Below are 50,642 nucleotides of genomic sequence, written 5' to 3' on the forward strand. Positions count from 1 at the left end.
ATATTGAACCCTACGGACTAAGACTGGGGGGCCATTAAAGGTCGTGTGTGGGAAGGGCGGGGCCAACTCAATATTGAACCCTACGGACTAAGACTGGGGGGCCATTAAAGGTCATATGTGTGGAAAGGGCGGGGCCAACTCAATATTGAACCCTACGGACTAAAACTGGGGGGGGCATTAAAGGTCATGTGCGTGGAAAGGGCGGGGCCTACTCAATATTGAACCCTACGGACTAAGACTGGGGGGCCATTAAAGGTCATGTGTGTGGAAAGGGCGGGGCCAACTCAGTATTGAACCCTACGGACTAAGACTGGGGGGCCATTAAAGGTCATGTGTGTGGAAAGGGCGGGGCCAACCCAATATTGAACCCTACGGACTAAGACTGGGGGGGCCATTACAGGTCATGTGTGTGAAAAGGGCGGGGCCAACCCAATATTGAACCCTACGGACTAAGACTGGGGGGGCCATTACAGGTCATGTGTGTGGAAAGGGCGGGGGCCCAATACTTGGGACAATATAGTGCATGTACGGTATGGTGGAGCAGGTTAACCCAGAGGAGTAATGACACATACAGACTCTAGGGGGCCCTGTAATATCATTGTGACCAATAGTCCTCTACATTCTCTCCATCCCATTGGTGTCTGTAGGGTCAGGGAGGAGGGGTGCTCAGGGGGGCCAGCTGCCCATCCCAGCCAATCAATTCCTTCCTGAGCACACCTATCCATGGGTGGCAGACAGGAGATTGTATGCTGGTGTGATTGTAAGTTCTAGTGACCAGTCCCTGTAGGCACCAGAAGTTCCCGGATTGTGTCCGACGTGTTCCCGGATTGTGTCCGACGTGTTCCCGGATTGTGTCCGACGTGTTCCCGGATTGTGTCCGACGTGTTCCCGGATTGTGTCCGACGTGTGTTCCCGGATTGTGTCCGACGTGTGTTCCCGGATTGTGTCCGACGTGTGTTCCCGGATTGTGTCCGACGCGTGTTCCCGGATTGTGTCCCGCGTGTTCCCGGATTGTGTCCGACGCGTGTTCACGGATTGTGTCCGACGTGTGTTCCCGGATTGTGTCCGACGCGTGTTCCCGGATTGTGTCCCACGCGTGTTCCCGGATTGTGTCCCACGCGTGTTCCCGGATTGTGTCCCACGCGTGTTCCCGGATTAATTCTGAGAATTCCATGTTTTCATTTGTACAATTCCTTCCATTGTAGTTTCCAATCTAACAATCCGCTCACATGGAACATTTCTTTCCTCCAGCGGCGTCAGTTATCCAGCAGGATCTGGAGCAGAGACGCTATTTAATGAGCGGGAATTTGGCTCCTGTGAAGACGAGAAATGTGGTCCCCCATGACGTTGGTGACCCAGGTGAGAGGACCACCATCTCCTCTCTCTCCTGTCCTCCATGTCTCTCTCTGCTCCTCCCTCTCCTGTCCTCCATGTGTTATCTTTGCTCCTCCCTCTCCTGTCCTCCATATCTCCCTCTGCTCCTCCCTCTCCTTTCCTCCATATCTCTCTCTGCTCCTCCCTCTCCTGTCCTCCATGTCTCTCTCTGCTCCTCCTTCTCCTGTCCTCCATATCTCTCTCTGCTCCTCCTTCTCCTGTCCTCCATATCTCTCTCTGCTCCTCCCTCTCCTTTCCTCAATATCTCTCTCTGCTCCTCCCTCTCCTTTCCTCCATGTGTTATCTTTGCTCCTCCATCTCCTGTCCTCCATGTCTCTCTCTGCTCCTCCCTCTCCTGTCCTCCATGTCTCTCTCTGCTCCTCCATCTCCTGTCCTCCATGTCTCTCTCTCTGCTCCTCCATCTCCTGTCCTCCATATCTCTCTCTGCTCCTCCCTCTCCTGTCCTCCATGTCTCTCTCTGCTCCTCCATCTCCTGTCCTCCATGTCTCTCTCTCTGCTCCTCCATCTCCTGTCCTCCATATCTCTCTCTGCTCCTCCATCTCCTGTCCTCCATGTCTCTCTCTGCTCCTCCCTCTCCTTTCCTCCATATCTCTCTGCTCCTCCCTCTCCTGTCCTCCATATCTCTCTGCTCCTCCCTCTCCTGTCCTCCATGTGTTATCTTTGCTCCTCCTTCTCCTGTCCTCCATGTCTCTCTCTGCTCCTCCCTCTCCTTTCCTTCATATCTCTCTCTGCTCCTCCTTCTCCTGTCCTCCATTTCTCTCTCTGCTCCTCCTTCTCCTGTCCTCCATGTCTCTCTCTGCTCCTCCATCTCCTGTCCTTCATGTCTCTCTCTGTTCTTCCCTCTCCTGTCCTCCATATCTCTCTGCTCCTCCCTCTCCTTTCCTCCATATCTCTCTGCTCCTCCCTCTCCTGTCCTCCATGTGTTATCTTTGCTCCTCCTTCTCCTGTCCTCCATATCTCTCTCTGCTCCTCCCTCTCCTGTCCTCCATGTCTCTCTCTGCTCCTCCCTCTCCTGTCCTCCATGTTTCTCTCTGCTCCTCCCTCTCCTTTCCTCCATATCTCTCTGCTCTTCCCTCTCCTGTCCTCTATGTGTTATCTTTGCTCCTCCCTCCCCTGTCCTCCATATCTCTCTATGCTCCTCCCTCTCCTTTCCTCCATGTCTCTCTCTGCTCCTCCTTCTCCTGTCCTCCATATCTCTCTCTGCTCCTCCATCTCCTGTCCTCCATGTCTCTCTCTGCTCCTCCATCTCCTGTCCTTCATGTCTCTCTCTGTTCTTCCCTCTCCTGTCCTCCATATCTCTCTACTCCTCCCTCTCCTTTCCTCCATATCTCTCTGCTCCTCCCTCTCCTTTCCTCCATATCTCTCTGCTCCTCCCTCTCCTGTCCTCCATGTGTTATCTTTGCTCCTCCTTCTCCTGTCCTCCATATATCTCTCTGCTCCTCCCTCTCCTGTCCTCCATATCTCTCTCTGCTCCTCCGTCTCCTGTCCTCCATGTTTCTCTCTGCTCCTCCCTCTCCTTTCCTCCATATCTCTCTGCTCCTCCCTCTCCTGTCCTCCATGTGTTATCTTTGCTCCTCCATCTCCTGTCCTCCATGTCTCTCTCTGCTCCTCCATCTCCTGTCCTCCATATCTCTCTCTGCTCCTCCATCTCCTGTCCTCCATGTCTCTCTCTGCTCCTCCCTCTCCTTTCCTCCATATCTCTCTGCTCCTCCCTCTCCTGTCCTCCATGTGTTATCTTTGCTCCTCCTTCTCCTGTCCTCCATATCTCTCTCTGCTCCTCCCTCTCCTGTCCTCCATGTCTCTCTCTGCTCCTCCATCTCCTGTCCTCCATGTCTCTCTCTGCTCCTCCCTCTCCTTTCCGCCATATCTCTCTGCTCCTCCCTCCCCTGTCCTCCATGTGTTATCTTTGCTCCTCCCTCTCCTGTCCTCCATATCTCTCTCTGCTCCTCCGTCTCCTGTCCTCCATGTTTCTCTCTGCTCCTCCCTCTCCTTTCCTCCATATCTCTCTGCTCCTCCCTCTCCTGTCCTCCATGTGTTATCTTTGCTCCTCCATCTCCTGTCCTCCATGTCTCTCTCTGCTCCTCCATCTCCTGTCCTCCATATCTCTCTCTGCTCCTCCATCTCCTGTCCTCCATGTCTCTCTCTGCTCCTCCCTCTCCTTTCCTCCATATCTCTCTGCTCCTCCCTCTCCTGTCCTCCATGTGTTATCTTTGCTCCTCCTTCTCCTGTCCTCCATATCTCTCTCTGCTCCTCCCTCTCCTGTCCTCCATGTCTCTCTCTGCTCCTCCATCTCCTGTCCTCCATGTCTCTCTCTGCTCCTCCCTCTCCTTTCCGCCATATCTCTCTGCTCCTCCCTCCCCTGTCCTCCATGTGTTATCTTTGCTCCTCCCTCTCCTGTCCTCCATATCTCTCTCTGCTCCTCCATCTTCTGTCCTTCACGTCTCTCTCTGCTCTTCCCTCTCCTGTCCTCCATGTCTCTCTCTGCTTTTCCCTCTCCTGTCCTCCATGTCTGTCTCTGTTCTTTCCTCTCCTGTCCTCCATGTCTCTCTCTGCTCCTCCCTCTCCTGTCCTCCACGTTTCTCTCTGCTCCTCCCTCTCCTGTCCTCCACGTTTCTCTCTGCTCCTCCCTCTCCTGTCCTCCACGTTTCTCTCTGCTCATCCTTCTCCTGTCCTCCACGTTTCTCTCTGCTCCTCCCTCTCCTGTCCTCCTCGTCTTTTTCTGCTGCTCCCTCCTCTGTCCTTCATGTTTCTCTCTGCTCCTCCTGCTCCTGTCCTCCACGTTTCTCTCTGCTCCTCCCTCTCCTGTCCTCCACGTTTCTCTCTGCTCCTCCTTCTCCTGTCCTCCACGTTTCTCTCTGCTCCTCCTGCTCCTGTCCTCCACGTTTCTCTCTGCTCCTCCTTCTCCTGTCCTCCTCGTCTTTTTCTGCTGCTCCCTCTTCTGTCCTTCATGTTTCTCTCTGCTCCTCCTGCTCCTGTCCTCCACATTTCTCTCTGCTCCTCCCTCTCCTGTCCTCCTCGTCTTTTTCTGCTGCTCCCTCTCCTGTCCTTCATGTTTGTCTCTGCTCCTCCCTAATCTTCTGATTGTTCCCGGTTCCCTAGATGATGAGCCGTGGCAGAGACTCAACGCTTACATCATCCATGACACCGCCGACTGGAAGGACCTAAATCTCAAATTTGTGCTGCAAGTCTATCGAGACTATCACATGACCAAGAGCGCCTCCTACCTCCGAGACATGTGGCCGATCTGCCGGGTAAATATCACGACAGGTGGGTGAAATGTCATTGGCTCAGTGCTTGATGTGTCTGTGATATTTGTCTCCTTAAGGTGGTCATGGAGTCGTCTCTAAGATTCGATCAGGACGGCGATGGTCTGATTGAGAACTCCGGCTTCGCTGACCAGACGTACGACGGTTGGGTGATGACAGGACCCAGGTGAGGGCGGGGACAATCAAGGGAGACACTCCCCCTGGGAATGATTACCTCGCCATAACCTGAATTTTTAGATGGTTTTTATATTATCCTATAGATTCTTTATTTTACTAAATTGAAGCCACGTCCTTCCATGAGGTTTAGTCTGCAGAGAATGCTGGACTTTCCAATCAGAGAGCCCAGCACTGCTCACATGGTGGCTGCCATTGTATAATGACCATCTCTTCCTCCATCCTCTCCCTCCCTCCCGCCCCCTCTTCTTTCCTATCACCCCCATCCCTCTCCCTCCCTCCCGCCCCCTCTTCTTTCCTATCATCCCCCCATCCCTCTCCTTCCCTCCCGCCCCCTCTTCTTTCCTATCATCCCCCCATCCCTCTCCTTCCTTCCCAACCCCTCTTCTTTCCTATCATCCCCCCTTCTTTCCTATCATCCCCCCCATCCCTCTCCCTCCCACTCCCTCTTCTTTCCTATCATACCCCCCATCCTCTCCCTCCCTCCCACTCCCTCTTCTTTCCTATCACTCCCCATCCCTCTCCCTCCCGCCCCCTCTTCTTTCCTATCACTCCCCCATCCCTCTCCCTCCCTCCCGCCCCCTCTTCTTTCCTATCACCCCCATCCCTCTCCCTTCCTTCCCACCCCCTCTTCTTTCCTATCATCCCCCCCATCCCTCTCCCTTCCTTCCCACCCCCTCTTCTTTCCTATCATCCCCCCCATCCTCTCCCTTCCTTCCCACCCCCTCTTCTTTCCTATCATCCCCCCCATCCCTCTCCCTTCCTTCCCACCCCCTCTTCTTTCCTATCATCTCCCCCATCCCTCTCCCTTCCTTCCCACCCCCTCTTCTTTCCTATCATCCCCCCCATCCCTCTCCCTTCCTTCCCACCCCCTCTTCTTTCCTATCATCCCCCCCATCCCTCTCCCTTCCTTCCCACCCCCTCTTCTTTCCTATCATCCCCCCCATCCCTCTCCCTTCCCACCCCCTCTTCTTTCCTATCACCCCCCGCCCCCTCTTCTTTCCTATCACCCCCCATCCCTCTCCCTTCCTTCCCACCCCCTCTTCTTTCCTATCACCCCCCATCCCTCTCCTTCCCATCACTCCATCCTTCTACCTTCCACCCCCTCTCCTTTCCTATAACCTCCCCACCACCACCTCCATCCCTCTCCCTCCCATCACTTCATCCTTCCCCCTCCCTCCCACCCCCTCTTCTTTCCTATCACCCCCCATCCCTCTCCCTCCCGCCCCGTCTTCTTTCCTATCAACCCCCATCCCTCTCCCCCCCATCACTCCATCCTTCTCCCTCCCTCCCCCCCCTCTCCTTTCCTATCACCCCCCCCCCCCCCAAATCTCTCTCCTTTCCTATAACCCCCTCCCACTTCCCTCCCTATCATCACTCCATCCTTCCCCCCCCCCCCAATCTCTTCTCTTTCCTTTCTCCATCACTCCTTCCCTATTATGGCCCCCCCCCCCCCGTCAGCTCGTACTGTGGGGGTCTCTGGCTGGCAGCGGTGTGTATGACGTGTCAGATGGCGGATCTCCTGGGTGACACCTCCACCTACAATCAGTTCTCTGATATTCTCAGTCGGGGAAAGGAATCCTTTGAGAAGCTGCTGTGGAACGGTAACAATATATTATTATTCATCCCCCCCCCCCCACACTCTCTGCTGCAATCCTCAGGACATGGGGAGGCTGTGGGAGAAGATGGAGACAGATGATTGAGGGGCTGCCAGACAGAGAGGAAGGCATAGAAAAGAGATGGCAAGGATGAGACTGTAGGAGATGGTTGGAGGGCAGAGGTGGGGCCTGTAGGAGATGGTGGGAGGGCAGAGGTGGGGCCTGTAGGAGATAATGGGAGGGCAGAAGTGGGGCCTGTAGGAGATTGTGGGAGGGCAGAGGTGGGGCCTGTAGGAGATGGTGGGAGGGCAGAGGTGGGGCCTGTAGGAGATGGTGGGAGGGCAGAGGTGGGGCCTGTAGGAGATGGTGGGAGGGCAGAGGTGGGGCCTGTAGGAGATGGTGGGAGGGCAGAGGTGGGGCCTGTAGGAGATGGTGGGAGGCAGAGGTGGGGCCTGTAGGAGATGGTGGGAGGGCAGAAGGCGGGGCCTGTAGGGTATAGTGGGCTGACAGGAGACGGGGCCTGTAGAATATGGGGGGCTGACAGGAGGCGTGGCCTGTAGGAGATGGTGGGAGGGCAGGAGAAGTGGTCTGTAGGAGATAGTGAGAGGGCAGGGGCGGAGCCTATAGGAGATAATGGGGGGGAAGGGTATGGGGCTTGCCAGTGGTGCAGAGTGGGGGTGGGGTGTAACCTGTAGGAGATAGTGGATGGCAAAGGGTGGAGCCTGTAGGTGATGATGGATAGCAGAGGGTGTGGCCTGTAGGAAATGAAAGGCAGGGGGTGAGGCCTGTAGAAAATGGTGAAGGGCAGAGGGTGGAACCTGTAAGAAATGATGAAGGGCAGGGGGTGGGGATTGTAGTAAAAGGTGAAGGGCAGGGGGTGTGGCTTGTAGGAAATGGTGGATGGCAGAGGTTGAGGTCTGTAGGAAATGGTGAAGGGCAGGGGGTGGGGCCTGTAGGAAATGGTGAAGTGCAGAGGGTGGGTCTTGTTGGAGATTAATGGGGGTGGGGCCTGTAGGAAATTGTGAAGGGCAAGATGTGGGGATTGTCGGTGGTGCAGAGTGGGGGTGTGGCACCTGTAGGAGATTGTGTATGTCAGAGGGTGGGGCCTGTAGCAAATGAAAGGCAGGGGGTGGGGCCTGTAGGAAGTGAGGGGCGGGGGGTGGGGCTTGCCCTTGGGAGAGGGTAGGGGGTAGGACCTGCAGAGGTTGCAGAGAGTGGTGACAGTGACCCTCGGACATTTTTGCTTTTCCTTCTCCAGGAAAGTATTACAACTACGACTGCGGGGATCAGACTTATTACAACAGCGTCATGTCCGACCAGTGTGCTGGTCATTGGTTCCTCCGAGCGTGCGGACTTGGCTGTGGACAGACTGAGGTACGATATTGTTGGGACAGAACCATGCATTCAGCTGGGACTTTGGTCATGTAAGCAGGAGTTGGTTCACCTCTAAGTTTCCAGAGATATGGGCGGAGTCTGGACTCTTGTATTAAATAAACCCAGACGTTGGTCCCCGTGGTCACTTTGTGGTTCTCCATTGTGGAGCTCTCAGGGTTTGGGGTAGATCTCATTTGATAACGCGGACCTGTCTTGGTCCTTCTGGTTTGTAGGTGTTCCCCAGCGCACACGTGGTCAGTGCCCTGAAGACAATCTATGAATTGAATGTGAAGCGGTTTGCAGACGGACAGATGGGTGCGGTGAACGGAATGCGCCCGGATGGCAATGTGGATACTTCCAGCGTCCAGTCGGATGAGGTGTGGATCGGCGTGGTGTACGGACTGGCTGCTACCATGATACACGAGGTAGGAGTGCTTTGTTGGGTTGTTGTCCCTCTGGTGTCCATTCGGTATTGTTTGTGGTGATTTTCAGCAAATTACTCGATTAATACTAGAGTAGAGGACTCCGATCTCCCCAATATCTCCACTGCATTGCCTGCTGGTGCTTAGAGTTGTCTGTATGCCAGGGACTAGCCAACCGCATGTCCTTTAGGAAACCCTAAAGTCTTAGCCGGAGTGTAGAAGGTCAGCCACTTTACTGATTGGTCATGCTGGGGCTTACAATTTCATGGCAGCAGGGGATCTAATGGTTGCTTATTGTAGCTTTGTCTCTGTTGGGGGGAGCGTGAGGGAATAGAGTCCCACCAACTAGGAGTCCCACTAACTGTTACTTACACCAAACACTCCATAAAGGTATCTGAGATCCTGTGTGTGAGGTAACTAAGCAGGAAAATGTGTTTATCAAATATCCACCCTTTGTTTGACGTCATCTTCTGTGATCTGCATTCAATATGGATATTCATGGCAGGAAAAATTGAGGAGGACATTCATGGCAAGGAAGGTTGGTGGACACACACGAAGGGCAGGGAACACTCATAGTAGGGAAGACTACTACTTGTTGGAGACTACTGTGGTAGAGATGACTGATGAGGGGCAACCATGGCAGAGAAGATAGATGAAGGGCAACCATGGCGGAGAAGACAGATGAGGGAAAGCCATGGTAGAGAAGATTGATGAGTGGCAACCATAGCAGAGATGATAGATGAGGGGCAACCACGGCGGAGAAGACAGATGAGGGGCAACCACGGCGGAGAAGACAGAGGAGGGGCAACCACGGCGGAGAAGACAGATGAGGGACAGCCATGGTAGAAAAGATTGTTGGGGGACAGCCATGGCGCAGAAGACTGATGGGGGACAACCATGGCGGAGAAGATTGATGGTGGACAGCCAGGGCGGTGAAGATTGATGGGGGATAGCCAGGGCGGAGAAGATTGGGGGACATTCATAGTAGGGAAGATTGATAAGGGACAACTATGGTGTTGAAGACTGATGATGGAGAACCATTGTAGAGAACATGGATGGGGACACTCGTGGTAGAGAAGACGGATAAAAACACCTGTGGTAGGGAAGATTGATGAGGGACACATGAATGGTAGCAAATATTGGAGGTAAATGTATATAGATTGATGGAGACTACCATTGTTGGGAAGATTGATGAGAACACCCATGGTAAGATATATTGATGAGGACACATAAATGGTAGGAAAGATTTATGAGGATGGCCAGATAGTGGGGAAGATTGAGAAGGACACGTGAATTGTAGGAAAAATTGATGGGAACTACCAGGGTAGAGAAAATTGATGAAGACACCCACAGTAGAGAAGATTGAAGAAGACACCTGGGGTACAGAAGTTTGATGAGGGCACCCACAGTACAGAAAATTGATGGAGAACACCTGTAACAGATAAGATTGAGGAGAACACTTACGGTAGAGGAGATAGAGGACCCTGACAGTAGGGAATACTGATGAGGGTAATCATAGCAGGGAAGACTGAGGAGAACACTTACGGTAGAGGACCCTCACAGTAGGGAATACTGATGAGGGTAATCTTAGCAGGGAAGACTGAGGAGAACACTTACGGTGGAGGAGATAGAGGACCCTCACAGTAGGGAATACTGATGATGGTAATCATAGCAGGGAAGACTGAGGAGAACATTTCAGGAGAGATTGTGGAAGACATGTACAATAGGGAATATTGAGGAGGACACTTATGATGGGACATTGATGAGGACACACAATAGACATGGAAGGGTGACAGTTGGATACAATGGTCTTTCCAGGATGGCTTAGTTTGGGGTGGAGTGGGTCGGGAGTTGGTCCTTCCTCTTGTTTTTTAGATTCTGCACCAGGGAAGTTGTCTCAAGCTCTTATCTAGAATCCTATATTAAGATGGGTGGAAGGGGACATTTCTGATGTCCATCAGATTTCTTCCTGTCCCACTGGTAGACGGCTATACCTTCCTGTCAGGGCAGAACTTTCTTCAGACACGGCACAACTTTGTGTCCCTCAGATATCGGCAGTTTATTGTGATGATGTGTTGTGTGTCTGCAGGGGCTTCTGGAGGAAGGCTTGGCAACGGCAGAGGGATGTTACCGTACAGTGTGGGAGCGGCTGGGAATGTCCTTTCAGACTCCGGAAGCGTATGGTGAGAAGAACGTGTTCCGCTCTCTGGCATACATGCGTCCTCTCAGTATTTGGGCCATACAGCTGGCATTGGATGAACAGGCACGGGGGTGTCCTGCAACCACCGATGGGGAAGGACTGCAAGAAAGCCAATAACTGTGCCCTTTCCAAAACCTTTCATATGAAGAGGACTCCAAACTGTGGGATGATTGAGACATCTTCCCTGATCGGATATCAGTCCTCCATACTGTATTTCCACCACTGAACCCGATGTGGGTCCACCGTATTGTATTCCCACCACTGAACCCAGTATCAAACCTCCATACTGTATTCTTACCATCGAACCTGACATTGGTCCTCCGTACTATATTCCCACCACTGACCCAACATCGGTCCTCCAGACTGTATTCTCACCCCTGAACCCGACATCAGTCCTCCATACTGTATTCCCACCGCAGAACCCGACGTGGGTCCTCCGTATTGTATTCCCACCACTGAACCCAATATCAAACCTCCGTACTGTATTCTTACCATCAAACCCGAAATCGGTCCTCTGTACTGTATTCCCACCCCTGAACCCGACATTGGTCCTCCAGACTGTATTCCCACCCCTGCACCCGACATTGGTCCTCCAGACTGTATTCCCACCCCTGAACCCGACATTGGTCCTCCAGACTGTATTCCCACCCCTGAACCCGACATTGGTCCTCCAGACTGTATTCCCACCCCTGAACCCGACATTGGTCCTCCAGACTGTATTCCCACCCCTGAACCCGACATTGGTCCTCCAGACTGTATTCCCACCCCTGAACCCGACATTGGTCTTCCAGACTGTATTCCCACCACTGACTCCGACATCGGTCCTACATACTGTATTCCCACCCCTGAGCCCGACATTGGTCCTCCAGACTGTATTCCCACCACTGAGCCCGACATTGGTCCTCCAGACTGTATTCCCACCACTGAACCCCGTTATACTTATCTCTGGGCTCCAGGAAAGACGTGTCCACGCCGTGGTCTTCTCTCATCTACCTCCTCATGTGACCGTTGCCCTCCCAGAGAAGAAGGAGATGTGGAGGAGTGGTGGGACACCCAACTCATGTGCCAGTCCCTGGGTCTTGTCCTGCTGCTTCGTATACGTCAATCAGTGCTGCTGTATTGTGCGCCAATCACTGGATGAGCCCGGCCCTGAGGTGTCTACATCAGTATTTGTGGGATATCATCTCCTCGTTTGGCAGCCATCTTGAATACCCCGTGCAATATATTCTGGACAGTTCCTGCAGTGTGCTTCATTCCCCCTCCCCCGCTATACTGGGGTCCTGTATTATATATATTAGGCCTTGTATTATATGAAGGGATCCTGTATTGTATTCGGCTCCTTGTATTATAGAAGGGATCCCATATTATATACCAGATCCTGGATTCCATGTCCGGGCTCCTCCTATATGCTGTATTATATGCTGGTCCTTGTACCATGTACGGCTCCCGGTCTGATATATTCAGGACCGGCTGTTACACGGGGTCCTGGACTAGATGTGATCCTGTGTAGTAACTTCTATTGGCCAGTAGGTGGGGTGGTGTATTATACAATCTGCCCCTCCCCCCGTATTATATGACCTCCTCCTCCCCCACCCTAGACTGGCCAAGCATGGACTCCTGTGCTCCACCCTCTGGACTGTATTGTGAGAACGCTGACCTATCGTATTCCATGATTGCCCTCATGTATTATACCCCCGTGGTTGTGTACAGACCCCTCCCCTGTACATGTAGAGGTTGGAGCCATGCGTTGGACGATCGTTGGTTTTATGTTCGATGTATTTTATGCTGTGCTCTATGTGTTCTATGTAAAATGCTCTTGTTGCTCGTACTGTACAGAGTTATTATTGGGGGGGCACTGTGTTGTGGAGGTCTGACTGTGGCCCCCCTCCCCTCGTGTGTCTTCCCACCTTCCCTCCGTCTCCGGATCCCCCTCCCCACGTGTCTTCCCACCTTCCTTCCGTCTCCGGATCCCCCTCCCCACGTGTCTTCCCACCTTCCTTCCGTCTCCGGATCCCCCTCCCCTCATGTTTCTTCCCACCTTCCCTCCGTCTCCCCCTCCCCTCGTGTGTCTTCCCACCTTCCCTCCGTCTCCCCCTCCCCTCGTGTGTCTTCCCACCTTTCCTCCGTCTCCCCCTCCCCTCGTGTGTCTTCCCACCTTCCCTCCGTCTCCCCCTCCCCTCGTGTGTCTTCCCACCTTTCCTCCCCCTCCCCTCGTGTGTCTTCCCACCTTCCCTCCGTCTCCCCCTCCCCTCGTCTGTCTTCCCACCTTCCCTTTGTCTCCGGCTCCCCCTCCCCTCGTGTGTCTTCCCTCCGGATCCCCCTCCCCTCGTGTGTCTTCCCACCTTCCCTCCGTCTCCGGATCCCCCTCCTCTGCTGTAGGACACGATAACCAGAGTTAGACTTACCAGTAAATCCTTTTCTACGAGTCTTCCAGGACAGCCATCTGAGACCTTGGGCTCCTCCCTCCGGATCAGGAAACACACCATCCCCCATGCCTTTAAAAGGCGGGCCTCCGGGCCTCACATCCAGTTATTAAAAGAGAACTAGCGGAAGCCACTGAAAGACACAAATATAGGTAAATACATTTTTCATGCAGTCAACCTTAACTCTCTCGGTTGTACATTAGAAGGGTGGGAATTACCGGCTGTCCTGGAAGACTCGTAGAAAAGGAGTTACCGGTAAGTCTAACTCTGGTTTTCTCCCTACGTCTTCCAGGACAGCCATCTGAGACGATAAACGAGAACTTACCCCCTTAGGGTGGGTCCACCGCCTGGAGGACCTTGCGTCCGAACGCCTGTTCCTTATCTGACAGGATATCCAAGCGATAATGCTTCACGAAGGTAGAAAACCTCGACCAAGTGGCTGCCTTACAGATTTCCTCCGGCGAAGCCCCGGCTCTCTCCGCCCAGGACGCTGCCAAGGATCTAGTTGAGTGGGCCTTAACAAAAGGAGGCGGAATCCCCAAGATTCCCCAATAGCCAGCCTAATCCACCTGCCTATCGTGGCTTTAGATGCTGCCAACCCCTTTCTCTGCCCTGAAAACAAAACAAAAAGGGAATCCGACTTCCTAAATTCCCTGGACCTGTCTAAATAAATTATAAGACTCCTCTTTACATCCAGCAAACCTAGGCTGTCTTCCTCTTTACCTTCAGAGGAAGAACAAAAGGTCGGCAGAACAATATCCTGCGACCTGTGAAAAGAGGAGGATACTTTAGGAAGGAATCCCGGATCAGTCCTAGGCACCACCCTGTCCTTAAGAATGGTCAAGTAAGGCTCCCTAATTGAGAGCGCCTGTAGCTCACTCACCCTACGGGCCAATGTGATTGCTACCAAAAAAACTATCTTTAAGGTCAAAAACATGAAAGCTGACTCCTCTAAAGGCTCAAAAGGTTCTCCAACCAAAGCCCTTAGGACCAGAGACAGATCCCAACTCGGACAACCTCCCACCTTAGCAGGCCTAGCCCTGGAGAGAGATCTAAAAAAATCAACTACAAAGGGATTTTGTTGCAAAGAGCACTGCAAAAAAATACTCAAAGCAGAAGCCTGTACCTTCAAGGTGCTGATCGAGAGTCCTCTATCTGCTCCCTCCTGAAAAAAGTCCAAAACCATCGGAATGTCCAGGGGCCCTGGTCGGTCCGAACACCACGAGGCAAATCTTTTCCAGACCTTTGAATAAATGGCTCTGGTTACTGGCTTGCGACAGCCCACCAAAGTCTTTATTACCTGATCAGAGAACCCCCTGGGTCTGAGGATCTGTTCCTCAAGAACCAGGCCGTCAACCGTAACGTCTTGACTCGCGGATGCAAAAGCGGACCCTGCGCAATCAGATCTGCCCTTTCCGGCAAGGGATACGGGCAAGCTGACGCCAGCCTGTTCAGTAGGGAAAACCATGGCCTTCTCGGCCAAAAAGGAGCAATCAAGAGTAGATCTGACCTTTCCTCTAAAAATTTTTGCAGGACCGCCGGAATCAGCCTGATTGGAGGGAATGCATAGGCCAGCCTGGAATCCCAGGTGGTCGACAGAGCGTCTATCCCCAAGCTCTGCTCTCGCGAGTTTAGGGTAAAGAACTGGTCGACCTTCCTGTTCACCCGTGACGCAAAAAGATCCACCTCCGGTTTCCCCCACCTGGACACCAACTCCTGAAACACCTCTTGGTTGAGTGACCAATCGTCGTGGGAGAGTGGCCGCCGGCTCAGGAAATCCGCAAGCGAATTCTGAGAACCCTTTAAGTGTACCGCCGAAATTGAACGCAGATTCTGTTCTGCCCAGGTCAGAATATCGCCTGCGATCCTCTGCAGCGAAGGACTCCTTGTCCCCCCCTGTTTGTTCACATAAGCTACTGTTGCCATGTTGTCTGAACGAACCTGTACATGAAGGCCCTTCAAGCCTGCCTGAAAAACCTCCAAGGCTTTCCCGACCGCCAACAGCTCCCGCTGATTTGAGGGCTTTAAGGAGTCCTCCTGGGACCACCTCCCCTGGGCCGTTCTACCTTGTAGATGAGCCTCCCAACCAAAACTGCTGGCGTCTGTGGTTACAATGAGTGGATCCAATGGCCTCCAATCCAGACCCTTGGTCAAGTTTCTCTCCTTTCGCCACCACCACAGAGATCTCTTGACTCTGGACGGAAGCCGGACCTGCCGCTCCAGCTCTGAGACATTTCCGTCCCATTCCTTTAACAAGAAGGCCTGGAGCGGTCTCTGGTGAAATCTCGCCCATGGAACCACCGGAAAGCAGTATGTCATAAGACCCACTGCCCCTGCGACCTCCCTCACCGAAACAGGCAGGTTGCACTGCAACCCTAACAACACCCGATTCATCTTCTCGAACTTTTCCCGTGGCAGAAAAATTTTTTCCTATACAGAAGAGATCTCGTACCCTAGGTAAACCACCCTCTGTGCGGGTACCAGAGACGACTTTTCCCTGTTGATAAGCCAGCCCAGACCCTGCAGGAGATTCTGGACTACTCCCAGGTGCTCGAGCAACTGTTGCCGAGACCCGGCCACCAAAAGCAAGTCGTCCAGGTAAGGAACCACCAAGATTGATCTCAGCCTCAGGGGAACCAAAGCTTCTGCTAAAACCTTTGTAAAGATCCTGGGAGCTGATGCTAGACCGAAGGGCAAGGCCCGAAACTGCCAATGGAAGGTCTGCGACCCCATCCTTATGGCCAACCTCAGGAACTTCTGACTTGCCTGGTGGATGGGAATGTGAAAATAAGCATCTCTCAAGTCCACTGTGGCCATGAAGCACCCCCGGAACAGGATATTCTTTACCGAATAAATCGATTCCATTCTGAAGCGTTTGTATGTTAGGGCCTGATTTAGGGAGCGTAGATTCAGGATTAACCTGACTTTTCCTGAAGGCTTTCCCACCACAAAGACGTGTGAGTAACACCCTGAACCCCGCTCGTTCTGAGGCACCTGCACCAGAACTCTCTGGTCCACCAATTCCCCTATAAGACCGCATAACGCCTGAGACTTCCTGCAGTCCCTGGGAAGATCTGTAACCAAGAACCTGTTTGGAGGGCAGTCCCCGAACTCTATCCTGTAGCCTCCCTGAATGAGGCTCCAAATGAAGGGGCTCGGGGATATAGAAGCCCACTGAGGGAGAAAGGACCCCAACCTTCCCCCTACCGGGCCATCCAAGTCATTGGGGCTTGGAGGATCCCTGAGGAGGATTGAATAATAACCACAAAGCTCGCCTAGCGGAGTTAACCAGGGCTGAGGACCTGGCCGCAAGCTTGACCGATTCTGCCGAGGCGTCCGCCAAAAACCCCGCCGCTTTCAGAAGCAACGGTAGTGACTTTAGGATCTGCTGCCTCGAGGTTCCTGCCGCTAGGTGATTTTGTAGTTGGGCTAACCAGCACTCCAAATTTCTGGCCACGCAAGTCGCCGACAGGGCTGGCTTCAAACTGACTGAAGAGGATTCCCAGGCTCTTCACAACAAAACTTCCCCCCTCTTGTCCATAGGGTCCTTTAAGGCCCCCATGTCCTCAAAGGCCAGATCCGTCCTTTTCGAAATCCTGGACAAAGGGGCGTCTAACTTTGGAACCTTATTCCAGGGTTGCGAGGGATCCTCATCAAAGAGGAATCTCCTCTTTAGGGCACCGGAAAAGAAGGGCCTCCTCTCCGGGCTTTCCCACTCCTGTCTAATAGTTTGAACCAAGGAACTATGGACCGGAAAAACTCTGGCTTTTTTTGCATGAAGCCCCTGATACATGAGATCATGCTTCGACAAGGTCACTTCTTCCTCCTCTATCTCCAGAGTCTCATAAATTGCTTTCAAAAGCTCATCCACCTCTTCTAGGGCCAATCTATACTTAGAGCCTGAAGAGGTGGGGGCTTCCTCCTCCGCGGACCCTGAACCTAACTGGGAGGATGTCCGAGATCGAGAAACATCTTCCTCCTCTTCCGGAACTACCTGCCGGGAGGGCACGATCCCCAATGCAGACTGCGAACCAATCTCCAAAGGAGACTGAACCCTATCCAGAAGGGACCTAAACGCCTGAAAAGTTGCTGACATATCCTCTTTAATAGAGGACAAAACTTTATGGCATGTTGTAAAAGATTCGTCTCTAACAAGACTATCAATGCAGTTGCGGCATAAAGGCTTCTCATATCCTGCGCCTAACTTGGCCGCACACACCGCACATCTCCTCTTTGGGGCCTGTACCGGGGTCCTGTCCTGTGTTTTAGTCTAAAGAAGAAATGACAAAAAAACAGAACTAGGCACTTGAGAGGAACAATATCCCAGGACCCCCACTGCGTCCAGTAATGTGGAAAAAATTGCAGCGTGCCCTAACACCCACAAACTTGGGGACTTAAGGGACCTCCTAAAAACCCCCCCCCCAGGAATATAGCATAAAGGGGAGCCTCCCCAAGCTTACCTGGGAGGAGCCGGTACCAGGACCGGGGTCAGCCTGAGAAGGACCTGCTTCCATTGTCCCCCTGGCGTGGAGACAGCGCCGCCGCTCCGCACGCCCACCGGCTTTTAATTCCCCTGGTGGTGCCTGCGCCTCTGGAGATCGGAGCCGCGTGTCCGGCGCCCGGCGCTGACGTCACTGGCGGACTTCTGGCCTGTGGAGCGCACCCGCCCTGCTACTTCTGGTTGCTGGAACGCAAGGCCGCGCCCAACCGGAACTCCCGCCTCTCCCCTGCACATTCAACTGAATGCCGGGTCAGAGGAGAGGCAACGATCGGGGCAAGCCCCAGTGACATGCGGCAGCGCCGGTTACCCACCTGGGCTTGAAGGACACCACCAGATGCCAGCCCCACCACGTGGAAGGCACCGGGGACGGAGGTACAGACCGCACCACACCCTTCCAGGCCAGCCTTCCTGAGGGTGCGAGGATCACTCTGGCTAATACGGCGTGCATCCTTCCGGCTCAGGAAACACAAAAAACTGGATGTGAGGCCCGGAGGCCCGCCTTTTAAAGGCATGGGGGATGGTGTGTTTCCTGACCCGGAGAGAGGAGCCCAAGGTCTCAGATGGCTGTCCTGGAAGACGTAGGGAGAAAAAGCCTCGTTCAATCTGTGGCCAACACGTTACTTGTACAGGCATTGCATGCATTCCGGTGCCGGGACTCCCATAGTTGTCTGTTGGGACGTAGCGGCTGCATGGACCCCACCATTGACCTTGTTTGGGTACATGCCCCACACCCAGAGTGCGTTCAGTACTGTGCACCCACACAGAGGTCACAACTGGAGCTGTGGTTGTGTCCCAATACACAGCTATGGTAGGGGTCTCCAAACTTTCTAGACAACGGGGCCTTCAGATGATCGAACTGTGGCCATTGGGAGTAGGAGAGCTCCCAAAGTCAGAGGGAAAAAACACAGTGCCCCATTTTAGTGTCAGTGGGAGGAATTGTACCCCATCATTGGTGTCAATGGAGGGAATTATGGCCGTTGCTGGTATCAGTGATGAAATTGTGCCCCCAGGGCTGGATAAAAGCAAGAAAAAGGCCACATCCAGCCATCAGGCCGCAGTTTGGAGACCAATGAGCTATGGGATTGTTGGCACAGGGATTCACATAACGCCTGTCAGCCCCGTACCGATACAACATGGGCCACGGAATAAAACGCCACGTGTGAATGAGACCTAAAACCCCAGCTTGTAGCCCTAGTCTTGTATTGGCAGAATTCAGCTCTGACACAGAATAATGAGGTTCTGTAAGGTATGGGAGCCAGGCCGTGTCCATAGAACCTTCTAGCCTCCAACGCACAGAGGTAAGGGAGCCGAGCCGTGTCCATAGCACCTTCCACCCCACAAAGGTGTGGGAGCCGAGCCGTGTCTGTAGCACCTTCCACCCCACAAAGGTGTGGTAGCCGGGCCGTGTTCGTAGCACCTTCCATCTTCCACCCCACATAGGTGAGGGAGCCGGGCCGTGTGCGTAGCACCTTCCAGCCTCCACCTCACAAAGGTGAGGGAGGTGGGCCGTGTCCGTAGCACCTTTCAGCTTCCCACCCCACAAAGGTAAGGGAGTCGAGCCGTGACCGTAGCACCTTTCAGCCTCCCACTTCTGTCCTGTGTCCCCATGACTGGCCACTCCCATGTGGTATTATACTGCAACTCACCTTTCCCAAGTGGTACTATAGTGTTGCCTCCCACCCCTTTCCCATTTCCCTACGACTCACCTCTCCCATGTGGCACTATATGATGGCCTCCCACCCCTCTCCTGTGACTCACCTCTCCAATGTGGCACTATATGGTGGCCTCCTACCCCTCTCCCCGTGACTCACCTCTCCCATGTGGCACTATATGGTGGCCTCCACCACTCTCCTGTGACTCACCTCTCCCATGTGGCACTATATGGTGGCCTCCCACCCTCTCCCCATGACTCACCTCTCCCATGTGGCACTATATGGCGGCCTCCCACCCCTCTCCCCATGACTCACCTCTCCCATGTGGCACTATATGGCGGCCTCCCACCCCTCTCCCCGTGACTCACCTCTCCCATGTGGCACTATATGGCGGCCTCCTACCCCTCTCCCCGTGACTCACCTATCCCATGTAGCACTATATGGCGGCCTCCTACCCCTCTCCCCGTGACTCACCTCTCCCATGTGGTACTATATCATGGCCTCCCACCCCTCTCCTGTGTCCCGCGACTTCCCTTTCCCATGTGACACTATACTGCGGCCTCCCACTCCTCTCGTGTGTCCATGGCACCTCAAAGAACAAAAGGTATACAGCTCAGGCAGACAATCCACGACATGTGCAGGCTCCGGCTCACCACCACACATGATGCAACAGGAAGAAGGGTCAGCCGCCCCCCGGAGGATAGATAAATATAGTGCGTATTTATTGATCCATCGGACACACAAAACACCAGGACATGAATAAAGGACTTGTTAAGGCGTTTCACACCATCTCCTGCTTCATCATAACTCCCTTCTCCCATTATACTGTGGCCTCCCACCCCTCTCCCGTGACTCACCTCTCCCATGTGGCACTATATGGCGGCCTCCCACCCCTCTCCCCGTGACTCACCTCTCCCATGTGGCACTATATGGCGGCCTCCCACCCCTCTCCCCGTGACTCACCTCTCCCATGTGGCACTATATGGCGGCCTCCCACCCCTCTCCCCGTGACTCACCTCTCCCATGTGGCACTATATGGCGGCCTCCCACCCCTCTCCCCGTGACTCACCTCTCCCATGTGGCACTATATGGCGGCCTCCCACCCCTCTCCCCGTGACTCACCTCTCCCATGTGGCACTATATGGCGGCCTCCACCCCTCTCCCCGTGACTCACCTCTCCCATGTGGCACTATATGGCGGCCCTCCCACCCCTCTCCCCGTGACTCACCTCTCCCATGTGGCACTATATGGCGGCCTCCCACCCCTCTCCCCGTGACTCACCTCTCCCATGTGGCACTATATGGCGGCCTCCCACCCCTCTCCCCGTGACTCACCTCTCCCATGTGGCACTATATGGCGGCCTCCCACCCCTCTCCCCGTGACTCACCTCTCCCATGTGGCACTATATGGCGGCCTCCCACCCCTCTCCCCGTGACTCACCTCTCCCATGTGGCACTATATGGCGGCCTCCCACCCCTCTCCCCGTGACTCACCTCTCCCATGTGGCACTATATGGCGGCCTCCCACCCCTCTCCCCGTGACTCACCTCTCCCATGTGGCACTATATGGCGGCCTCCCACCCCTCTCCCCGTGACTCACCTCTCCCATGTGGCACTATATGGCGGCCTCCCACCCCTCTCCCCGTGACTCACCTCTCCCATGTGGCACTATATGGCGGCCTCCCACCCCTCTCCCGTGACTCACCTCTCCCATGTGGCACTATATGGCGGCCTCCCACCCCTCTTCCCATGACTCACCTCTCCCATGTGGCACTATATGGTGGCCTCCCACCCCTCCCGTGACTCACCTCTCCCATGTGGCACTATATGGTGGCCTCCCTTCCCTTCTCAACCCCACATTGGTGTGTCCCTGCAGACTTTACCGTCTTCCCTCTCCAGTGTGATGGCCTCTGCAGCCTCTCACCCCTCTCCCATCTCTGGTGTGATTGAGCCCTTCCAGCCTCCTACCCCTCCTTTCGGCCAAGGTGGAATGTGTCTCTGCCACCTATTACCCTACCCTCCTCCTTGTGGCCACTTCCTTCACATATCGTCCCTGTGCCTGTCACCCCTTTCCACTCTCATGTGGCCATGCCTCCACAGCCTCTCACCCGTCCTGGGCGGCCCTGTCCTCTGTGGATTCTAGTAACTTGGGATGGCACTTCTGCACTGGGGGAAGGGTGTGATGGGTCCCCCCCCCCCCCAGGTGAGGACTAGGTTTGGGTCCATAAGTGTCACTACTAAAGAGATCACACAGCAAGGCAATGCTCAGCAGGACCAGTTTGACCCATTGGGCCCCAGATCTACAGTCAAAGCTCGAGTCATGAATTCCCCCTTCAGCTGCTCTGAAGTTGCACCGTGACAGACTACCTGACCTCTTCCTGATCCCCTCATCTCTTTCCAGTGAAAGTCTCTCATCTTCAGCAATAAATCTGTTGCACCCGACTGTCTAGGAATACAGAAGCACAGCCCACAAATACAATATTGGTGGCTGAGACCCCGTGGGAGGTGGTCTGATCTGCCTGATATCGGTGAGGTGTGATTGGTACGCCTCCAGTCAGTGTTCACATTGCGCTCCCACTGTAGGAATAAAAGAAGCAGTTGGAATACCATAGAACAGAGTGAACCCAGCTCCATACAATCCCCCCCGGCTCCATACAATCCCCCCCCGGCTCCATACAATCCCCCCCCCCACCATCTACAGGAGACGCTTGCTGCACGTCAAACAGCAACACCCGTCCGGAGTTCTCCATTCCCATGACATACAACACCCAGCAATGCACATCAGTAAGCAGCCTCAGCCCAAACCCTCCATCCAGCCACCAACACCAGTACAGTAACTAACAATGGGTCGATGTCGTCTGGGGGGGGGGACTTTGACCACACAGGCTTAGTTTTTTTTTCCAGCCCCAGATTCCTCCATGGTGAATGGATGAGAAGTCCCACAACCCCCCTGACATCCCCCCTTCTGAGCGAGGACAAATTTTTGGGTCCCCTTTGACAGAAGTTGATCAAATGATTGACTTCTGTTGGGATGGCCACAAACTTGGGCTGGTCCCTGCAATGTATGGCCAATGGCATGAAATTTAGGGGGGGGGGGGGGTACTATCCAAACATAGAAACCAATAATTGCACTCTTGGAGCGTACCATTATTTGTGGTTATTCCACCCCCTGAGGAACGTCAGATCATGGAACGTCTAGATACCGGACGCTAGGCTCACGTATTTGGGTTTTTTTTTCCAGTTGTAGATATATCTCAGGAATGACAAAAGACCGTTCCAATAAAGTTTATTCAATTCAGACGTGACAGAACATACGGAAATATTTACAAGTCTCAGTGCAGCTCATATATCTCTCTATACACCCCCAGAATTACAGGGACCTGCTAAGTGCCTCCTAAACCCCCATCAGTGCAGAGGGACCCCCAGTCTCTCCAACCCAGCTCCATGATATTGGGAAATCTCCAAATATCTCTCTATACACCCCAGGAATCATATGGACCTGCTACGTTCCTCCCAATACCCCCATCAGTGCAGAGGGACCCCCAGTCTCTCCAACCCAGCTCCATAATATTGGGAAATCTCCAAATATCTCTCTATACACCCCAGGAATCATATGGACCTGCTACGTTCCTCCCAACACCCCCATCAGTGCAGAGGGACCCCCAGTCTCTCCAACCCAGCTCCATAATATTGGGAAATCTCCGAATATCTCTCTATACACCCTGAAAATTACAGGGACCTGCTAAGTGCCTCCCAATACCCCCATCAGTGCTGAGGGACCCTGGGTCAGCTCCATAATATTGGGAAATCTCTGAATAATGATGAAGGACTTGTATATCTCTCGATACACCCCAAGAACCACACGATCCACCTATGTGTCTCCTATTACCCCCATTGGTGCTGAGGGACCCCTGGTCTCTCCAACCCAGCTCTGTAATAATAGGAAATCTCCCCCTAACCCAAAGAATCACAGTCCTTCCAAGTACCTCCTATTACCCAGATCAGTGCTGAGGGACTCCCAAGTCTCTCCAACCCAGTTCCATAGTAATGGGAAATCTCCAAATATCTCTATAACCTCGAGAATCACATGGTCCTTCTAAGTGCCTCCCATTACCCAGATCAGTGCTGAGGGACCCCCAAGTCTCTCTAACCCAGGTCCATAGTAATGGGAAATCTCCAAATATCTCTCTAACCCCAAGAATCACATGGTCCTTCTAAGTGCCTCCTATTACCATGATCAGTCTTGAGGGACCCAGCTCCATAATGATGAGGAATCTCTAAGTAATGCAGGACTTGTGTATCTCTTTATATACCCCGAGAAGCACACAGTCCTCCTATTACCCTCATCGGTGCTGAGGGACCCCTGGCCTCCTTGACCCAGCTCCGTAATAATGGGAAATCTCTGAATAATGTGGGACTTCTATGTCTCTCTATACACGGCGAGAAGCACACAGTCGTCCGAAGTGCCTCTTCTCACCCTATCAGTGGTGGGATCTCCGGTCTCTCTGGCCCAGCTCCATAATGATGGGAAATCTCTGGATAGCGCAGGAATTGCAGTCTATGTACACAAGGCATGCAGGGATTACATTTCATCAGAATGGTGGGGGGTGATGATGACGCTTCGAGTCTTATCCCGCCAGTTGGATTTGTCTGGCATGACATGCAGCAGTTCTGGCGGACCCGACAATTCACCGCCAGGTCGGGGGTCAGGCTGTCCTTCAGCCGGCTGCGTCTGTTTTGGAAGGTCAGAGGAGGAATTACTGTTAATGGAAGGTTTGGATTCTGCGGTTCCAACGTCTTGGACCTCGGGGGTGTCATTCTGAGCTCCCTGCAGGGACGGGTCCAGGTGGAGCTCTTGACGTGAAAGGTCCAGCAGGGAGTCATCCTGGGGTGGCCCTGTATTGCTTTTCTCCAGAACAATTTCTTGAAGTGTCTCCGCAGCTTCATCCGGACCTGCTGTACTGAGGACGGGAAGGTCGGAGTGGAGATTTCGCAGCTGACGAGAAACAACTGAAAGACAAAGAATCCACCAATACATAAAATAGAGAAAACATGAAGAAAACAACAAACCATCAATGTGACTACAAGGCTGGAAGGTGCTGGGAACCCAGATGGAGGTCCCTCTGTCCTACAAACATGGACAAGGTCATAAAGATGGTCCAATTAATGGAGATTGAGGATGGGAAGGGTATGGGTTGTGGATGACATACAAGTCACTGAAGTTGCCTAGGAACCAGGTGTGGGTGACCATGACAGGTCACATGGTGCCCATTCGCTTACAACCCCAAACCAAACTGTAACTGGGGCAGATAAGGGGGTGGGGACAGACTGCCCCTTTCTGCTTCCTCCTGAGAAGACTTCTCTATGGACACAATCTTCCAGCACTTGTATACTCTACTCATTTACATCTCAGGCCACGCCCTCAAAGCCAACCTGTCACCAGCCTGAGGATACAGCCGGTATTCTATGCAGCTTGGAGCACTGAGGGGCTGGAGTAACTTTTAGAACCGAGAACCGATCACGGAGCTGAAGTCGGATCTTCTGGAAGCTGCCGATGTCTGACTGAGCAGCTGTACACCAGTTCCCGGGACACCCCCTCCCCCGCAGAGATGGTGCAGCTTGTGTCAGGTCAGGGATGCTCCAATCACAAAGCAGCTTCATCACAGCTACCATAAAATCCTTTCCCTGAAGTTGGTTGAGGAGCTCAGATACAGTCGGGTTACACTGCAGCCTACAGGAAGACTGAACACTGGCCAACCAAAGAAAAAGTAAGCCAGGCCCTGTATAACCCCTCCTCTACCCAGCATGCCTCAGATTTACAACAAAGCAATACCAAGAGCAGAAGACAGAGGTCTCCAAACTGCAGCCCTGTGCTTGCTTTTATCTGGCCCTTGGGGCACTACTCCTCCCACTGACACCAATGATGGGGCACTATCCCTCCCACTGACACCAACGATGGGGCACTATCCCTCCCACTGACACCAACGATGGGGCACTATCCCTCCCACTGACACCAACGATGGGGCACTATCCCTCCCACTGACACCAACGATGGGGCACTATCCCTCCCACTGACACCAACGATGGGGCACTATCCCTCCCACTGACACCAACGATGGGGCACTATCCCTCCCACTGACACCAACGATGGGGCACTATCCCTCCCACTGACACCAACGATGGGGCACTATCCCTCCCACTGACACCAGCGATGGGGCACTATCCCTCCCACTGACACCAACGATGGGGCACTATTCCTCCCACTGACACCAACGATGGGGCACTATTCCTCCCACTGACACCAACGATGGGGCACTATTCCTCCCACTGACACCAACGATGGGGCACTATTCCTCCCACTGACACCAACGATGGGGCACTATTCCTCCCACTGACACCAACGATGGGGCACTATTCCTCCCACTGACACCAACGATGGGGCACTATTCCTCCCACTGACACCAACGATGGGGCACTATTCCTCCCACTGACACCAACGATGGGGCACTATTCCTCCCACTGACACCAACGATGGGGCACTATTCCTCCCACTGACACCAACGATGGGGCACTATTCCTCCCACTGACACCAACGATGGGGCACTATCCCTCCCACTGACACCAACGATGGGGCACTATCCCTCCCACTGACACCAACGATGGGGCACTATCCCTCCCACTGACACCAATGATGGGGCACTATCCCTCCCACTGACACCAATGATGGAGCACTATCCCTCCCACTGACACCAATGATGGGGCACTATCCCTTCCACTGACACCAACGATGGGGCACTATCCCTCCCACTGACACCAATGATGGAGCACTATCCCTCCCACTGACACCAACGATGGGGCACTATCCCTCCCACTGACACCAACGATGGAGCACTATCCCTCCCACTGACACCAATGATGGGGCACTATCCCTCCCACTGACACCAACGATGGGGCACTATCCCTCCCACTGACACCAACGATGGGGCACTATCCCTCCCACTGACACCAACGATGGGGCACTAATCCTCCCACTGACACCAACGATGGGGCACTATCCCTCCCACTGACACCAACGATGGGGCACTATCCCTCCCACTGACACCAACGATGGGGCACTATCCCTCCCACTGACACCAACGATGGGGCACTATCCCTCCCACTGACACCAACGATGGGGCACTATCCCTCCCACTGACACCAACGATGGAGCACTATCCCTCCCACTGACACCAACGATGGGGCACTATTCCTCCCACTGACACCAATGATGGGGCACTATTCCTCCAACTGACACCAACGATGGGGCACTAATCCTCCCACTGACACCAATGATGGGGCACTATCCCTCCCACTGACACCAATGATGGGGCACTATCCCTCCCACTGACACCAACGATGGGGCACTATCCCTCCCACTGACACCAACGATGGGACACTATCCCTCCCACTGACACCAATGATGGGGCACTATCCCTCCCACTGACACCAACGATGGGGCACTATCCCTCCCACTGATACCAACGATGGGGCACTAATCCTCCCACTGACACCAATGATGGGGCACTATCCCTCCCACTGACACCAATGATGGGGCACTATTCTTCCCACTGACACCAATGATGGGGCACTATTCCTCCCACTGACACCAACGATGGGGCACTAATCCTCCCATTGACACCAGTGATGGGGCGCTATTCCTCCCGCAGACCCCAAAGATGGGGCGCTATTCCTCCCGCTGACACCAACGATGGGGCGCTATTGCTCCCGCTGACACCACTAAAGATAGGGCATTGTTAACGGCCACTGACCACAGTCTGGCCCAACTCAAGTCTGAAGAGTAGTAAACTGGCCCTTTGTTAGAAAGGTTGGGGACCCCTGGTATAAGAGGAACCCAGAGGTGAGGGAGCTGTCCCCCACAATGGACTCTCAGAAAAGGATCCTACAGTCAGTACCTTGTTTCTTTCATTCTTGTCCATTGAGGAACACAGGAAATCAGATACAGTTCGGACATCCAAGAGCAGACCAGCTTAGATATGGGGCAACAGGACCTTCAACTGGATGAGGAGAACATAGTATGCTGGGAAAACCCCAGAAGGAAAAGGTCCTAGGTGGGAACCGAGGACATAAAAAAATAGGTCCAGGTGGGAAAGGCCAGCCAGTGTACATGGGAAGGCCCGTGGCCTCACACCCCCCACCATTAGGATCAAGAGGATGGAAACTTTGTGTTTAACTAGTTGCCGACCGCAGATAGCCGAATGACGGCTTCACGTGATGTGGTAAAAGGCCAATCACAGCGGCCTTTTACCATGTGGATCAGCGGGGTCCAATGACACGCTGATCACAGGGAAATGCAAGTGCCGGTTCTCGGCTGCCCTTTCCTCACACTGTCAGATCGTCAGGAAAGTACTGCCGAGAACCGGCAGTTGTCAGAGCGGGGATCGGCACCGATCATCAGTGCCCTGATGATCGGTGCCCAGCAGTGACACCCGCAAGTTCCGCCCACCTGTGCCCAGCAGATCACCCACCTGTGCCCACCCACCAGTGCTGCCAGTCAGTGCCCAGGGGTTGTGCCAGTCACTGTCGTCTATCAGTACCCATCATCAGTGCTGCCTATCAGTGCTGCATATTAGTGCTGCCTATCCGTGCCACCTCATCAGTGCTGCCTATCAGTGCCGCCTATCAGTGCCCATCAGTGCTGCCTCATCAACGCACATCAGTGAAGGAGAAAAATTACCTGTTTGAAAAATTTTATAATAGAAACAAAGAAACTTTTTTTTTTTTTTTCAAATTTTTTGCATTTTTTTATTTATAGCGCAAAAAGTAAAGCGCCCAGCAGGGAGGAAATACCACCAAAAGAAAGCTCTATTTGTGAGAAAAAAATGATCAAAATTTCATATGGGTACAATGTTGCATGACCGCGCAATTGTCAATCAAAGTGCGGCAGCGCTGAAAGCTGAAAATTGGCCTGGTAAGGAAGGGGGTAGAAGTGCCCTGTAGGCAGGAAGGGGGTAGAAGTGCCCTGTAGGCAGGAAGGGGGTAGAAGTGTCCTGTAGGCAGGAAGGGGGTAGAAGTGTCCGGTAGGCAGGAAGGGGGTAGAAGTGTCCTGTAGGCAGGAAGGGGGTAGAAGTGTCCTGTAGGCAGGAAGGGGGTAGAAGTGCCCTGTAGGCAGGAAGGGGGTAGAAGTGCCCTGTAGGCAGGAAGGGGGTAGAAGTGTCCTGTAGGCAGGAAGGGGGTAGAAGTGTCCTGTAGGCAGGAAGGGGGTAGAAGTGCCCGGTAGGCAGGAAGGGGGTAGAAGTGTCCTGTAGGCAGGAAGGGGATAGAAGTGTCCTGTAGGCAGGAAGGGGGTAGAAGTGCCCTGTAGGCAGGAAGGGGGTAGAAGTGCCCTGTAGGCAGGAAGGGGGTAGAAGTGCCCGGTAGGCAGGAAGGGGGTAGAAGTGTCCTGTAGGCAGGAAGGGGGTAGAAGTGCCCGGTAGGCAGGAAGGGGGTAGAAGTGCCCGGTAGGCAAGTGGTTAAGGGGCCGCCTAGCCAGACAATCTTGCTATGGGAGAACAACCAGAGTATTTATGGTTTCAGCAAAACACAACAGTCCACAAGGAGTGTAAACGGACTACTGAGGGCACTGCAGAATGCAAAGGTTCCTCTCACAAAGGCAACGTGGCTAAAGGAACGTGGTGCATAAGAGGCTTCCGAGACCACTGGAGAACTCAAAGGTTCCTTCCATGAAGTACATGTGACTGAAGGAGCGGGGTGTGTAGGGGGCTCCTGAGATCACTGGAGAACTCCTCCCACACAGTCAATGTGGCTGAAGGAGTGGGGCGCAGAAGAGGTTCCTGAGACCGCAGTCAATCCTTCGATAAGAACACCTCCTACCTTCTATCCATCCAGTGGTTTCCCAGATAAGGTGGGTGACTGGTGGGTACAGGCTGCCCTTTACCAAATTCCCTCTCAAAGAGGAAATGTTCCAGCTCCCTCTCAGGTGGGGCCCTTCAAGGTGCTTCCAGTCCACAGTCCAGCTCTACAAGACCAAACACTGGAGGCAGCCGGCTGATTCTCTAAATGTAGGGTTGTACTTGGTCCGGCCTGTTCTAAGGGCTCAGGAAGGTCAGAGACTCTGCAGGGGATGGCTCTATGGCCCGGCCTGTTCTAAGGGCTCAGGAAGGTCAGAGACTCTGCAGGGGATGGCTCTATGGTGCAGCCTGATCTAAGGGCTCAGGAAGGTCAGAGACTTTGCAGGGGATGGCTCTATGGCCCGGCCTGTTCTAAGGGCTCAAGAAGGTCAGAGACTCTGCAGGGGATGGCTCTATGGCCCGGCCTGTTCTAAGGGCTCAGGAAGGTCAGAGATAGACTCTGCAGGGGACGGCTCTATGGCGCATCCTGATCTAAGGGCTCAGGAAGGTCAGAGACTCTACAAGGGACGGCTCTATGGCCTGGCCTGTTCTAAGGGCTCATGAAGGTCAGAGACTCTGCAGGGGACGGCTCTATGGCCCGGCCTGTTCTAAGGGCTCATGAAGGTCAGAGACTCTGCAGGGGACGGCTCTATGGCCCGGCCTGTTCTAAGGGCTCAGGAAGGTCAGAGACTCTGCAGGGGACGGCACTATGGTCTGTCCTGTTCTAAGGGCTCAGGAAGGTCAGAGACTCTGCAGGGGACGGCTCTATGGCCCGGCCTGTTCTAAGGGCTCATGAAGGTCAGAGACTCTGCAGGGGACGGCACTATGGTCTGTCCTGTTCTAAGGGCCACCCAACAGCAGCTTGAAATTTCAATAGAGAAAAAAAGAAATTCATACAAATGACAGGTTCTCTTTAGGTGTACTGGAAGCTGAGGATCAGAAAGGCCAGAAATGTGCCCTGACAGGCAATGGAGGAAGACACATAATATCCTCATCCTTGGACTCGGACACAGATGGCCTCCATCTACATGGCCTGGCAACACAGAGCAGCACTCACCTCCACGATGGCTCTGGTGTCCAACATTCGTCCCAAATGGATACAGACTGGGGAAGAGGATGAGGCAGAAGGAGAGAGCCAAGACCTGCCGGGAGAATCACCATCACATGAGTGGGAGCAGAACATGGGGGGGGCACATACCATGACAGACATGAGTGGGAGCAGAACATGGGGGGGGGGGCACATACCATGACAGACATGAGTGGGAGCAGAACATGGGGGGGGGACACATACCATGACAGATATGAGTGGGAGCAGAACATGGGGGGGGGACACATACCATGACAGACATGAGTGGGAGCAGAACATGGGGGGGGGACACATACCATGACAGACATGAGTGGGAGCAGAACATGGGGGACACATACCATGACAGACATGAGTGGGAGCAGAACATGGGGGGGCACATACCATGACAGACATGAGTGGGAGCAGAACATGGGGGGGGGGACACATACCATGACAGACATGAGTGGGAGCAGAACATGGGGGGGGGGGGGGACACATACCATGACAGACATGAGTGGGAGCAGAACATGGGGGAGGGGCACATACCATGACAGACATGAGTGGGAGCAGAACATGGGGGACACATACCATGACAGACATGAGTGGGAGCAGAACATGGGGGGGCACATACCATGACAGACATGAGTGGGAGCAGAACATGGGGGGGGGGACACATACCATGACAGACATGAGTGGGAGCAGAACATGGGGGGGGGGGGGGACACATACCATGACAGACATGAGTGGGAGCAGAACATGGGGGGGACACATACCATGACAGACATGAGTGGGAGCAGAACATGGGGGGGGGACACATACCATGACAGACATGAGTGGGAGCAGAACATGGGGGGGACACATACCATGACAGACATGAGTGGGAGCAGAACATGGGGGGGGGCACATACCATGACAGACATGAGTGGGAGCAGAACATGGGGGGGGCACATACCATGACAGACATGAGTGGGAGCAGAACATGGGGGGGACACATACCATGACAGACATGAGTGGGAGCAGAACATGGGGGGGGGGGACACATACCATGACAGACATGAGTGGAAGCAGAACATGGGGGGGGGACATACCATGACAGACATGAGTGGGAGCAGAACATGGGGGGGGCACATACCATGACAGACATGAGTGGGAGCAGAACATGGGGGGGGACACATACCATGACAGACATGAGTGGGAGCAGAACATGGGGGGGGGGCACATACCATGACAGACATGAGTGGGAGCAGAACATGGGGGGGACATACCATGACAGACATGAGTGGGAGCAGAACATGGGGGGGGGGGGGACATACCATGACAGACATGAGTGGGAGCAGAACATGGGGGGGGGGACATACCATGACAGACATGAGTGGGAGCAGAACATGGGGGACACACATACCATGACAGACATGAGTGGGAGCAGAACATGGGGGACACATACCATGACAGACATGAGTGGGAGCAGAACATGGGGGGGGCACATACCATGACAGACATGAGTGGGAGCAGAACATGGGGGGGGCACATACCATGACAGACATGAGTGGGAGCAGAACATGGGGGGGGGGCACATACCATGACAGACATGAGTGGGAGCAGAACATGGGGGGGACATACCATGACAGACATGAGTGGGAGCAGAACATGGGGGGGGGGGGGACATACCATGACAGACATGAGTGGGAGCAGAACATGGGGGGGGGGACATACCATGACAGACATGAGTGGGAGCAGAACATGGGGGGGACACATACCATGACAGACATGAGTGGGAGCAGAACATGGGGGGGGGGCACATACCATGACAGACATGAGTGGGAGCAGAACATGGGGGGGCACATACCATGACAGACATGAGTGGGAGCAGAACATGGGGGGGGGGCACATACCATGACAGACATGAGTGGGAGCAGAACATGGGGGGGCACATACCATGACAGACATGAGTGGGAGCAGAACATGGGGGGGCACATACCATGACAGACATGAGTGGGAGCAGAACATGGGGGGGGGGGACACATACCATGACAGACATGAGTGGGAGCAGAACATGGGGGGGACACATACCATGACAGACATAAGTGGGAGCAGAACATGGGGGGGACACATACCATGACAGACAGGAGTGGGAGCAGAACATGGGGGGGACACATACCATGACAGACATGAGTGGGAGCAGAACATGGGGGGGGACATACCATGACAGACATGAGTGGGAGCAGAACATGGGGGGGGGGCACATACCATGACAGACATGAGTGGGAGCAGAACATGGGGGGGGGCACATACCATGACAGACATGAGTGGGAGCAGAACATGGGGGGGGGGGCACATACCATGACATACATGAGTGGGAGCAGAACATGGGGGGGGGGCACATACCATGACAGACATGAGTGGGAGCAGAACATGGGGGGGACACATACCATGACAGACATGAGTGGGAGCAGAACATGGGGGGGCACATACCATGACAGACATGAGTGGGAGCAGAACATGGGGGGGACACATACCATGACAGACATGAGTGGGAGCAGAACATGGGGGGGGGCACATACCATGACAGACATGAGTGGGAGCAGAACATGGGGGGGGGGGCACATACCATGACAGACATAAGTGGGAGCAGAACATGGGGGGGACACATACCATGACAGACATGAGTGGGAGCAGAACATGGGGGGGACACATACCATGACAGACATGAGTGGGAGCAGAACATGGGGGGGACACATACCATGACAGACATGAGTGGGAGCAGAACATGGGGGGGACACATACCATGACAGACATGAGTGGGAGCAGAACATGGGGGGGGGGCACATACCATGACAGACATGAGTGGGAGCAGAACATGGGGGGGACACATACCATGACAGACATGAGTGGGAGCAGAACATGGGGGGGACACATACCATGACAGACATGAGTGGGAGCAGAACATGGGGGGGGGGCACATACCATGACAGACATGAGTGGGAGCAGAACATGGGGGGGGGGCACATACCATGACAGACATGAGTGGGAGCAGAACATGGGGGGGGGGGCACATACCATGACAGACATGAGTGGGAGCAGAACATGGGGGGGACACATACCATGACAGACATGAGTGGGAGCAGAACATGGGGGGGACACATACCATGACAGACATGAGTGGGAGCAGAACATGGGGGGGACACATACCATGACAGACATGAGTGGGAGCAGAACATGGGGGGGACACATACCATGACAGACATGAGTGGGAGCAGAACATGGGGGGGGGGGCACATACCATGACAGACATGAGTGGGAGCAGAACATGGGGGGGGGGCACATACCATGACAGACATGAGTGGGAGCAGAACATGGGGGGGGGGCACATACCATGACAGACATGAGTGGGAGCAGAACATGGGGGGGCACATACCATGACAGACATGAGTGGGAGCAGAACATGGGGGGGGCACATACCATGACAGACATGAGTGGGAGCAGAACATGGGGGGGCACATACCATGACAGACAGGAGTGGGAGCAGAACATGGGGGGGCACATACCATGACAGACATGAGTGGGAGCAGAACATGGGGGGGGGCACATACCATGACAGACATGAGTGGGAGCAGAACATGGGGGGGGGGGCACATACCATGACAGACATGAGTGGGAGCAGAACATGGGGGGGCACATACCATGACAGACATGAGTGGGAGCAGAACATGGGGGGGACACATACCATGACAGACATGAGTGGGAGCAGAACATGGGGGGGGCACATACCATGACAGACATGAGTGGGAGCAGAACATGGGGGGGGCACATACCATGACAGACATGAGTGGGAGCAGAACATGGGGGGGCACATACCATGACAGACATGAGTGGGAGCAGAACATGGGGGGGCACATACCATGACAGACATGAGTGGGAGCAGAACATGGGGGGGCACATACCATGACAGACAGGAGTGGGAGCAGAACATGGGGGGGGCACATACCATGACAGACATGAGTGGGAGCAGAACATGGGGGGGGGGCACATACCATGACAGACATGAGTGGGAGCAGAACATGGGGGGGACACATACCATGACAGACATGAGTGGGAGCAGAACATGGGGGGGGCACATACCATGACAGACATGAGTGGGAGCAGAACATGGGGGGGGGGCACATACCATGACAGACATGAGTGGGAGCAGAACATGGGGGGGCACATACCATGACAGACATGAGTGGGAGCAGAACATGGGGGGGCACATACCATGACAGACATGAGTGGGAGCAGAACATGGGGGGGGGGGGCACATACCATGACAGACATGAGTGGGAGCAGAACATGGGGGGGGCACATACCATGACAGACATGAGTGGGAGCAGAACATGGGGGGGGGCACATACCATGACAGACATGAGTGGGAGCAGAACATGGGGGGGCACATACCATGACAGACATGAGTGGGAGCAGAACATGGGGGGGCACATACCATGACAGACATGAGTGGGAGCAGAACATGGGGGGGGGGCACATACCATGACAGACATGAGTGGGAGCAGAACATGGGGGGGACATACCATGACAGACATGAGTGGGAGCAGAACATGGGGGGGGGGGGGACATACCATGACAGACATGAGTGGGAGCAGAACATGGGGGGGGGGACATACCATGACAGACATGAGTGGGAGCAGAACATGGGGGACACACATACCATGACAGACATGAGTGGGAGCAGAACATGGGGGGGACACATACCATGACAGACATGAGTGGGAGCAGAACATGGGGGGGGCACATACCATGACAGACATGAGTGGGAGCAGAACATGGGGGGGGACACATACCATGACAGACATGAGTGGGAGCAGAACATGGGGGGGGGGCACATACCATGACAGACATGAGTGGGAGCAGAACATGGGGGGGACATACCATGACAGACATGAGTGGGAGCAGAACATGGGGGGGGGGGGGACATACCATGACAGACATGAGTGGGAGCAGAACATGGGGGGGGGGACATACCATGACAGACATGAGTGGGAGCAGAACATGGGGGGGACACATACCATGACAGACATGAGTGGGAGCAGAACATGGGGGGGGGGCACATACCATGACAGACATGAGTGGGAGCAGAACATGGGGGGGCACATACCATGACAGACATGAGTGGGAGCAGAACATGGGGGGGGGGCACATACCATGACAGACATGAGTGGGAGCAGAACATGGGGGGGCACATACCATGACAGACATGAGTGGGAGCAGAACATGGGGGGGCACATACCATGACAGACATGAGTGGGAGCAGAACATGGGGGGGGGGGACACATACCATGACAGACATGAGTGGGAGCAGAACATGGGGGGGACACATACCATGACAGACATAAGTGGGAGCAGAACATGGGGGGGACACATACCATGACAGACAGGAGTGGGAGCAGAACATGGGGGGGACACATACCATGACAGACATGAGTGGGAGCAGAACATGGGGGGGGGGCACATACCATGACAGACATGAGTGGGAGCAGAACATGGGGGGGGGGCACATACCATGACAGACATGAGTGGGAGCAGAACATGGGGGGGGGCACATACCATGACAGACATGAGTGGGAGCAGAACATGGGGGGGGGGGCACATACCATGACAGACATGAGTGGGAGCAGAACATGGGGGGGGGGCACATACCATGACAGACATGAGTGGGAGCAGAACATGGGGGGGACACATACCATGACAGACATGAGTGGGAGCAGAACATGGGGGGGGGGGCACATACCATGACAGACATGAGTGGGAGCAGAACATGGGGGGGGGGGCACATACCATGACAGACATAAGTGGGAGCAGAACATGGGGGGGACACATACCATGACAGACATGAGTGGGAGCAGAACATGGGGGGGACACATACCATGACAGACATGAGTGGGAGCAGAACATGGGGGGGACACATACCATGACAGACATGAGTGGGAGCAGAACATGGGGGGGACACATACCATGACAGACATGAGTGGGAGCAGAACATGGGGGGGGGGCACATACCATGACAGACATGAGTGGGAGCAGAACATGGGGGGGACACATACCATGACAGACATGAGTGGGAGCAGAACATGGGGGGGACACATACCATGACAGACATGAGTGGGAGCAGAACATGGGGGGGGGGCACATACCATGACAGACATGAGTGGGAGCAGAACATGGGGGGGGGGCACATACCATGACAGACATGAGTGGGAGCAGAACATGGGGGGGGGGGCACATACCATGACAGACATGAGTGGGAGCAGAACATGGGGGGGACACATACCATGACAGACATGAGTGGGAGCAGAACATGGGGGGGACACATACCATGACAGACATGAGTGGGAGCAGAACATGGGGGGGACACATACCATGACAGACATGAGTGGGAGCAGAACATGGGGGGGACACATACCATGACAGACATGAGTGGGAGCAGAACATGGGGGGGGGGGCACATACCATGACAGACATGAGTGGGAGCAGAACATGGGGGGGGGGCACATACCATGACAGACATGAGTGGGAGCAGAACATGGGGGGGGGGCACATACCATGACAGACATGAGTGGGAGCAGAACATGGGGGGGCACATACCATGACAGACATGAGTGGGAGCAGAACATGGGGGGGGCACATACCATGACAGACATGAGTGGGAGCAGAACATGGGGGGGCACATACCATGACAGACAGGAGTGGGAGCAGAACATGGGGGGGCACATACCATGACAGACATGAGTGGGAGCAGAACATGGGGGGGGGCACATACCATGACAGACATGAGTGGGAGCAGAACATGGGGGGGGGGGGCACATACCATGACAGACATGAGTGGGAGCAGAACATGGGGGGGCACATACCATGACAGACATGAGTGGGAGCAGAACATGGGGGGGACACATACCATGACAGACATGAGTGGGAGCAGAACATGGGGGGGGCACATACCATGACAGACATGAGTGGGAGCAGAACATGGGGGGGGCACATACCATGACAGACATGAGTGGGAGCAGAACATGGGGGGGCACATACCATGACAGACATGAGTGGGAGCAGAACATGGGGGGGCACATACCATGACAGACATGAGTGGGAGCAGAACATGGGGGGGCACATACCATGACAGACAGGAGTGGGAGCAGAACATGGGGGGGGCACATACCATGACAGACATGAGTGGGAGCAGAACATGGGGGGGGGGCACATACCATGACAGACATGAGTGGGAGCAGAACATGGGGGGGACACATACCATGACAGACATGAGTGGGAGCAGAACATGGGGGGGGCACATACCATGACAGACATGAGTGGGAGCAGAACATGGGGGGGGGGCACATACCATGACAGACATGAGTGGGAGCAGAACATGGGGGGGCACATACCATGACAGACATGAGTGGGAGCAGAACATGGGGGGGCACATACCATGACAGACATGAGTGGGAGCAGAACATGGGGGGGGGGGGCACATACCATGACAGACATGAGTGGGAGCAGAACATGGGGGGGGCACATACCATGACAGACATGAGTGGGAGCAGAACATGGGGGGGGGCACATACCATGACAGACATGAGTGGGAGCAGAACATGGGGGGGCACATACCATGACAGACATGAGTGGGAGCAGAACATGGGGGGGCACATACCATGACAGACATGAGTGGGAGCAGAACATGGGGGGGGGGCACATACCATGACAGACATGAGTGGGAGCAGAACATGGGGGGGACATACCATGACAGACATGAGTGGGAGCAGAACATGGGGGGGGGGGGGACATACCATGACAGACATGAGTGGGAGCAGAACATGGGGGGGGGGACATACCATGACAGACATGAGTGGGAGCAGAACATGGGGGACACACATACCATGACAGACATGAGTGGGAGCAGAACATGGGGGGGACACATACCATGACAGACATGAGTGGGAGCAGAACATGGGGGGGGCACATACCATGACAGACATGAGTGGGAGCAGAACATGGGGGGGGACACATACCATGACAGACATGAGTGGGAGCAGAACATGGGGGGGGGGCACATACCATGACAGACATGAGTGGGAGCAGAACATGGGGGGGACATACCATGACAGACATGAGTGGGAGCAGAACATGGGGGGGGGGGGGACATACCATGACAGACATGAGTGGGAGCAGAACATGGGGGGGGGGACATACCATGACAGACATGAGTGGGAGCAGAACATGGGGGGGACACATACCATGACAGACATGAGTGGGAGCAGAACATGGGGGGGGGGCACATACCATGACAGACATGAGTGGGAGCAGAACATGGGGGGGCACATACCATGACAGACATGAGTGGGAGCAGAACATGGGGGGGGGGCACATACCATGACAGACATGAGTGGGAGCAGAACATGGGGGGGCACATACCATGACAGACATGAGTGGGAGCAGAACATGGGGGGGCACATACCATGACAGACATGAGTGGGAGCAGAACATGGGGGGGGGGGACACATACCATGACAGACATGAGTGGGAGCAGAACATGGGGGGGACACATACCATGACAGACATAAGTGGGAGCAGAACATGGGGGGGACACATACCATGACAGACAGGAGTGGGAGCAGAACATGGGGGGGACACATACCATGACAGACATGAGTGGGAGCAGAACATGGGGGGGGGGCACATACCATGACAGACATGAGTGGGAGCAGAACATGGGGGGGGGGCACATACCATGACAGACATGAGTGGGAGCAGAACATGGGGGGGGGCACATACCATGACAGACATGAGTGGGAGCAGAACATGGGGGGGGGGGCACATACCATGACAGACATGAGTGGGAGCAGAACATGGGGGGGGGGCACATACCATGACAGACATGAGTGGGAGCAGAACATGGGGGGGACACATACCATGACAGACATGAGTGGGAGCAGAACATGGGGGGGCACATACCATGACAGACATGAGTGGGAGCAGAACATGGGGGGGACACATACCATGACAGACATGAGTGGGAGCAGAACATGGGGGGGGGCACATACCATGACAGACATGAGTGGGAGCAGAACATGGGGGGGGGGGCACATACCATGACAGACATAAGTGGGAGCAGAACATGGGGGGGACACATACCATGACAGACATGAGTGGGAGCAGAACATGGGGGGGACACATACCATGACAGACATGAGTGGGAGCAGAACATGGGGGGGACACATACCATGACAGACATGAGTGGGAGCAGAACATGGGGGGGACACATACCATGACAGACATGAGTGGGAGCAGAACATGGGGGGGGGGCACATACCATGACAGACATGAGTGGGAGCAGAACATGGGGGGGGACACATACCATGACAGACATGAGTGGGAGCAGAACATGGGGGGGACACATACCATGACAGACATGAGTGGGAGCAGAACATGGGGGGGGGGCACATACCATGACAGACATGAGTGGGAGCAGAACATGGGGGGGGGGCACATACCATGACAGACATGAGTGGGAGCAGAACATGGGGGGGGGGGCACATACCATGACAGACATGAGTGGGAGCAGAACATGGGGGGGACACATACCATGACAGACATGAGTGGGAGCAGAACATGGGGGGGACACATACCATGACAGACATGAGTGGGAGCAGAACATGGGGGGGACACATACCATGACAGACATGAGTGGGAGCAGAACATGGGGGGGACACATACCATGACAGACATGAGTGGGAGCAGAACATGGGGGGGGGGGCACATACCATGACAGACATGAGTGGGAGCAGAACATGGGGGGGGGGCACATACCATGACAGACATGAGTGGGAGCAGAACATGGGGGGGGGGCACATACCATGACAGACATGAGTGGGAGCAGAACATGGGGGGGCACATACCATGACAGACATGAGTGGGAGCAGAACATGGGGGGGGCACATACCATGACAGACATGAGTGGGAGCAGAACATGGGGGGGCACATACCATGACAGACAGGAGTGGGAGCAGAACATGGGGGGGCACATACCATGACAGACATGAGTGGGAGCAGAACATGGGGGGGGGCACATACCATGACAGACATGAGTGGGAGCAGAACATGGGGGGGGGGGCACATACCATGACAGACATGAGTGGGAGCAGAACATGGGGGGGCACATACCATGACAGACATGAGTGGGAGCAGAACATGGGGGGGACACATACCATGACAGACATGAGTGGGAGCAGAACATGGGGGGGGCACATACCATGACAGACATGAGTGGGAGCAGAACATGGGGGGGGCACATACCATGACAGACATGAGTGGGAGCAGAACATGGGGGGGCACATACCATGACAGACATGAGTGGGAGCAGAACATGGGGGGGCACATACCATGACAGACATGAGTGGGAGCAGAACATGGGGGGGCACATACCATGACAGACAGGAGTGGGAGCAGAACATGGGGGGGGCACATACCATGACAGACATGAGTGGGAGCAGAACATGGGGGGGGGGGCACATACCATGACAGACATGAGTGGGAGCAGAACATGGGGGGGACACATACCATGACAGACATGAGTGGGAGCAGAACATGGGGGGGGCACATACCATGACAGACATGAGTGGGAGCAGAACATGGGGGGGGGGCACATACCATGACAGACATGAGTGGGAGCAGAACATGGGGGGGCACATACCATGACAGACATGAGTGGGAGCAGAACATGGGGGGGCACATACCATGACAGACATGAGTGGGAGCAGAACATGGGGGGGGGGGGCACATACCATGACAGACATGAGTGGGAGCAGAACATGGGGGGGGCACATACCATGACAGACATGAGTGGGAGCAGAACATGGGGGGGGGCACATACCATGACAGACATGAGTGGGAGCAGAACATGGGGGGGCACATACCATGACAGACATGAGTGGGAGCAGAACATGGGGGGGCACATACCATGACAGACATGAGTGGGAGCAGAACATGGGGGGGGCACATACCATGACAGACATGAGTGGGAGCAGAACATGGGGGGGGCACATACCATGACAGACATGAGTGGGAGCAGAACATGGGGGGGGGCACATACCATGACAGACATGAGTGGGAGCAGAACATGGGGGGGCACATACCATGACAGACATGAGTGGGAGCAGAACATGGGGGGGCACATACCATGACAGACATGAGTGGGAGCAGAACATGGGGGGGGCACATACCATGACAGACATGAGTGGGAGCAGAACATGGGGGGGCACATACCATGACAGACATGAGTGGGAGCAGAACATGGGGGGCACATACCATGACAGACATGAGTGGGAGCAGAACATGGGGGGGACACATACCATGACAGACATGAGTGGGAGCAGAACATGGGGGGGGCACATACCATGACAGACAGGAGTGGGAGCAGAACATGGGGGGGCACATACCATGACAGACATGAGTGGGAGCAGAACATGGGGGGGGCACATACCATGACAGACATGAGTGGGAGCAGAACATGGGGGGGGCACATACCATGACAGACATGAGTGGGAGCAGAACATGGGGGGGCACATACCATGACAGACATGAGTGGGAGCAGAACATGGGGGGGCACATACCATGACAGACATGAGTGGGAGCAGAACATGGGGGGGCACATACCATGACAGACATGAGTGGGAGCAGAACATGGGGGGGGCACATACCATGACAGACATGAGTGGGAGCAGAACATGGGGGGGGCACATACCATGACAGACATGAGTGGGAGCAGAACATGGGGGGGCACATACCATGACAGACATGAGTGGGAGCAGAACATGGGGGGGCACATACCATGACAGACATGAGTGGGAGCAGAACATGGGGGGCACATACCATGACAGACATGAGTGGGAGCAGAACATGGGGGGGACACATACCATGACAGACATGAGTGGGAGCAGAACATGGGGGGGGCACATACCATGACAGACAGGAGTGGGAGCAGAACATGGGGGGGGGGCACATACCATGACAGACATGAGTGGGAGCAGAACATGGGGGGGGGCACATACCATGACAGACATGAGTGGGAGCAGAACATGGGGGGGCACATACCATGACAGACATGAGTGGGAGCAGAACATGGGGGGGCACATACCATGACAGACATGAGTGGGAGCAGAACATGGGGGGGGCACATACCATGACAGACATGAGTGGGAGCAGAACATGGGGGGGCACATACCATGACAGACAGGAGTGGGAGCAGAACATGGGGGGGCACATACCATGACAGACATGAGTGGGAGCAGAACATGGGGGGGGGGGCACATACCATGACAGACATGAGTGGGAGCAGAACATGGGGGGGGCACATACCATGACAGACATGAGTGGGAGCAGAACATGGGGGGGGGGCACATACCATGACAGACATGAGTGGGAGCAGAACATGGGGGGGGGGGGCACATACCATGACAGACATGAGTGGGAGCAGAACATGGGGGGGCACATACCATGACAGACATGAGTGGGAGCAGAACATGGGGGGGGGCACATACCATGACAGACAGGAGTGGGAGCAGAACATGGGGGGGCACATACCATGACAGACAGGAGTGGGAGCAGAACATGGGGGGGGCACATACCATGACAGACATGAGTGGGAGCAGAACATGGGGGGGGGGCACATACCATGACAGACATGAGTGGGAGCAGAACATGGGGGGGGGGCACATACCATGACAGACATGAGTGGGAGCAGAACATGGGGGGGCACATACCATGACAGACATGAGTGGGAGCAGAACATGGGGGGGGGCACATACCATGACAGACATGAGTGGGAGCAGAACATGGGGGGGCACATACCATGACAGACATGAGTGGGAGCAGAACATGGGGGGGCACATACCATGACAGACATGAGTGGGAGCAGAACATGGGGGGGGCACATACCATGACAGACATGAGTGGGAGCAGAACATGGGGGGGGCACATACCATGACAGACATGAGTGGGAGCAGAACATGGGGGGGGCACATACCATGACAGACATGAGTGGGAGCAGAACATGGGGGGGGCACATACCATGACAGACATGAGTGGGAGCAGAACATGGGGGGGCACATACCATGACAGACATGAGTGGGAGCAGAACATGGGGGGGGCACATACCATGACACAGGTGGAACAGGAATACGCATATATATGTATATACACTCATATCCCCCCCCCAGTATATACAGTTAGGTCCATATATATTCAGACAATTGATTATAATCAGAAATTAAATGTTGATTTGTAAAATTTTGTTGAGAATCCTTTACTGGCAATGACTGCCTGAGGTCCGGAACCCATAGAAGTGACCAGAGACCGGGGTTCCTCCTTCCTGATGCTTTGCCTGAGGTCCGGAACCCATAGAAGTGACCAGAGACTGGGTTTCCTCCTTCCTGATGCTTTGCCTGAGGTCCGGAACCCATAGAAGTGACCAGAGACTGGGGTTCCTCCTTCCTGATGCTTTGCCTGAGGTCCGGAACCCATAGAAGTGACCAGAGACTGGGGTTCCTCCTTCCTGATGCTTTGCCTGAGGTCCGGAACCCATAGAAGTGACCAGAGACTGGGGTTCCTCCTTTCTGATGCTTTGCCTGAGGTCCGGAACCCATAGAAGTGACCAGAGACTTGGGTTCCTCCTTTCTGATGCTTTGCCTGAGGTCCGGAACCCATAGAAGTGACCAGAGACTGGGGTTCCTCCTTTCTGATGCTTTGCCTGAGGTCCGGAACCCATAGAAGTGACCAGAGACTGGGTTTCCTCCTTCCTGATGCTTTGCCTGAGGTCCGGAACCCATAGAAGTGACCAGAGACTGGGGTTCCTCCTTCCTGATGCTTTGCCTGAGGTCCGGAACCCATAGAAGTGACCAGAGACTGGGGTTCCTCCTTCCTGATGCTTTGCCTGAGGTCCGGAACCCATAGAAGTGACCAGAGACTGGGGTTCCTCCTTCCTGATGCTTTGCCTGAGGTCCGGAACCCATAGAAGTGACCAGAGACTGGGGTTCCTCCTTCCTGATGCTTTGCCTGAGGTCCTGAACCCATAGAAGTGACCAGAGACTGGGGTTCCTCCTTCCTGATGCTTTGCCTGAGGTCCTGAACCCATAGAAGTGACCAGAGACTGGGGTTCCTCCTTCCTGATGCTTTGCCTGAGGTCCTGAACCCATGGACGTGACCAGAGACTGGGGTTCCTCCTTCCTGATGCTTTGCCTGAGGTCCTGAACCCATAGAAGTGACCAGAGACTGGGGTTCCTCCTTCCTGATGCTTTGCCTGAGGTCCTGAACCCATAGAAGTGACCAGAGACTGGGGTTCCTCCTTCCTGATGCTTTGCCTGAGGTCCTGAACCCATAGAAGTGACCAGAGACTGGGGTTCCTCCTTCCTGATGCTTTGCCTGAGGTCCTGAACCCATAGAAGTGACCAGAGACTGGGGTTCCTCCTTCCTGATGCTTTGCCTGAGGTCCTGAACCCATAGAAGTGACCAGAGACTGGGGTTCCTCCTTCCTGATGCTTTGCCTGAGGTCCGGAACCCATAGAAGTGACCAGAGACCGGGGTTCCTCCTTCCTGATGCTTTGCCTGAGGTCCGGAACCCATAGAAGTGACCAGAGACCGGGGTTCCTCCTTCCTGATGCTTTGCCTGAGGTCCGGAACCCATAGAAGTGACCAGAGACCGGGGTTCCTCCTTCCTGATGCTTTGCGAGGCTCTACCTGCAGCTGTCTTCAGTTGTTCTCTGTTTGTGGCTCTTTCTGCCTTTAGTTTTGCCTTCAGCCAGTGAAATGCTCAGTGGGGTGGAGGTCAGGTGACTCAGCCATTGCAGAATATTTCACTTCTTCTCTTTCCTCCTGGGTTGCTTTTGCAGTGTGCTTTGGATCGTTGTCCATCTGTAGCTCCGTCCAATCACCTTTGCTGCATTAGGCTGAATCTGGGCTGACAGTAGATCTGTAAACACTGCAGAATTCATCCGGCTGCTTCTGTGTTCTGTCACATGATCAATGACCACCAATGACCCAGTGCTACTGAAAGCCATGCATGCCCATGCATCACACTGCACTGCCTCCGCCCATGCCATCACACCACCTCCACCCATGCCACCAGACCGCCCCCGCCCATGCCACCACACCGCCTCCGCCCATGCCACCAGACCGCCCCCGCCCATGCCACCACACCGCCTCCGCCCACGCCACCACACCGCCTCCGCCCACGCCACCACATCGCCTCCGCCCACGCCACCACACCGCCTCCGCCCACGCCACCACACCGCCCACGCCACCACATCGCCTCCGCCCACGCCACCACACCGCCTCCGCCCACGCCACCAGACCGCCCCCGCCCACGCCACCACACCGCCTCCGCCCACGCCACCACACCGCCCACGCCACCACACCGCCTCCGCCCACGCCACCACATCGCCCACGCCACCACACCGCCTCCGCCATCACACCGCCTCCGCCCACGCCACCACACCGCCTCCGCCCACGCCACCACACCGCCCACGCCACCACACCGCCTCCGCCCACGCCACCACACCACCCCTGCCACCACAGTGTTGGGAATGCAACAGCATGTACTATAATGTACTATATATAGTATTGTGTGTTAATATCACTTGACCAGTAGATGGCACTATACACTAAGGTTATCAGTTGTGTATATCTGAAAACTTGTTGGTTCTTCCTCTCTTCTCTATCATCTTCAGGAAGTAACATGTCTGCTGAGAAATGTGCTCTGTATGTTTGTAACTTAAGCCACACAAGTAAAGTCATACTTCTGCCTCATCACTACCAGTGTCTTCTCTAACACATAACCAACACACACCTCCTTTGCCCATGCCACCACGCCGCCTCCGCCCATGCCACCACACCTCCTTTGCCCATGTCACCACGCCGCCTCCTTTGCCCATGCCACCACGCCGCCTCCACCCATGCCATCACGCCGCCTCCGCCCATGCCACCACACCTCCTTTGCCCATGCCACCACGCCGCCTCCACCCATGCCATCACGCCGCCTCCACCATGTTGTACAGATAACATTGTGTGGTTTGGATCATGAGCTGTTCTTCTCCACACTTTCTTCTTCCTGTCATTCTGGTAGATTCATCTTCATTTCCTCCATCCAAAGAATGCTTCTCCAGAACCAGAACCGGTCCAGCTTTTCTTCTTCAGGCTTATGAATGGTTTGTACCTCGTGGGGAACCCTCTGTATTTGCACCTCGTGGGGAACCCTCTGTATTTGCACCTCGTGGGTAACCCTCTGTATTTGCACCTCGTGGGGAACCCTCTGTATTTGCACCTCGTGGGGAACCCTCTGTATTTGCACCTCGTGGGGAACCCTCTGTATTTGCTCTCGTGAAATCTTCTCTTGATTGTAGACTGACAATGATACGCCCCCCTCCTGGAGAGTGTCCTTCACTTGTCTGGATCATGTGAATGGGTTCTTCTTTCCCATAGAGAGGATCCTGCGATCATCCACCACTGTTGTCCTCCATGGACCTCCATGCCTTGTCATGTTGCTGAGCTCACCAGAGCGTTCTTCTTTCCTCAGAATGGACCAGACTGGTGATTTGGCCGCTCCTTGTGTTGCTGCGATCTCTCTGATGGATTGGTGTCGTGTCTGAACCCTTACAATGGCCGGTGTCACCCATATCCATCATAGAACTAGAGCTGGGAAAGGTTTGGGAAATACCTGAAAAAAACTAAAATTGTGCCGGAGTCCAAATATATATGGAGCAGACTATATGTATATATGGACCGGATTGTATGTATATATGGACCGGACTATATGTATATATGGAGCAGGACTATATGTATATATGGACCGGATTGTATGTATATATGGACCGGACTGTATATGTGCTCATAACACACGCATGCACTCACCATGACGCAGGTGCTGGCCGCTGTGGTCTTGGTCCCGGTCTGACTCACAAGTGCCTGCAGGTTCCTCAGCTGCTGCAGTAAGGACCTGAACACAGAAACCTCATATCAGACCCTATGGACAGGCTGAGGTCATGTGACCCATCACAGACAACACACTGATGTCATGTGATCAGTCAGAGCCAATGATATGTAAAGAACGAGCTCAAGGTGCCAGTACAAGCGATGATGGACTCACATGTTCTGTTTCTGCAGCTGCTGAACCTTCTTCTGAAGAGCCTGATTGTGAACCGTACACTCCGTCACCCTATAGGGGGCAGAATAATGAACGATTACATACGGGCCGTACGCTCCGTCACCCTATAGGGGGCAGAATAATGAACGATTACATACGGGCCGTACACTCCGTCACCCTACAGGGGGCAGAACAAGGAAGGATTACATACGGGCCGTACACTCCGTCACCCTACAGGGGGCAGAACAAGGAAGGATTACATACGGGCCATACGCTCCGTCACCCTATAGGGGGCAGAATAATGAACGATTACATACGGGCTGTACGCTCCGTCACCCTATAGGGGGCAGAACAAGGAAGGATTACATACGGGCCGTACGCTCCGTCACCCTATAGGGGGCAGAACAAGGAAGGATTACATGCGGGCCGTACGCTCCGTCACCCTACAGGGGGCAGAACAAGGAAGGATTACATACGGGCCGTACGCTCCGTCACCCTACAGGGGGCAGAACAAGGAAGGATTACATACGGGCCGTACGCTCCGTCACCCTACAGGGGGCAGAACAAGGAAGGATTACATACGGGCCGTACGCTCCGTCACCCTACAGGGGGCAGAACAAGGAAGGATTACATACGGGCCGTACGCTCCGTCACCCTACAGGGGGCAGAACAAGGAAGGATTACATACGGGCCGTACGCTCCGTCACCCTACAGGGGGCAGAACAAGGAAGGATTACATACGGGCCGTATGCTCCGTCACCCTATAGGGGGCAGAATAATGAAGGATTACATACGGGCCGTACGCTCCGTCACCCTACAGGGGGCAGAACAAGGAAGGATTACATACGGGCCGTACGCTCCGTCACCCTACAGGGGGCAGAACAAGGAAGGATTACATGCGGGACGTACGCTCCGTCACCCTACAGGGGGCAGAACAAGGAAGGATTACATACGGGCCGTACGCTCCGTCACCCTACAGGGGGCAGAACAAGGAAGGATTACATGCGGGACGTACGCTCCGTCACCCTACAGGGGGCAGAACAAGGAAGGATTACATACGGGCCGTACGCTCCGTCACCCTATAGGGGGCAGAACAAGGAAGGATTACATACGGGCCGTGCGCTCCGTCACCCTATAAGGGGCAGAATATTACAGGTGAAACTGGAACAATGAGACTCTGGTGCCTTCATTCATTCATTGATTTCAGTGCAGCAACTTAAAAGGTGACACTAATATATGAGACTCATTCCATGCAAAGCAAGATAGTTCCAGCCGTGATTTGTCATCATTGTGATGATTATGGCTTACAGCTCATGAAAACCCCAAATCCACAATCTCAGAAAATGAGAATATTCCATGCAATCAATAAAACACGGATTGTACATAGAACAATATCGCACCTCTGAAAAGTAGAAGCTGCATATGTACTCAGTACTTGGTTTGGGCCCCTTTTGCAGCAATTACTGCCTCAATGCGGCGTGGCATGGAAGCTATCAGCCTGTGGCACTGCTGAGGTGTTATGGAAGACCAGGATGCTTCAATAGCGGCCTTCAGCTCTTCTGCATTGTTCGGTCTCATGTCTCTCATCTTCTCTTGGCAATGCCCCATAGACTCTCTATGGGGTTCAGGTCAGGTGAGTTTGCTGGCCAATCAAGCACAGTAATCCCACGGTCATTGAACCAGGTTTTGGTGCTTTTGGCAGTGTGGGCGGAGCCAAGTCCTGCTGGAAAATGAAGTCAGCGTCCCCATAAAGCTGGTCTGCGGAAGGAAGCATGAAGTGCTCCAAAATCTCCTGGTAGACGGCTGCGGTGACCCTGGACTTCATGAAGCACAGTGGACCAACACCAGCAGATGACATGGCTCCCCAAATCAACACAAACTGTGGAAACTTCACACTGGACTTCAAGCATCTTGCAGTGTGTGGCCTCTCCATTCTTCCTCCATACTCGGGGTCCTTGGGCCTCTCCATTCTTCCTCCATACTCGGGGTCCTTGGGCCTCCTCCATTCTTCCTCCATACTCGGGGCCCTTGGGCCTCTCCATTCTTCCTCCATACTCGGGGTCCTCGTGCCTCTCCATTCTTCCTCCATACTCGGGGTCCTCGGGCCTCTCCATTCTTCCTCCATACTCGGGGTCCTTGGGCCTCTCCATTCTTCCTCCATACTCGGGGTCCTCGTGCCTCTCCATTCTTCCTCCATACTCGGGGTCCTTGGGCCTCTCCATTCTTCCTCCATACTCGGGTCCTTGTGCCTCTCCATTCTCCCTCCATATTCGGGGTCCTTGTGCTCTCTCCATTCTCCCTCCATACTCGGGGTCCTTGGGCCTCTCCATTCTTCCTCCATACTCGGGGTCCTTGTGCCTCTCCATTCTCCCTCCATACTCGGGGTCCTTGGGCCTCTCCATTCTCCCTCCATACTCGGGGTCCTTGGGCCTCTCCATTCTTCCTCCATACTCGGGGTCCTTGTGCCTCTCCATTCTCCCTCCATACTCGGGGTCCTTGTGCCTCTCCATTCTTCCTCCATACTCGGGGTCCTTGTGCCTCTCCATTCTTCCTCCATACTCGGGGTCCTTGTGCCTCTCCATTCTTCCTCCATACTCGGGGTCCTTGTGCCTCTCCATTCTTCCTCCATACTCGGGGTCCTTGTGTCTCTCCATTCTTCCTCCATACTCGGGTCCTTGGTGCCTCTCCATTCTTCCTCCATACTCGGGGTCCTTGGGCCTCTCCATTCTCCTCCATACTCGGGGTCCTTGGGCCTCTCCATTCTTCCTTCATACTTGGGGTCCTTGGGCCTCTCCATTCTTCCTCCATACTCGGGGTCCTTGGGCCTCTCCATTCTTCCTCCATACTCGGGGTCCTTGGGCCTCTCCATTCTTCCTCCATACTCGGGGTCCTTGGGCCTCTCCATTCTTCCTCCATACTCGGGGTCCTTGGGCCTCTCCATTCTTCCTCCATACTCGGGGTCCTTGGGCCTCTCCATTCTTCCTCCATACTCGGGGTCTTGGGCCTCTCATTCTTCCTCCATACTCGGGGTCCTTGGTCCTCTCCATTCTTCCTCCATACTCTGGGTCCTTGGTTTCCAAATGAGATGCAAAAGTTGCTCTTATCAGAAAAGAGGACTTTGGACCACTGAGGACAGACCAGGTCTGTGTTTCTTTAGCCCAGGTAAGACACTTCTGACATTGTTTGTTGTTCAGGAGCGGCTTGACAAAGAGGAATACGACATTTGAAGCCCATGTCCAGGATCCGTCTGTGTGTGGTGGCTCTTGATGCACTGACTCCAGCCTCAGTCCTCTCCTTGTGAAAGTCCCCAACACTTTTGAATGCCTTTTCCTGACAACCTCTCCAGGCTGCGGTCATCCCTGCTGCTTGTGCACCTTTTCCTGACAATCCTCTCCAGGCTGCGGCTCATCCCTGCTGCTTGTGCACCTTTTTCTTCCACACTTTTCCCTTCCACATAACTTTCTATTAATGTGCTTTGATACAGCACTTTGGAACATCCAACTTCTTATCTT

The 50,642-nt window shown here is 54.5% G+C and overlaps 3 protein-coding genes across 3 annotated transcripts; 1 reads left to right on the plus strand and 2 right to left on the minus strand.

The window, feature by feature from the left end:
• The first annotated feature begins 1,229 nt into the window (after nt 1–1,229).
• Nucleotides 1,230–12,257, plus strand: LOC149428236 (non-lysosomal glucosylceramidase-like). Its single transcript, XM_089667568.1, has 7 exons — nt 1,230–1,359; nt 4,495–4,646; nt 4,721–4,827; nt 6,297–6,439; nt 7,692–7,807; nt 8,041–8,232; nt 10,319–12,257. The coding sequence occupies exons 1-7, from the start codon at nt 1,230–1,232 to the stop codon at nt 10,544–10,546; spliced, it is 1,068 nt and encodes a 355-aa protein (XP_089523694.1). The 3' UTR covers nt 10,547–12,257.
• A 924-nt stretch (nt 12,258–13,181) lies between these two features.
• LOC149428237 (uncharacterized) lies at nt 13,182–15,246 on the minus strand. The gene is made up of 2 exons (XM_089667569.1): nt 14,153–15,246; nt 13,182–13,353 (listed from the first exon to the last, which is right to left on the minus strand). The coding sequence occupies exons 1-2, from the start codon at nt 15,244–15,246 to the stop codon at nt 13,182–13,184; spliced, it is 1,266 nt and encodes a 421-aa protein (XP_089523695.1).
• Nucleotides 15,247–22,273: 7,027 nt separating this feature from the next.
• On the minus strand, nt 22,274–47,271 carry LOC149428238 (cyclic AMP-responsive element-binding protein 3-like protein 3). The gene is made up of 4 exons (XM_089667570.1): nt 47,134–47,271; nt 46,899–46,983; nt 29,949–30,033; nt 22,274–24,014 (listed from the first exon to the last, which is right to left on the minus strand). Coding segments are annotated over exons 1-4 (600 nt in total). The 5' UTR covers nt 47,136–47,271; the 3' UTR covers nt 22,274–23,586.
• Nucleotides 47,272–50,642: the final 3,371 nt, after the last annotated feature.

Source organism: Staurois parvus, unplaced genomic scaffold (assembly GCF_062004578.1).
Source record: "Staurois parvus isolate SC_StPar_1 unplaced genomic scaffold, SC_StPar_1.0 ptg003378l, whole genome shotgun sequence".
NCBI classification, from domain to species: Eukaryota; Metazoa; Chordata; class Amphibia; order Anura; family Ranidae; genus Staurois; species Staurois parvus.

Bases quoted from the DNA above. Each gene is read 5' to 3' on its own strand.
- LOC149428236 (XM_089667568.1), top strand. From the start codon at position 1,230: ATGGAACATTTCTTTCCTCCAGCGGCGTCAGTTATCCAGCAGGATCTG. The intron at 6,440-7,691 runs GTAACAATATAT...TTCCTTCTCCAG, and splicing joins TGAGAAGCTGCTGTGGAACG to GAAAGTATTACAACTACGAC. The intron at 7,808-8,040 runs GTACGATATTGT...TCTGGTTTGTAG, and splicing joins TTGGCTGTGGACAGACTGAG to GTGTTCCCCAGCGCACACGT.
- LOC149428237 (XM_089667569.1), bottom strand. From the start codon at position 15,246: ATGAATCGGGTGTTGTTAGGGTTGCAGTGCAACCTGCCTGTTTCGGTG. The intron at 13,354-14,152 runs GTAATAAAGACT...CCACTCAACTAG, and splicing joins CCAGGGGGTTCTCTGATCAG to ATCCTTGGCAGCGTCCTGGG.
- LOC149428238 (XM_089667570.1), bottom strand. The intron at 30,034-46,898 runs GTGAGTGCATGC...TTCTCCCGGCAG, and splicing joins CGGCCAGCACCTGCGTCATG to GTCTTGGCTCTCTCCTTCTG. The intron at 24,015-29,948 runs GTGAGTGCTGCT...TTTGTCTTTCAG, and splicing joins ACACCAGAGCCATCGTGGAG to TTGTTTCTCGTCAGCTGCGA.